Raw genomic sequence first — 72,089 nt, 5'->3', positions numbered from 1 at the left:
AGAAGGATCATTTCCTTCAGTCTTTGGTGGCTGTAATAGGTAAGTATGGTGTCCTGTCCGGTTAGAGCTTCTTGTTGGTTTTTGTAGATATTTACTCTTGTCTATGGCTACAAGGTCGTTTGTTATTTTGTAACACATGATGAGTCGAGCTTTTTTTCGTCTTGTTTGTAAGTTTTTCCATCCTAATTCAGTTATCATGTCGCTGACACTTGATCTATTTCTATGTCTGCTGGTTACATATCGTGCAGCTCGTCTTTGTACCTTTTCAATTTTATCTATGTGGTTTTACTGGTATGGGTCCCATATTGTCGTGGCGTATTCCATTTGCGGTCTTACTATTATTTTATAGACATGCTCTTTGATGGATTTTGAGCTAATTTGGAGGTTTCGATGTAAGAAACCAAGGATTCGGCTGGCTTTTCCTGTGATGTTGTTAATGTGTTCTCCCCAATCAAGATCATTTGCAATGGTGCAGCCTAGGTTTTTAGTCGATGTTTCATGCTCCAGAGTATGGCCGTGGAGTTTGTAGTCCCACTTGATTGCCTTTTTTCTTTTTGTGACGGTGAGGACGCTTCATTTTTCATGATGGAACTCCATTTTCCAAAGTTTTTCCCATTTTGCCAGTTTGTCCAGGTCTTCTTGGAGTTTATGGCAGTCGTTGTCTGATGAAATGGTCAAATAGACCACAGTATCGTCTGCAAACAGTCTCACTGTGGAGTGTAGGCCTTCTGGTAGGTCGTTAATGTAAAAAAGAAAGAGACTGGGACCTAACACTGATCCTTGTTGTACTCCGGAATCTACTTTCACTTTGTCAGATGTTTCGTCTTCAACAACTACTACTTGGGTTCTGTTGGTGAGAAATTCCTTTATCCATTTGTTTGTTTTACTTCGAATGCCATAATGGTGTAGTTTATGGAGGAATAAACTGTGGGACACCTTGTCAAAAGCTTTTGAAAAGTCCAGTATTAGCAGATCTGATTGTTTTCTGTTTTCCATATTTTTTGTGATGTCATCGATACATTCAAGGAGTTGTGTTTCGCATGATCTTTTACTCCTGGAGCCATGTTGTAGTGGGTATAGGATGTTATTTACCTCTGCATGTTTCATGATGTTACTGGTGACTATATGTTCTATTATTTTGCAGCGGATACATGTTAGGGATATTGGCCTATAGTTAGCTGCTATGTATTTCTGGCCTTTTTTGTATGCCGGAGTGACATTTGCAGTTCACCAGTCATCGGGTATTTTACCTTTCTCCATTGAAAAATAGTATATGATGATTAAGATCGGAGCAATTCCACTGGCTAGTTCTTTCAGAATCATTGGATTGATGTTGTCTGGTCCAGCAGCCTTGTGTGGTTTTAGATTTTTTGGATTTTTCAGTTGTTTTTCCACTCCATTATTTGTGATAATTATTTGTTCGCTGTTTGGATAGTTTTCTGGAAGATCTGTCATGAGTTTTTTCTTTTCAAAGTCTCTTTTACTGATGGGACATGCAGCAGAGAAGACTGATTGGAATTGACCATTTAGAATATTTGCTTTATTTATTGGGGCAGTTTCTAATTTCCCATTTCTTCTAAGTGGTGCTACTCCATTTTTATCCCTTTTCTTTGTTTGTCCAGAATCTTTTTGTTGGTGAACGGATGTCCTCGTTATCTTCTGGTGTTATGATGTCGTCTATATATTTCCAATAGGCTTATCTTGATTTTCTTTGGATGGTTTGTTTCAGTTGTTTAAATCTTTTAATATCAGTAGCATGGTTTGATTTCTTTTTCTTTTTATAGGCTCGGTCTCTTCGCCTCATAAGGTTTTTGATTTCCTGGGTTATCCATGGGTTTTTGTACTTTGTCTTGCATATTTTGGAAGGTATATGCTGGTAAGTACTGCTTTCTAGGTCTTCTTTGAACATGTTCCAGAGTATATTGATGTTTGTCTTCAGGCTTTCTTTTTGAATTTTAATATAAAGCAAATTCATATCTTCTGTTATGCTGTCCCATTTAGCTCTTCTATACAGTTGGATTTTTCTTGGCTTTTGGTTGTTTGTCATTGGATTGGTGTTCATTTCTGCATACACAATATCATGACTAAAGTAAGAACCTCTTGAAAACAAAACCTTTTTGATCTCAGGTGCTCCAAAAGGTTAAGAAGATCATGCTCCACATGTGGCACCTGTTGTGTTGCTTTTGTAAGTACAAACCCGGTGATAAGTGATAAGTCTAATTACACAGCTACTTTTGCATATGTACTATTTCACCGTTACATTTTCAGCATTTTGAAAGTTTGTCTATTTTTAAAATCTCCTAAAGTTATGATTTTCAAACATGGAATATTGTTATCACTGTTGGTATTACTTCTGTACCAAAAATTTCAAGTACAAATCAAGTACTGTAAAATACAGGTACCTAAATATTACAAGAATTTTAAAGTAAAGAAATAGTACTTAATATCAAAAGTAAATTTCAAGTACTACAGATTTTTAGTACAGAAATAGTACATATGCAAAAGTAGCAGTGTAGGTTGATCACAATCGGTAAAAAGGGGAATGGGTTGTAGTTATGACAATTGGAACTTATCCGTCGTCATCTGTGAAACTGATATTCCATAACGGTAAACCAACTCGTGATGGCGTCCGTAAAATTTACGAAGGAATGATGTCAACTCTACCACTTGGAACTAATGGTTTAAGAGCTTCCTTGTGATCAGGAACCTGCTATCAAGGAAATCATGATAGGAAATACAATCCCTAGAATATTGTATCAACTGGGAGATACATATCTCGTATGCATGCGCTGCTGGATTGTTGCTACATAGAAATGGAAAGTTCACAATTGGGAAGCAGAAATCATCTTTTTTGTCGTACAGTTTTGTTTTTAACCGACCCTCATTGACATTTTTTAGATGTAAATCAAGATATAGGCAGACTTATTTATTTTGTATTTACATTGTATATCATAGATCAAATTTATTTGTTTAGTGTATGTTCACTGGTGTTCAAAACGTAATAAATATGTTGTCAATCAAGAAATGAATCTGGATAATGTCAGTTTCAGAGAATTTTTTGTTTGAATCAGAATGATACAAGTACGATTTATCTCCTCTAAGACAAGATACTTGTATCTACGTTGGCCGTTCTTTTTTTATGAAACAAAGAAGGACAAACTCTTTCAATTTGTCTTTTAGTTTGGAATAGGGAATACTTGTGTATAAAGTTTAGAAAAGTTTTAATCTTTAATACTATTGCAAGATGAAAGAGTTTTAAAGATAGGACAGAAATACTCCTTCAACAATTCAAATCAGAATTTACAAAAGATTCAAAATGTCATCAGGCCAAAAACAGAGTAATAACAATTACAACACACAGATTATCATAAGACAAAAAGGAAATGCAAAATTAACTTAGAAATTTTGACAAATTAAAACGTAATATATTTGAAAAAAAATAACAAAAAGCTTTGGACGAACAGCTAAGTTATTAAAATAGTAATTAGAGAATTTCTCTTCGGATACGACCACAGTCCAAGATATTCATTTGTTGTTGTTAGATGACTGTTTAATTAAGGCAGCATTTGGAGAAGTTCATTTATCTGTTGAGGAGGATCTGGAGATATTGCAGTCAATAGTTGATTTCTCACTATTAAAGTAACAATCACAGAATAAAATGAAGTGTTTTTCATCTTCAATTGACCCAAAGTTGCACAATTTACAGACTCGATGTTCAATTGGAATGTTTCTATAAAAGAGGGACGAAAGATACCAGAGGGACAGTCAAACTCATAGATCGAAAACAAACTGACAACGCCATGGCCAAAAATAAAAAGACAAACAGACAAATAATAGTACAGATGACACAACATAGAAAACCAAAGACTAAGCAACACGAACCCCACCAAAAACTGGGGATGATCTCAGGTGCTCCGGAAGGGTAAGCAGATCCTGCTCCACATGTGGCACCCGTCGTGTTGCTTATGTTATTACAAATCCGGTAAATAGTCTAATTCGGTAAGTCACATTCGTGAAAAGGGAAGGGTATTGTAGTTACGACATAAGGAACATATCCGATATCATCTGTGAAACGGTTATTCCATAACGGTCAACCAACTCGTGATGGCGTCCGTAAAATTTACGAAGGGATGATTTCAACTTCACCATTTGGAACTTTTGGCTTAATAGCTTCCTTGTGAGCAGCAATCCTATATCAAGGAAATCATGATAGGAAACACAAGCCCGGGAATATCGTATCAATTGGGAGATATATACTCCGTATGCAGGCGCTGCTGGAATGTTGCTACATAGAAATGGAAAGTTCACAATTGGGAAGCTGAAATCATCTCTTTTGTCGTAAAGTTTTGTTTTCAACCGACCCTCATTGTCAATTTCTAGATGTAAGTCAAGATATGAGGCAGACTTAAATGTATCTGTAGTATCCTTTATCTCTAGTTCGATGGGATAGATTCGTTCAACATAGTCACCAAATTTTGTATTATTTAGTGAGAGAACATCATCTATATAGCGGAACGTAGAGTTAAAGGATATTGCTAACTTCTTATCTTTCTTCCTAAGAAGTTCCTGTATATGAAGTCAGCCTCATAATAATAAAGAAACAAGTCGGCAAGAAGAGGGGCACAATTGGTTCCCATTGGAATTCCGACAGTCTGTTGAAAAACACGTCCTCCAAACGTAACAAATATGTTGTCAATCAAGAAATGAAGCATCTTGATAATGTCAGTTTCAGAGAATTTTTTGTTTGAATCAGAGTGATTCTTTACAAAGTAGGATTTATCCCTCCCCAAGACAAGATACTTGTATCTACGTTCGCCATTCTTTTTAATGAAACAAAGTAATACCATCTCTTTCAATTTGTCTTTTAGTTTGGAATGGGGAATACTTGTGTAAAGTGTAGAAAAGTCAAATGTTTTAATACTATTGCAAGATGAGAGAGTCTTAGATTGTATGTACTCTAAAAGATCTTTGGAATTTTTTAGTATTCACATCTGATTCACGCCACCTCTAGAATAGGCAGTTTCACAATAACTTTGGAGCCCGGCTTTGATTGCTGATAAAATAGATGTTAATAATTTAGAAAGAGGTTTCGTGGAGCACTTTGAAGACCCAGCAATATACCGTTGTTTTTAAGGACACTTATGTAGTTTAGGTATCCAATACAGTGATGGAAGATCCAGTTCTTCATCTTTGGTTGAAATTCCAAAGGAACATAGAACAGACCTATGATTATCCAGGATTTCCTCTTTGGTAAGTGTCGTGAGGGTATATGTTGAGTTTCCAAGTGAATTGTCAATACCTAATTCATTTATCAAGCAGTTTATGTAATGATATTTACACACAAAAACGATGTTGTTTGGGGCTTTATCTGCAGGGAAAACAACATTTTTGTTATGGAGGTAGGACATGTGTTTTGCAACATTTGGGTCTTTAAAAATTGATGAAGCGTGGGTATTGATATGCCCATTTAGTTTCTTAATTTGGATTTGTATCAACGACCTCACAGCCTTAATCCATTCGGAAAGAGTATCTACGTCTTCTTTCTCGCGTTTAGCCCATTGCCTGGCATAATCCTCGACTGAATCCATCAGTATTTTGAAGTTGTATTTCCAATTGATGTATTTAGGCTCACGATATTTCGGACCTTTAGATAACAAATTTCGCAGGGAAGTGTTATTGACAATGTTGAGGTCTCCGGTGATAACGTAGCCAGCCGGATTATATGTGAATTGGGAACTAGCACAGGTGCAATCAGGAGGTTTAGACTTGAAGTCGTCAATGTTGAGATCCTGCAAAACGTGTTTGTAATTGAAAATTTTAGTTGCAATTGGTTTGGTATAGGTATAAGAAATTATTGGTACAGACTGATCTTTAAAATAAGGAGGTATTTTCGACTGAACTAATTTATGATGAAGGATATTGCCTAAGTTGACGCCATCGAGACCTTTGTTGGCAAAGGAAAGTTTAAGAAAAGATCTTTTCTCCTTTTCATCTTTTCCAATGCAAACTGGTTTGAAAAGTCTGTGACTTGCAATATCCGAAATGATAGCTGTAAGTTTGTATTGGTTCGAATGAGGGTTTGTAACAGTGGTTTCCAAACATAAATTGAACAGAGAATGAAGTTTTGAAATGGGTAATGAATACAGTTTCGTGCGAATGTGATGAATACCTAACGGCTTTTGTATAAATGGCAGCAAGTCATTAATAGAGACATCATGCAAAGTAGGTGATGTATAATGACGATGACCATGACTGCGTCTACGTCGAGGAGTAGAGTTGAAAATATTCTATAACGTCCTCGTTCGACTTCTATTGGGAAAATACCATATGCTCAATTTTGGCGTATTGTTTATTTCATTAACCACTTGTCTTTAAAGTCTGCCACCACAATTTTACTTTTCACAGAGTCTAAGAGGAATCTAGCCGAAATGTCGAAGTCATTGTCAGTAAGATGTGAAAGGTCGCATTTGTCCAGATGTCTGTTAAACCACGTGTTTCTGTAACGTCTTGACATTTCACGATCCCAAACAAACACTTTTCGACAAATGCTGTAGTCAGGGATGTTCAAGACGACATCATGAGCGGATTACATTAAACTGATAGTGAATAAAAACTGGATGCCATCCTATGTCTGCTAATATTGCAGGAATTGGTTGTGTTTTGCCGACGCCAAGAAAAGTTCGGATAGCTCTCGATAGTGTAAGCGATCGATAGTGTCGTATTGCTTGGCTCCCCTTACCCTGGATACATAATCAAGTACAGGAATGATAGTGTTTTCGTAAATTTTCGTGCATTTGTTGTAGTCCATATTTTCCATGTTAAAGAATTAAGTTGTCAATGATCCCAATGATCTACTAGCTGCACTTACGAGTTAACTAACGGAGACATTATAATCCATATGTTCGGATAGTGTGAGTTCCAAGTAACCATATTTAGTTACAAATTCAGCTGTGTTGTCCCCTCGTCGAAATGTAAATTGAGGTCTGTCCTTAGTAGTCTTAAGAATATGCATTGTGTTTGTCTTTTCCGTATTTACGTTCATCAGTTGTGTCTTTGTCCAATCGTTCAGAGCATCGAGCGGATTTCGTAATTCATCAATGGTGTCCGAAATAAGAATTAGATCGTCAGCGTATAACACACAGCTTATAATATCGTCACCGACTAATGTATCACAAAAACTTCCGTTAATAAATGGTACCAAATCATCAATAAACAATGCAAAAAGAGTTGGCACGAGGTTGTCGCCTTGACGGACATATGAATCAACTGACAACCATTCAGTAAACATAGTAGGCGATAGTCGTATTGCACCTTGTATCTTTGAGGAAAGACACCTTATTACTATGTACATATTTCAACATACATCCATGGCTAAAAGTTTATTCCAGAGTATTGTATGATCAAATGAATTGAATGCCTTGCTGAAGTCAACGAAGCACAAATAACTGTCCATGTTCTGCAGTTTTCTGTTTCGCAATATTGTACACAATGAAAAGATATGGTTCAGACATGATCTAAGCAGCCTGCATCGGTTTTGTTCCTCGCTTAGAAAAGTTATTGTTTTCGAGATGATTGATGAGCCTTTCATTCAGAATGTTTTTGCGGCAGTTCAAGAGACATCAGACTTATGCTTTGGTAATCCATTGGTTTGCGGAAATCTTTGTCTTTTTTCAGCAGAGGACATATAAATTGCTTGAACACCAAGGATCTTGATCAATTCCATAGCTAAGACATATATTAAACAGTTCGTGGAGGGTTTTCGTCAGTATATCACTCATTAACATTTCATTAGGTAAATTGTCTATTCCTGCATTTCCTACTGCTTTGTCATTTTTCAAGCTCACCAGCGCACGTTTCGTTTCATCAATATATATCTTCTGATCAGTTTAAGTGAGATTTTTAGTCTAGTTGTGAATTAAGGTTTTGTAGTTGCTCAACAAATTCAGAATAAACTTCAAGGAAATGCCTGTACCATGTCAGGAATATGACAGTTGTTTTCCATTCGTTTGATGTGTTTGAGCTTTTGATTTCAACTTTGACTTTCCGTTTTGAATTTTCCTTGGAGTTCGGTATTTTTGTCATTTTACTTTGTATCGTTACTAGAAAATAGTTTGAAATATTCCTCTTAATGTTGTAAGATATCGGAGGGATAATGAGACTGACTCATCGTCCATGCTGACACTATCAATGTTTGACACTGACCCTTCGTCCATGCTGACACTATCCATGTTTGACACTGACCCATCGTCCATGCTGACACGATCAATGTTTGAAACTGACCCATCGTCCATGCTGACACTATCAAGGTTTGACACTGACCCATCGTCCATGCTGACACTATTAATGTTTGACACTGACCCATCGTCCATGCTGACACTATCAATGTTTGACACTGACCCATCGTCCATGCTGACACTATCAATGTTTGACACTGACCCATCGTCCATGCTGACACTATCAATGTTTGTCGATGTTTTACCTGGACATAGTTTACTGGTTTCACGCCAAAATTCTATCGGATTATCCCAATTTGTTGAGTTTATTCGATTCAGTGTTTGAGCTGTATATTTCCGTTCTTCTTGTCGCAGACGATTATCAAATTGTCTGCTCTTTACTTAGGATATCTCCCTGCGTTCTGTTTTTGGTCGGCGATCACCATGATGCCTCAAATAGTACTTTTCAGTAATATTTACCGCAAGAATCAGATTTCGTACTAAGTTGTTCCAGTACGGCTTTGTGTAGCGGTGTTTACTCTTGTGTGTACTTTGTCCGAGATCGTTGTAGTCAAGAACATTGTCCATTTCGTCATGAAGTGCATTCAGTTTTGCGTTTTATAGATTGAGTTACTCCTTTGATCAATGTAATGGCGATCGAGTAGAAACAAAACTATTGTGACTTAACACCGCATACATTGTTCGCCCCTAAATGTATCAATCGGGATATTCGTAACGTCATTTTGTGCATTACAGGCTATTTGAGCATTTCTATTAACTAATGCTTTAAACACATAGACAAAAAAAACATGTTGTACTATGCATGACTCTAAATCAAGCGTATTGTATTGAATTGTAAACACTGTCAAAAAACTTAAACTCAGCAGATACATACTTGACACAGGGGTAATCACAGACCCATAACTCGGGTCAAATATCTGATAATTTAAAATTAAAATCACACATCACATGGCAAATATCAGTACAAAGCCAGTTCAACCCTAGGATTCCTCATCAAACACACATACCACATGCCAAACATCAGTAAAAAGCCAGTTCAACCCTAGGAAGTATTCCTCATCAAACACACACACCACATGCCAAACATCAGAAAAAGCCAGTTCAACCCTAGGATTCCTCATCAAACACATACATTACATGGCAAACATCAGTAAAAAGCCAGTTCAACCCTATGATTCCTCATCAAACACACACATCACATGACAAACATCAATAAAAAGCCAGTTCAACCTTAGGATTCTTCATCAAACACACACATCACATGGCAAACATCAGTAAAAAGCCAGTTCAACCCTATGATTCCTCATCAAACAAACACATCACATGCCAAAGATCAGTAAAAAGCCAGTTCAAGCCTAGGATTCCTCATCAAACACACACATCACATGGCAAACATCAGTAAAAATCCAGTTCACCCCTATGATTCCTCATCAAACACACACATCACATGACAAACATCAATAAAAAGCCAGTTCAACCAAATGATTCCTCATCAAACACACATACAACATGCCAAAGATCAGTAAAAAGCCAGTTCAACCCTATGATTCCTCATCAAACACACACATCACATGACAAACATCAGTAAAAAGCCAGTTTAACCCTTGGATTCTACATCAAACACATCCATCACATGACAAACATCAGTAAAAAGCCAGTTCAACCCTATGATTCCTCATCAAACACACATACAACATGCCAAAGATCAGTAAAAAGCAAGTTCAACCCTATGATTCCTCATCAAACACACACACACACCACATGCCAAAGATCAGTAAAAAGCCAGTTTTAACCTAGGACTCCTCATCAAACACACACATCACATGGCAAACATCAGTAAAAAGCCAGTTCACCCCTATGATTCCTCATCAAACACGCACATCACATGACAAACATGAATAAAAAGCCAGTTCAACCTTAGGATTCGTTTTCAAACACTCATAATACTGGCAAACATCAGTAAAAGCCAGTACAACCTTAGGATTCGTTTACAAACACGCATAATACTGGCAAACATCAGTAAAAAGCCAGCTCCACACTAGGATTCCTCGGATGCAACCTGCTAAAAGAATGCAGATAAAACGCATATATCTCATCGTTAAGATCTATAATAGAGTACGAGCCATGATATATATGGGAACCATACACAAAAAAGTACCAAATAACCAAAACATACGCATGTACATCGAAAGTCTTAAGATTTGCATCACAAAGGCGATGGAATATCTGGACCTATCTTCCCTATGTGTGATAAAAAGAAAAATAGAGAATGATATATAATTTCTATAGAGTTTTGAGGGCTAGATATCAGCACTGTCGTCTTCCAACCACATTATTATAATCAAAGGACGAAGCTAAAGATAAAAGAGTTCGAAGAATGTATAACAACATATATAGTGGGAAGTCAATTACGAATAACACTAACACTGTAAAAATACGACAATTACCCAGTGACCAATATAAGAACTCATATTTCATCAAAACAGCTGTACACTTGAGCAACATAGAAGATAGTAATGTCATAGCACACACATCCGAATTGTCCAAAGCGGCATTTAACAGCCTCAATCCGACTAATTACGCTCTTCGTCCCATTGCATCAATTTGAAAATAGTATAACAAAAATACCGAACTCCAAGAAAAATTCAAAAAGGGGAAGTCCATAAAAACTGACAAAATCAAATGCTACCAATCAACGGAACAAGTGAAAACAACTGTCATTTTCCAGGCTAGGGATTATGCAACGTACCCATTCCGGTACAGATATAGACAGGAGCAGAGTGTTGCAAGTTTTATGCGATAACTATCATACATTTATTTTGTATAACTGATAGCAAAATAATCATGTTTCCCTTAAATTCTTAGTCTAGAACACGTATAGTTTTTTTCTGCCAATCTATTAACACTTTCTTGAATCCAAACTATTTATGTATATATTGACCAGTTGTTCACTAGGTATGTAAAGCAAGTTTATCACAGTTTTTGCTGAACAAGTTAATTTAAAATGTTGTAATATTTAGAACAACGCTTTATATTTACCTATTGCTTCAAAAATCAATTAACAAACAAACAAGATTAAAGCAGTTGCTATATTAAACATGTCATAATGAAAAAGAGTTCTAATCTGATTGTTTAAAATAAATCAAAAAACTTTTTAATCTTAAGATTAACTTTAATACACATGTATATTTCAATAAGTAATGTGTATTGGAATAAGACAATGAAATTAGAGTGGAGTGCATAGATGAGGAAAGGTAAGTGAACTTTTTTTACATCGTTTTTGGCAAAAACAAAAGCATAACACTAGATGTTGCTTGTTAAACATATAACCATTATCATATTAACATGGGTTTCTCTCGGTAATTTTCTAACAGTTTGTTGATTAATTTAGTTCTCTTTTCCAAAATAAAAGTAAAAAAGTACTAGCAAAATAATTTGTTCTAATTGAACATGTTTCCTAAAACAAGTCTTATTGTGATAATCATTATTTTTTGTTTGCTTGTCCAGGAACACAATATTCAAAATTAAGTGATAAAATATAGTTTGCCTAATTGCTTCATCAGAATGCAGGATAGTGCAAATTTGGGAAGCAATGTTGGTCATAACCATGTTAGTCATTGTAACTTCACTATAACATTTAGGGAATGTGGTATAATTGTCAATGATTGAGACAACCATCGACCAGAGTCAAAATCACGTGGATGTAAGCAACCAAAGATCACCAAATATCCTTTATCAAATTTACTTATAAAATGTTATACAATATAACAGATTACGTTATTGTCGACAATTTCATATTGGTTACTTCATTAGGGCAATAAATTAAAAAAATATATATATTTTTTCATTTTTCTGCATGTAAATATAAGAACAAGAGACTTTGAAATGTATACACAAGTTGAAGTGTATTTTAATAGGTGTATTAAAAGAGGTTTAGTGTAAGACGGCAACCCTTCATCACACTACAAAATACGTATAAGAGATAAAAACAATACACAGGCAAATACTGTGTATTAAGCTAAAAAGCATCCCCAGTCTACTTAATGGAATCAATTAATTAAAAATCTTCCATTTTTAAAAAAACAAAAAAAAAAACAAAACAAAAGAAAAACAAATAGGATGAGCAACAAACCCCTCCTAATTTGTTACAAGCACACTCGTCTGTGACGGCAATAAACTAGTTAAATTGAGAACTCAGTCATACAATTTCATCCGTCGAACTAGTGAAGAAAATATACAACAAAAAGTTCAGATAAACACGTAAATCTATAATATCGGGATAACAGAAAGAAAAAAAATAGATGCTTATATCTAGCTAATATAAAAATAAAATGCGGTATGTCTGCCGAAACCACAGGTACTTGTCTCTGAATTGTTTTACCTATACACTTTTGTGTGTTATATTAAAAAGTTCCATTGAATTAGAAACATGTTTTTGGATAGCCGATAGCATGTGATCATGAATAAATATATAAATAGATACATATAAACAGATACATATCAATAGGACGTTTAATAATATATATATATAATAATGATTTATCAATTTGTTTTCATATCATAGTTTAAAAAAATAATGTACATCACCGTTTTACTTGTAACCTTCTTCAGAAAGATTTTTCGTGGTTCGAACCAGTGCGCGTTATCGTTCTTCCTATTTGATCCCTTGTTTCACCTTTTCACATGACAGTCTCAATTATCTGTAAAAGCTGCGTACATACGTATAATCATCTCCAACTGAGGTAAAATAATAGGTCGAATGCATATGGATCTAAATGAGGCGTATTATTGCCAATAATGTATCAGTGAAGTTGTGGGGCTTATTGTACAAAATTGAACCAAACTGGCTGTTTATAAATATTTATTATTCAATATTCGGTTCCTGTAAATGTTTGAAACAAAAAGCATACTTTACTTTCTTTCACTTTTTATACGTCGATATCGTTTAATGCCCCTTTAACAATGAACCAAAACCTATACATTAGTTATAGTAAGCTATAAGAGAAACCGGGATGACAAAATTTACTATATTTAAAGTAGAAAAAAAACCAACCGATTTATCATTTTTATACTAAAATACCTAAACAAAAAACAAACCAACATAATGAGACGGATACAAACTGAAACCACCGGATTATAGAATCACATTTAGAATGCGGAGGGTTACACTCAACCATCCACTGCGTGATTACAAAATCCCTGACTAATATTTTATACGAGTAGATCATTTACGTTTACTAAATCTAAAACATCACTACAAACACGGATATAGTGTACGAGAAAGGAAAACTACACCCTAAAAAAGGTTTCATAGGAAAATCATTGCCGAGAAAGGAATATTAACAATAGGGAGCGAAAAATCTTCTCTTTTGTCGTAAATTTTAGTATAAAGTTTCCTTCGTTGAACTACAATATCGAAATCAAGATTCGTCCTGAACATGCATGAACTATTTGCCACTGGACGTAAAGCAACCAATAATCAATCAATCAATTCGAATCAAGAAAATATATATTTTTATAATGTAAAAAGTAAAAACAAAAGTTACACTCTTTTAATTTTCTTCCAGAAACAGAAGTCTAAATCATTAGTTTCCAATAGCTTACTCATAGTTTATTATCTCACAAGCATTATGACATTTTAATTACCGCTCTTGTAAAACCGAAAGATGAGTGAGACTGGACGGAGCACTATATCTTTCACATTACCAACAGAACGAACCTGGGAAAACAGTGATGATGGCGAGGAGGACACTCATATCCCAGAACAATCTAACCATACGAAAACTGAAAACATTACATTAAACAAAACAACAGGTCTGCAGTTATTTAGTGACAACATCATAAAGCAAGACCAAAATGCCACATCAAAAAATTCCAAGGAAAATCAACAAACAATAGCAGATGAAACAATAGCGTCAGGTGGGAAAAGTAGTCCAGAGAACATGGATAAACATGATGACGATAATACGGAGATTATTGAAAAAGTAGCGCAGAGTAATATAACAGATAACTTTTCTATAACAAATTATACACAATCAGAAATTTCAGAGCAAACAACTGAATCAAAAGAGTTATGCACTAACGACCAAGTACCGCCTATTGACTTGAGTGGAAAACGCAATGAGAAAGAAAACAATAAAGATGGAAGTTCTCGAAAGGATAACATTAAACGGCACCCAAGTAACAGAAGGGTTCAGAAGGTAGGGTTTAGTCCTAGGCGACAAACTATTGCTCTTCAGAGAGAAAAACACAGAAAAGAAGAAATCCGACGACAACCACTAGAAATAAAGCGACAGTCTCTCGACATAACAAGTTTGAAAGACAAGCAAGACGACAACCGTCGTCAGTCGAGACTTCCATCACTTCAAAGTATGGGATCAAACATAGCTAACCTTCTTAGGTCAGCTCGACAAAGGTAAGTAAGAAATCAAAATAACATTTTACTGAATGTTGTGTGTTCGACGCGCATTTCTGGCTTTACCTTTATCAGGAAAGCTCAAAGCCAACTATTTGAAAGCCAATGATGTATAAGTACCGAAACATTTGGAGAGCTATATTGTTCTTAGATACATGATTATTTTATAAGTAGTTATGTGCTTTGAACAAACTAAACTGTCAGTGCTTGCGAGTACTCTAAGTTCTGTACTTAGTGTCTTTTTTGTTGTGGGGATTTATAAATACCCCGCCACGTCTGGTCTGTTTGTTACTTGTTTTTCTGATTTGTATCGATCTTATGAATTAAGCCCTTTCATCTGATTTGTATAGTTTGTTCATACATTGTGCTGTTACACCGCTGTCCCATGTTAGGGGGACGGTTGGGCGACAGCAAACATATTTAATCCCGCCACATTCTGTATGTGCCTGTCCCAAGTCAGGAGCCTGTAATTCAGTGGTTGTCGTTTGTTGCTATATATCATATTTGCTTTTTGTTCATTATTTTGTACATAAATCAGGTCGTTAGTTTTCTCGTTTGAATCGTTTACATTTGCCATTTCGGGGCCTTTTATAGCTGACTATGCGGAATGAGTTTTGTTCATTGTTGAAGGTCGTATGGTGACCTATGGTTGTCAACTTCTATGTCATTTGGTCTCAGGTGGAGTGTTGTCTCATTGGCAATTATACCACATCTTCTTATTTTTAATCGTCCTGAACATGCATGAAATATTTGCCACTGGACGTTAAGTAACCAACAATCAATCAATCTTATTTTTAAATATGACCAAAAGGGACGAAAACAATTATACACCATCATGATAAAAAAAAGTCATTATCTATTTTTTCATGAACCTTTTGATTCAAAACCAATCTAATTAAAATTAAATCCTTTAATTGCTCCCGTTCTGAAGGATTCACCTTGATGCGCGACATATCAGAACAGGAGCGATTAAAGGATTTAATTTTAATTAGATTGATTCAAAACGTGTAAAATGGATCATTTTTGAATGAGAATAAAGCGTTATTGAATTCTAGATTTTTTTTTAATACAGATGAACGTGGATACTACTATACAAGATCTTCTTATAACAATTCCAATATGTTTTCTGGCAAATAGAATATTTAGTGGAATTAAGTGCATGTATCAAACAATTAAAACAGTCAATTATTTTATATGCAATTTACCATATTGTGCAAAGTTCCCTATGATACAATTCAAATATATTTATTATGTTGAAATCATTTCTGACACGAATAATAATATGATATTTAACTTTCAAATGAAATGACGCATGGGATTAATATATATACACACATAGATTGTTCTTTTCAAAAAATAAACAGGAGTGATTTTTAAAACCAGATTAAATAATTAACAAAAGAAATAAAGATATTTTGCTGCAAGTATTATAAAATCTTTTGGCCTTTTTGGCAGCTAGTTGCAGTTGCATTTAAAAAACGTAGATCAATTTTATGTGAACTAAACTTCAAAAACAAGAAAACTGAGATGAATATATTGGAATAAAACATTAGACAATTATTTTATATATGTACAAATCGGATTCATGGAGGAGGATTTTGATATAACACAAACAGGAGATAGGTAGGGAACTTTCGCAAGGCGTAAAATAAAGGTATTTAAGCGCTCAGCAGACAGACAAGGAGACTGACTATAGGCATAAAGCAAAGGCATTGCTGCTGCGCTCCGTATACAGGTAAGAGAACTTACTCGAGACGTAAAAGTCATATATTGCTTAGTAGACAGACAAGATAACTACTAGTAATTCATGGCGTAAAAGACATGCATTGTTATGCTCAGTAGACCGGTAAGAGATTTACACGAGCCATAAAGGTATTGCCGTGCTATGTAGACCAGTAAGAAAACTTAATCAAGGCGTAAAATATGAGCATTACATCACCCAACAGACACATATAGGAACTTACATAAGGCGTAAAATACATGCATTACATCGCTCAGCAGACAGGTATGGGAACTTACATTAGGCGTAAAATACAGGCATTACAGGCGCTCAGCAGACAGGTATGGGAACTTACATTAGGCGTAAAATACAGGCATTACAGGCGCTCAACAGACAGATATGGGAACTTACATTAGGCGTAAAATACAGGCATAACAGGCGCTCAGCAGACAGGTATGGGAACTTACATTAGGCGTAAAATACAGGCATTACATCGCTCAGCAGACAGGTATGGGAACTTACATTAGGCGTAAAATACAGGCATTACATCGCTCAGCAGACAGGTATGGGAACTTACTCAATGCGTTAATTAAAGGCATTGCAGCGCTCAGCAGTCAGTCAAGAGAATCTTACTGAAGGCATAAAATATAGCATTGCAGTGCTCAGCAGTCAGTCAAGAGAATCTTACTGAAGGTATAAAATAGAGCATTGCAGCACTCAGCAGTCAGTCAAGAAAATCTTACTGAAGGTATAAAATAGAGCATTGCAGCACTCAGTAGTCAGTCAAGAGAATCTTACTGAAGGCATAAAATATAGCATTGCAGCACTCAGCAGTCAGTCAAGAGAATCTTACTGAAGGCATAACATTTAGCAATTCAGTGCTCAGCAGTCAGTCAAGAGAATCTTACTGAAGGTATAAAATATAGCATTGCAGCACTCAGCAGTCAGTCAAGAGAATCTTACTGAAGGCATAAAATATAGCATTGCAGTGCTCAGCAGTCAGTCAAGAGAATCTTACTGAAGGTATAAAATAGAGCATTGCAGCATTCAGCAGTCAGTCAAGAGAATCTTACTGAAGGCATAAAATATAGCATTGCAGCGCTCAGCAGTCAGTCAAGAGAATCTTACTGAAGGCATAACATTTAGCAATTCAGTGCTCAGCAGTCAGTCAAGAAAATCTTACTGAAGGTATAAAATATAGCATTGCAGCACTCAGCAGTCAGTCAAGAGAATCTTACTGAAGGCATAAAATATAGCATTGCAGCACTCAGTCAAGAGAATCTTACTGAAGGCATAAAATATAGCATTGCAGCGCTCAGCAGTCAGTCAAGAGAATCTTACTGAAGGCATATAATATAGCATTGCAGCACTCAGCAGTCAGTCAAGAGAATCTTACTGAAGGTATAAAATATAGCATTGCAGCACTCAGCAGTCAGTCAAGAGAATCTTACTGAAGGTATAAAATATAGCATTGCAGCACTCAGCAGTCAGTCAAGAGAATCTTACTGAAGGTATAAAATATAGCATTGCAGCGCTCAGCAGTCAGTCAAGAGAATCTTACTGAAGGTATAAAATAGAGCATTGCAGCACTCAGCAGTCAGTCACGAGAATCTTACTGAAGGTATAAAATATAGCATTGCAGCGCTCAGCAGTCAGTCAAGAGAATCTTACTGAAGGTATAAAATAGAGCATTGCAGCACTCAGCAGTCAGTCAAGAGAATCTTACTGAAGGCATAAAATATAGCATTGCAGCGCTCAGCAGTCAGTCAAGAGAATCTTGCTGAAGGTATAAAATAGAGCATTGCAGCACTCAGCAGTCAGTCAAGAGAATCTTACTGAAGGCATAAAGTATAGCATTGCAGTGCTCAGCAGTCAGTCAAGAGAATCTTACTGAAGGTATAAAATAGAGCATTGCAGTGCTCAGCAGTCAGTCAAGAGAATCTTACTGAAGGCATAAAATATAGCATTGCAGTGCTCAGCAGTCACTCAAGAGAATCTTACTGAAGGTATAAAATAGAGCATTGCAGTGCTCAGCAGTCAATCAAGAAAATCTTACTGAAGGTATAAAATTTAGTATTGCAGCGCTCAGTAGTCAGTCAAGGGAAATTACTGAAGGTATAAAATAGAGCATTACAGTACTCAGCATTTAGTCAAGAGAATCTTACTAAAGGCATAAAATATAGCATTGCAGCGCTCAGCAGTCAGATAAGGGAACTTACTTAAGCCGTAAAATACAGGCATTACAGTGATTAGTTTTCCATATTTAGTGTTAATGGTGATAACATTACTATATTTAACTTAAATACTAGTAGTAGAACTTTACTAAGGTTGGTGATTATTCAAACTCACATTGACGACAGATAGTGATCTTCGTTTTTGTTTTATCTAATGGTTGTTATTTTTTCAATTTCCCGTATATTGTAAAATTGAGAATGGAAATTATGTGTTAATACATTTTTTAGGTAAACTGATGTTGGTGATACATTGATGAAATAGTTACAATAAATAGTGATACTTTTATTTCCTACTATTTGTGTTTTAACAATTATTCGACTTCACATATTTTTGTTACATATACTACTTTAGTTAGCATTTGTTTGATTCTACATTTTCTGTTAACAGGAATACTAAATATGGTCACATTTTCTGTTAATATGAATGCTTTGTGTTCGCATTTTCTATTAACAGGAATACTCTGTGCTCACATTTTATGTTAACAGGAATACTTAGTGCTCACGCTTTCTGTTAACAGCGTACTTTGTGTTTATATTTTCTGTCTATAGGAATGCTTTGTGTTCACATTTTCTGTTAGCAGGAATACTTTGTGTTCACTTTTTTTCTGTTAACAGGAGTACTTTGTGTTCACTTTTTTTCTGTTAACAGGAATACTTTGTGTTCACTTTTTTTCTGTTAACAGGAATACTTTGTGTTCACTTTTTTTCTGTTAGCAGGAGTACTTTGTGTTCACATTTTCTGTTCATAAGAATACTTTGTGTTCACGTCATTTAATTTAGTCGGTAATTATTCGTTTGATATTCTTAAAAAGATTTAGTTTTTTATGTGTGATCATGATAATAGGTTATAACTGTACTGACTGAACATTGTGTGACAGTCCATCTTTTCTAATAAAAAGAAGAAAAAGAATATAAAGAGAAAAAGAAAGAAAATTTTACTCTTGATTTATTTGGTTTGTAGTGTAATACATGGAATTGGTCTAAGAAAACCGGACATTGTCGACAATAAAGTCAAGTTAGAAGTTGACAGATTATGGAAGATCAGGACAAATCTAATTAGAAAAGAAAGGTAAAAACTTGTATTAGGAATTATATTTATATTTCGTCTTGAATATAGATCTGTTACAGTAGCAAATATGTCTTAAACGAAATTGGGATCTTGAAATAAAAGCTATAGCAGTTTTATGGTTTTGTAAGTTAGTTCTAAATTTTCAAAAGTTTACAATAACAAATAAATATGCTTCTTTAATTCAAATTTGTTCTTATTATACAGTCAAATAGAGATTAGGACCGGATTAAATAGCATAAAATCATCTTCAATAAGTGCTGTCAATCTCAATGAAACAAAGAAAGGGTTGTGGAAATTAGTGCAAAAAAAAATAAATAAACAAAATGAATATATAATGACGGTTTTTAAATGTTATTTCCTTATTTAACACAGCCATGGAAGAGAAAACATTTTGAAGCTGAAGTCTCTTATAACTGACACAGTGGAACTACTAGGACGAGTCCGTGTCAACGTCAGAGAAAAAGAAATGTATGTACAATGTGGTTTTTATTGTTTACTTGTATAAGTTATTTTTCGTCTGTAACCTCCCGGATAATTTGAGACCACCCCGATTATTTTTATGGGGCTCCTGTTGTTCAGTCCTTAGTTTTCTATGTAGTATTTTTTTGATGTGGTTCCTGTTGCCCAGTCCTTAGTTTTCTATGTAGTATTTTTTGATGTGGTTCCTGTTGCCCAGTCCTTAGTTTTCTATGTAGTATTTTGATGTTGTTCCTATTGCCCAGTCCTTAGTTTTCTATGTAGTATTTTTTTTTATATGGTTCCTGTTGCTTAGTCCTTAGTTTTCTATGTAGTATATTTTTGATGTGGTTCCTGTTGCTCAGGCCTTGGTTTTCTATGTCTATTTAAGATGCCAATTCACACATGCTATTAAAATTAGTAATTTGACACTTCTTGATACATTTTCCGTTAAAGTCACCCATCAGTAAAATTTCATAACTGGAGGTTGCTAGCTTTGAGCAGTATACGTATCATCAAGCTTAGCAGGTCTATCATTAGTTTTTAAGAAAGTTTCAACCATGCAAAATAAACTTACATTATCCATAGTAAGATGATTATTTAGTTCATGTATTTTGCTAGAGACACCGCGGATGTTTAAAAAGTCTATTTTAGAAACTGGCGTAGCTTTGAACTTACCATTACGACCACGTTTATGCGTACTGTTTTAGTTCACCTGGCCCAAAAGGGCCAAGTGAGCTTTTCTCATCACTTGGCGTCCGTCTTCCGTCGTCGTCGTCCGTTAACTTTTACAAAAATCTTCTCCTCTGAAACTACTGGGCTAAATTAAACCAAACTTAGCCTAAATCATTCTTAGGGTATCTAGTTAAAAAAGATATCCGATGACCCCGCCCATCAACCAAGATGGCCGCCATGGCTAAAAATAGAACATGGGGTCAAATGCAGTTTTTGGCTTATATCTCTGAAATTAAAGCATTAAGAGCAAATCTGACGGGATAAAAATGTTCATAAGGTCAAGATCTATCAGCCCTAAAATTTTCAGACGCATCACACAAGCCGTTGTTGGGTTGCTGCCCCTGAATTGGTAATGTTAAGGAAATTTTGCAGTTTTTGGTTATTATCATGAATATTATAATAGATAGAGATAAACTGTAAACAGCAAAATTGTTCAGCAAAGTAAGATCTACAAATAAGTTAACATGACCAAAATTGTCAATTAACCCCATAAGGAGTTATTGCCCTTTAAAGTAAATTTTTCACAATTTTTCGTAAATTATTGTAATCTTTTACAAAAATCTTCTCCTCTGAAACTACTGGGCCAAATTAAACCAAACTTGATCTAAATCATTCTTAGGGTATCTTGTTTAAAATAATGTATCCGATGACCCCGCCCATCAACCAAGATGGCCGCCATGGCTAAAAATAGAACATAGGGGTTTACTATAGAAGGCTATGGGAAAATTGTAAAAAAAACAATTTCAAATGGTCACAACTTGAAAACTAATTTAAATAATGATAAGGGGTCTTCAGTAACTATTGTAAGACTACAATGGGATGGCCTGCTTTTAATTTAACTACTGGGCCAAATTAAACCAATCTTGGTCTCAATCATTGTTGGGGTATCTAATACTATTTATTATGATTGTAACCTTATTTTACATGATTTCCAAAACCACAGTAGATACAGGTGAGCGACACAGGCTCATGAGAGCCTCTAGCTTTTCTTACCGACCTTTGCTTCACATGAATTATCGCCAGTTACGGCGCTCACTTCTTGGCCGGTGCCCTTATGCATCTGACAAGCTTTAGCTTTGTGGCCTTCACCATTAAACCTGTGACAAATGACAGGAGCCCCATGACGACACACAGACGAAGTGTGATTTTGCTCACCACAATACCAACATAATTTAATATTGTTTGACACATTTGAGTGGTTGCTATACATTTGAGATCTTTATGGTTTGCTGTCACCGAGATGGGGATGCACCCGACCACGAGTTTCACCAGCTTGTTTTTGGGTACGATGGGAATGAGCATAGCCTGAGCTGAAGTTGTATTGTCTTCTGGATTTTTGATACGCAGGAGTTCACTCCAAACCTTCCTGTATCTTTGGCTTTTCCTTTGGGATTATGTCCAAATTCCTGACAAGCTTGGCTACTCCCTTCGTGTTCAGGTGAACCCCATCTTTGTTGTACAGAGACATGTCTATAGCACCACTCAGTAATCTGAAATTGTAGTCATTATCTATAAATAAAAAGTCATTAGCAATTTGTTTTATGCGTTCGTTGCCTTTCACAATGTTTCCCTGGCTATCATCTAGGCGAGGACACAAACCAGAAATTACTACATTTTCGCAGACAGACTTTGCTGTGGCTACAAGTATTTAATAGTCTTCGTTGAATGTGTCACTTTCAAATTTTTAACTACAACAGTCATTACTACCGACTTGAATAATATTGTTTTCAAGCTCAGTATCTTTAGGAAGCGCCAGTAGTTATATCAGTGATTTTAACTCCGCGGACACATATAGGATCCGTATCTAAGACAAATTTGTTCTTGTTAATATCCCGTATAATTGAACTACCTATCAGTAAAGAACCTGTCGATCTTTTAGTTTCCTTAAGTTTGACCGATCTGGATAATTGAGATGAACAAGGTTGGTCTTCGCAGGAGATCTCCACCAGGTCCTCATTGTCACTTAAAGGTTCTGTGGTAAGAATTGAATATACTCAGGTGATGATGAATTATTATCTTGCCTCATCCCGTTATTTCTTGTTTCGTGTAAACAGATTTTCGAAAAGCCATTTTAACTCTACTTCATAGTATACATGATCTTTATATAACTCTCGTAATCAAGTGAACTACAATTGTCATAAAATGTGATCACACATCGTAAATGGCTTACAGTTTATGAGATTTTACATACATGTACATATAACCATATAAAAGCCAAATGAATTTAACATTAAATTTGTCTCATAGATACGTCTGAACAATCCCATTATAATTATATTAGGATGTATGTACTGTTTTATTTTGTGCTGATAAAAGCCCTAGTATTTTCCAGACTCACTGCCAACTGTGATAATTGGTGAACTATCGTCAATAACATTATGACTGGTTGCTTAATATTATATTTGATATTCGTATTAAGATACATGACTATTTTGTATTGTTTTCCGTACAGTCCAAACAAATGTATAAATTATATATATTCATACTGGTTTACCAAATTACTGCTTGGTAAACATATTTTCTGTAGTTAGATTTAAAAAATATATCAAATTCATTTCTATTTTGATTTTACAGATATTCCGATGAAGATGTAGAATTTCATGCCAGAGAAATAAACAGCTTACAGTTACTGTTTCATGGCATACTGGAAATATGGTTAAAAGTGAAAGATACAGATAAAATTGAGTAAGTTGATGATGGATGGTAACCTTAGAAGAATACTTATTTTTGTTTTCTGCATGCATGCTCAATTATTTTAATATCTAGTGCAAGAGGTTTAGGCCATCTTTGTCGGTATATATTTTAATGACAATAGAAATGATAATAACATTCATTCATTATTTAAACAACAAATCGTACGTACCCCTTTTGTTGTTATAATCTACTAGAAAATGCCCGCGAAATCGCGGTACAATTGGGCAAGTGTTGAAACAAAGAGTGTCAAGGGTGCCTGTGTTTACACATAAAAAGGGGGAGGGGTCCGGATGTCGGGTGCCTGTGTTTACACATAAAAAAGGGAGGATCACTTGGACACGTCCAACGACCATTTCATTTTTGGACAGTTCTTCACCTGAGTAAAAAGGGTGGATGTCGTTTAATTTAGCAAAATGATGCACTTACAATACAATACAGGATCCTTATAGGCCTAACGGTCCTATTTTCTATCCTTTCTTTTTACTTTCACTTGGATATCGCGGGCAGTACGACGACATGAAAGCGTATAAGACACGGATCGATAACGGTCTCCGAATTTGGATATTTTCTCAAAAATTTCTGTGGAAAATAGATTGTTTCAAAGACAAATTTAGGAAGTACAAAACACTATATTTATACGTCATATCACAAATATTTCCGACTTTGTATGGTTTCAGAGGAGTTACGGCTCAGTGAAATCGGTCTCTTCTTTTAGTAGTTTAGATGTGTTTTGTATTGAATTACCTTTATTTTCAGATACAAGAATATAATTCTACCTGAGATGATGGAACTGGCGACCGATATGACTTCCTTGTATGGAGAGGTTATGGCCTTATTCTTACAAAGGTACAATGTAATAATCATTATATGGTTTTCTTACAAATGATCTTAATAATCCTACTGAACTTATAACATCTAACGTTTACAGTATGAAAAGCCTTTTCCAAATGTTTGGTAACAGAATTCCATGTGATTATCCAAACAATCTGATCACTTTTGCAAAATATAGAATGAATGAGCAATTGTTTATTAAAGATACTTAAGAGACAGTTGGACCTCACTCATTTTTTTATATAACAAAAGTAAAGTAAAAAATAATATCCACATGAAAAATATAATATATAAGCAACATTCTAACTATTCATTTTATTTTGGTATGATTCAGTTTTTGTATAATGACAGACAAGTCTCACACAAGTAGTATGCATGGAAGCAATGATCGTTCACCAAATCCTCAAAACTTAAAATCTGTTTGTATGTCATATATAATAGTACTATATTTTTCAATGTAATAATAAGATTTACAATGTGTTACAGGTTTGATTTAAATATAATCCCAATGTTACGACCTGTCCATGGACTATACTACGGATTAGGTCTACACTGTCGATATAATTGTCTGGACAAAGATATAACGTAAGCATTTATCAATAAAAGGAGATGTCGGGAAAACGTTAATGAAATAGCAACCTAACAACACAAATGTTCGAATCAGTTAACATAACATAAGCTTCTAAAAAACTGTCATCAAATTATCCTCATAGAAATATACATAAAGACATGACATATGACCGCTGCATGAGGTTCAGGCTCGGGGAACGGAGGGAGCACATGAATATGTTAGGGGGAGGGGTAACCTTTATTTTTACCTCCACGGTACACTTTCTAAAATCTCGAACAGTAGACGAAAGTATAACTAACTAATGCTAACATCTTATTACGATAACGAATTAGCTACGAAGACATTATTCATAAGAAACAATATACTAATGTTCAATAAATATTATTTTAGTTACAGAGATGGTGCTTCTACAGTATACTCGGGTTTTATATCTGGAATTCTCAGCCTTTTGAGGGGAACAAAAGTACTTCTCAAAAGACTAAAGTAAGTTCTGGTTTATCAAGAAACTCTCAAAAGAGATACAGACACTTACATATTTACGTATTTAGAGTAAAACACTTATAATATTCGCCCAAAAGCAGGAAACTTTGAATCCACACTTAGTTGTTCTGATGAATTTTATATAAAAGTAAAATAATTGATCTCTTATCGGGTAAATAAGTCACAATGAATTGTGTTCTTGATTATCTCAGCTACAGATTCATGTATGTTCTATTTGTCTTTTCTTTCCCGCCTTATCTCGTTTGTCGCTAACAAAATATAAGACTTATCACTGGGTAATTTATTGTCGTGAACTACACAACGGGTGCAACTCGAAGAATAGGAACCGCTTAATCTTCCTGAGTACCCATATTTACCCCTGGTTCAAGTATGTTTCGTGTGGACTTGTGGTCCTTCTTTTTTTTTACCTTATTCTATTGACCATGCTGTTGTCTGTCCCTTCTGATCACCAATAATTATTTAATTGCCTTTATTAATAAGGAAAGAAAATATTTTACATTATTCTTTTCACATGAAGGCCTTAAGCTTACTTAAAACTTCATTATCATTATAATTATTACTAGCTTCGGGTCAGGTAAGTTATTCTCATCATTTAGCGTCCGTCGTCCGTCGTTTATCGTCCGTTAACCTTTTTTTACAAAAATCTTCTACTCTGAACCTAATAGGCCAATAGGAACAGACTTTTCCACAAACATCATTTGGGTATCTAGTTTAGAAAGTACGTCAGATAATTTGCCTGCCAATAAACATGACCGACATGGCTGAAAAAGGAACATAGGGGTTAAATGCAAGTCGTGTGTTTTATTTTGAAAACCGCTTTTGATAGAGAAAATCAGACAAAGGCAGAATTGTTCAAAAATTTCAGATCTACCTATTCTCTGTTTATATCAAAACTGTTAGAGGACTTGTTAAAAGAGTTATACCCTTAAACAATTGGTTTTACCAATTTTTAATATTTGTGCATGTTGTCTTGAATATAAAAATAAAGAGATGCGGAATAACTGCCAATGAGACAATCACCAAAGTTCAAGTGAAGTGGATGTAAGCAATTATAGGTAACTGTACGGCCTTCGACAATGAGAAAAACCCATACCGTATAGTCGGCTACAAAAGGCCCCAACATTAAAAATATGAAATAATTCAACTGAGAAAACTAACGGTCTAATTTATAACAAAACAATTTACGAAAAACAAATATGACAGACATGAACCAACGACAACCACTGAACTAAAGGCTCCTGATTTGGGACGAGCACATATAGAATGTGGCGGTGTTAAACTAGTTTGCTGGTGCCAAACCCACCCCTATCCTGGGACAGTGGTGTAACAGTACAACATAAGAACAAACTATAAAAATATAGTTGAACTCTACAATAGATAGAAAGAAACTGTAAATAACAACAAAAATCGGCAAGACAAGATCTAAAAGTAATTTGTTATATCCGAGATAGTCGACTGACTCCTTATAGGTGTTATATACCCTAAATGTCGATGTTTTACCATTTTTTGTGTGTTTTTGCTTTTTATCACGAAAACTATAACTTTAAAAGGCAAAAAAAAAACAACCCAAAAAACAGCACGACAAGATCTGCAAATATATCAGCATGGACTAAATTGTCAGTCCGCTTCTTATGAAAGTTATTGCACTTTAATGAAGATTTTTACCCATTTTTTTGTATTTTTTCTAAGAAGTTGAAACCAGTAAAATTTATTCAAATATTAATTTTGCTATATAAGATCAACAAAAAGAGATCTTGTCCATGAATTATAATAAAGTCTTTAATGTTGGAAACTACAAATAGATCCAGGTGAGCGACAGATGCTTTTTAGAACCTGTAGTTATAATTATTATTATTATTATTATTATTATTATTATTATCTAGGACTGTTATACTAATGGTTAGTATAATAGTCCTAGTTATTATCAAGTAGCAAACAATTGTAAAGAAGTTTTATAACTATTTGTGAAATAGTTAAGTCCATTTACGTTTAATTGCCAAACATACCAACAATTACATTCAAAAGAAATATTTAACAACCTAAACCGATTACATATAGATTTTCATAACATTTAATTTATCTCAATAAAAAAATTCAAGAATGGTGAATAACTGTTTATCAGGTTTAATTTGTTTATTTAAATTTAAATGACACATGCTATATAATAGTATCTATATTGTTATCCCATTAATATCTTTCTTAAAGAAATTATAAATACACTGTATAGTACGCAAACATGAATAAGGAACTTGACAATTTGCATAGATTCATACATATATATAGATAGACGTATGTAATATAACGCATAAGATATTTTTTGAAGTCTATCATGAATAATATAATATTTAAGTATTTTTCAAAAAAGTGTGGATTAGCTATACCAGTAGAATGGTATGTATAAATTTACATTGAGATAACTTCTTTTATTATTGCTAGTCATAAAGTAAAATTTTAAACTTTTCAAACTTTCACATACGGTCTAATTTTAGGTTTAAAGAATTTCTATGTTGTGTTGTAAGTGAACATGACACACAAACATTATATATAAATGTTGACGCGTGCGGATTGTTTTTCGGGATTTACCTTCACAAGGAACAATACTTCCTTATCATGTTCACGTCCAAAAAAAAATAAAAATAAAACAAAGCCAATATATGCAAGTAGAAGCTATGTGACCAAAAGGGACGTAACAAGATAAGTAAAATCAAATAACAGTAAAAGATCAACTTTGCTCGAGGCAGCTAGAACCTTAGTCTCTTAATACTTTCTAAGTTTATCAACTGAGCATTTCAGAAAGATTTGTTGTAAATCATACCAGTAACGAAGCTGCTGAATACTGAGCTGATGATAATATGGTGGTGACTTAGGCTTAGACAAGAATCTTTAACCAATCTACTATTCTATGATGCATAATAAACCGTAAATTACCAACAAGTTTAACAGGAATAACACAGTGACGGTTGATGTCTTAGTGGAAAACTGCAATTTTGCAAATATCTGACAAAATTTACTTTCTAGTTCGTTCTACGATCGACTGTGTATACTTATAATGAAAACTAATGAGTGCAATATTAGATAACCTTTAAGGAATTTACAATTGCTTCTGTTAGATAATATTTATTAGTCACAATTGCTTCTGTTAGATGGTATTTATTAGTCACTATTGCTTCTGTTAGATGGTATTTATTAGTCACTATTGCTTCTGTTAGATGGTATTTATTAGTCACTATTGCTTCTGTTAGATGGTATTTATTAGTCACTATTGCTTCTGTTAGATGGTATTTATTAGTCACTATTGCTTCTGTTAGATGGTATTCATTAGTCACTATTGCTCTTTTTCAGATTTGAAGACGAGAATGGTAGAGAAAGGCGACGACTTGTACAGTCCACAATATGTAGATTTACAAAGGATATACAGTCTGTGTTAACACATGGTCTTCATTCGTAAGTTGAACACAACATTATTATAAATATACAATGTATACTGCGCAATATGTATAGTTTAAGATTTAGTCCTTCAATTTCAGATTTTTTCTCTCACAGAATTAACGAGATTTGTTGTAAATGATAAAAACTGTTCCAAGAGTTTTGAATAATTTTGTTGGAATGTGGCCACCATGTTATTAATGCTATTTTTATGTTTTCAACAAATGATTATTATGATACTAGAACATCAATTATTAGAACGTGTAATTTATTAATCTGAATTTTACTGTGCATAACAAGTCTTAGATAAGCCAGAAGGTATATCTACATATTTCTGTATTTGTACTGTTTAACTTTGTTTTATTTCCATGTCTTTTTTACCATCTTATAAAAAATATTGTGACATTAATGAGTTGAGTTAATGACAATCATCAAGTTCTCTTACCGTATTTTATATAGTATACTGCTCAAGTCTTAAAATGATAACCGCATTTGATCATTTTGATGTTGCCTCAATGAATCTGTTTTACTTATCTATTTTGATTGTAGCTTTGACTCTCTTTGAATTATAGCCTAAGTTTTTCTTTGATGTGTTGTCTGTGCATTTTTAAATGTATTTTATTATTTCATTTTGCTGTTTTATTTTGAATTATTTCGATACATTGTCTTGATCGTATTTTGATATGTACTCCGTTGCACGGTGTTGTTTCAGTATGTTGCTTGGAACACATTTCTTATCTAGATTTGTAGTATTGTTTTTGTATTATCACATTTGTAACTTTAATTGGTGGGGTTCGTGTCGCTCAGTCTTTAGGTTTCTATGTTGTGTTTGTTTGTCCTTTCGTCGTTTTCGTTTCTTGCCATGGCATTGTCAGTTTGTTTTCGACTTATGACGGTTTGAACGAATGTAGGACAGAAAGTTACAGACAAAAAGTCAAGGACAAAAAGTCACAGGACAAAGAGTCACAATTCAAGTTTGAGATTATTTTTCTTTGAATAAGAAAAAAAATATTTTTAAAAACATTTTTGTATTTTTCTTGAACTATTTTATTTAAAGCAACTTTGTAAACAAAATATATTACAAAAAACAAAACCCAATGATCAAATAATTGTTAAGAAAACAATTTGTCAAAGTATCTATGTACTTAAATGGTTTCATGATGCTAAGAAATATATCCTTTGTATGATTAAAATTTGATAAATCTTCATTTATCAAGGCTAAGGAACAATTTAATAATATAAGGAAATTATGTAACGAACTTCTCTTATATAGTCAAACAATTGTAAACAAATTGTTTGTGACTTTTTGACCCATCAAATTTGCGACTTTCTGTCCTGTGACTTTCTGTCCGCTTACCTTAGGTATCTTTCGCCTCTGTAAGTATTGTATTGACTTTTTTCGCATTTATCACGTGATATATTTTGGCTGTTTTTTTCCCCTCATTTATTGTAATTTACCATTGCTACATATTTGTATTCACAATTTTCATTTTAGAATATCTTTGGAAGAATACAGAAAGTTGATCCATAAATTAGGAAACCTGTGTTCTGATGCTTTTTTCACTATAGGGAAAACCAAGGGGTTAGTATAGTTGCAGATGTAAACGAGACAGAAATTCTAAACAAGTAAATTAAAGGGCAGTGGTCATGTCAGCCAAAGGGCAATGGTCACATCAATAAACCAAAAGACAATGGTCATGTCAGAATATCAAGGGCAACGGTCATATTCATGTAAATGAATCAAAAACCGATTGTTATATCAGCAAATTGAAGGTCAACGGTCACAACAAAAACTTTAGGTCAATGGTTATATCAATGAGTAAAAAAGAAACAGCCATATCGTTAAATCAGAGGTAAATGGTCATATCATTGAACCAAAAAGAAATTGTCATACCAGGAAATCACAGGGTAAACGTCATATTAGTAAATCTTATCAGCAAATCACCAAAGAATTATCATTCAAGTAACAAAAATTTAATGCTCAAATCAGTATAACAAATAATCTTTAAAGCAACATCAATAAATAAAATGGTATACAAGGACATTTTATATAATAAAATGACATGTATGGTCGTTCCATTAAACATACGGTATGAAATACATGCCATTGGAAATGCATAGACATATTAGAAGGTCAAACGGCGTGTAAGGTAATCTTATTCAACCCAGGAGTTGATCATACTAGTAGATAGTAACTGTTAAGAATAAAGAAAAAAAAACTATAAAAGCTGTACCTATTTGATTGTCTGAATGTATAAACATGCTGGGTTCAAGAATTTGTATTGTTAGTTCACAAACTGTCCTTTACTTTCACTGACTCTATATGGTACATTGAGTTGGAAACTGTAATTGGACGTAAATCGATTAATTTCATGCATAAATCCAACTCGTGCTTTTAAAATATTTTTAAACTTAGATTATATTAAATTTCTTCTAGATTATATTAAAAATTCTTCTAGATTATATTAAATTTCTTCTAGATTATATTAAATTTCTTCTAGATTATATTAAAATTGTTCTTAACATTCTTTCAAAAGGATAAAACTCTAAAGGGATATATCGTACTCTATTTGTCTACAGAATTCTAGGTTCCTTAGAAATGGGAGAAGGTGTGACAGCACTACAGCCAACAAAGTTATTAGGAAATATATCACATTGTGACGTAGTAAGGTGTGCAGTAGAAGACAGACCAGAAGTTATAAATGGGCTTGTATTTCAAGAGGGACAACAGTTAATGTCTGATATATTTCAAGTGACAGGAGCACCATTTTGTACATCCGAAAAGATTTTGTTACGATTTCCGTTATCTACTGGGGCTTTACCACCGTCTTCAATGGTCAAAGTAAAAGTTAAATATGGCACTAAGTGGACTGATCTCAATGGAGAATTTAAGGTAAAGGTAAAGTTATTTGTGTAAAGAAGTATAAGAGGAACTATTCGATATCTTAAATTGTAAAAATAATAAAATTCTTCATTCCTTCAAAGTATGTTAATTTTGTTATGATGAAATTTGTATCGATGACTGCCAACAGAAAAAATCAAAACCATTGATTGATCAAAGGTTTTCCAAAGAGAGGTATGATAGAGGGGCTTATCAATCACGACAAATAAGGAGAGGGTGGCAGTAAAATAAACAACAAAATGTACAGATAACACAATGTTCGGCCATTAGCGGGTAAATTGAAACAAAAAAAAAAGATTAAAGTTAAAGTATCTAAAATGCATCTAGATGAAAATGATACGTAATGAACAATACCGAAACATTAAAAACCCAAAACTCAGCAGCAGTCCTGTAGCAGTAGAATCGATACATTGGCGGTCAGGAGAAAAACGTGGCGTGACGGTGACGATGAAATTTTAATTGACAATGTTGACTATTTCATAACGATTTTGGCTCACTATATAAACTATCAAATTGGTAAGTTGAGTAAAACTGTACTGAGAACAAGCGAAACTACGTGTTATGAATACGTTATGATTTCGAACTCACTGATAAATGCTTAATTTCAGAACAACTACATTGAGTTTGAAGCCAAGATGATATCTGCGTTTGTGGCGGTTGTTGGATTTCGTGGCATTCACAGAGAAGTAACTACAGCAGGACACTCGTTTGTGTCGGATGACGATACACGTGTTAGAATGAGTATACCAAAAAACTCTTTTAGCGTCCCTTGCATTACTAAATTTCGGGTAAGCATATAGATTTGATTTGAAAACAGCACGATTCAGACTACTATTAAGGTACTTTTAAACGCTGTCAATGGGACAATTTGTTCAACATATTTTGCTCAAATCAAAGATAATAAAACAAAAGCGATTCACCTTGCCAGAAATTGCCCAATTCCTGTTATAGAATTCATGCAGTTCTTTTCTCTATTATCGATTGTTTTGCCAGAAGACTTTGGAAAGCAATGTAATGAACAAGATGTGATGACACGGCCACTGGCAATAACAAAGTGAATTTGTGTGCACAATTTCAGAAAGAAAAAAAAACCAAGATATTACAAATATTGTTTTTTAACGTGTAGAGGTATTGAAGCTGACTGATGAAAAAAGAATTAATATGAATCACAAAAAATAAACATCGATTGAACAATAGCAATGTAATTATGCCATAAATATATCAACAGCAGCATGACGATACTAAATAAACAAACAAAAACATTATGGATAATTCTGAGTGCTAAATTTTGTTTGCTATATAAATTATAACAAAACAAATGATGATTTTGTGAAACACTGCCTTTAATCATTCTCCTTGTACTTGCACAATAAAGACCTATAAAATATTAGGCTTGTTGAAATCTAAAACCTGCATATTAAACCAAATACGCAATTAACAATCGATAAGAAAGACTGGTATACGATGCAAACAAGATATTTGTTGATTTTTTAAGAGAAAAAACATCGTTTCCTTCGAAAAAAAAAACCAAAACTTTTTGTTAAGAATTTTCAATTTGCCTTGCATTTTAGTCAATAATAGTTTATACTTAAATAAAGGAGGGAATACATTGTCCACATTTGTTAATCTTTGGTATTGTGCTCATTGAAACGTATTGATTCAAATTGGCAACCTGATGCAGGAATAAGCGTTAGGGCTTCTTGACCCTGTCGTTCTAAGAATGAGTCAAGTTAAATGAATCAAAACAAAAACATTTTAGAAAATGAAATAGCAACAGTTATTAAAACATGTTTAAGGCAATTTTGGTAATCTCTTCGTCTTAAAGACGGTTTATTCAGAGTTTCAGGCTGAAGTGTCGAATTTAAATAATTGTGAGCTATTCCAAGATTGTTGTTTTACTCGAGAATAAAAATGTAAATTTCATTATAAAGACAGCAGCAAGTTCAAAATATTACCAATTAAGAATACAATGTCGGTATTTAAATAAGGCAGACAAGCTTAGTAAACTAGTGATAGCTGATATAAACGAGCAATGATAGTTACTGGATACGGCTATTCTTCTTAAGATGTAGACCTTTTGTCTTTTTCACATTGAAAACAAATCAAAACAAAATCAAACAGTTGAATAGCTATATGACCAAACATAATCCATATAAGGTAAATTTTGCCTTTGAGAAATGTTTTTTTTAATGTTTTTTTATTGTATTTCACGGTCTGCTATACTACAATGCTTTCTAATTTCAGTTCATTCAAATTAACAGGAACAGGATGTATGGTTATAAAGAAACATGTAAAGAGGACTGTCATGGTATTGTTGCTTGTTCTGACATTCTAAATGTAACACATGACGGAAATGTAGATATTAATAAGCCGATTCTTGTACATCTACCAATACTCCATGATATAGAGGATAGTAACTCAGAAATAGTCTTATTCGAAAGAAATCTAGAAGGCAGTTTATCAATTCGAATCGTAAATGATGCCATTCAATGTGAACCACATGGGAATTGTTACACGTTTGCAGTTTCTTGTTTGAATAACAGGTACGACTATCACAACCATGTTTATTGCAACAAAAATAACGAAAGAGAGATAACAGTTTTTGGCTGCACGCGACATGTACATCTTTATTGAACATTCATGTACTCTCTAGACCAAATGTTTGAATAGCTAGACACATGCCAAATTAGTTGCTGCGATTGAGCTTTAAGTCTTCGAGGTCACAATATTCTCAACAGCTTTCAAGATTTCTGGGATGCACTCTTATTCTAAAGTTTTAGTTGGTAAATTATGTCATTTAACAAAACCTATGTTTGGAGCTGTATCAGGTAAAATTGACCAAAACGATTTTGGATATTCTGTAGAGACTCCTTCGGTTCAATTCTTCTGTTCATTTGTTTTTCTTATAGAACCTTTGGTCTCGATCGCACTCGGAAAGTTTATTCCAGGAATCATATCTATTCCTTTAAAACAAAGAACAATTTATGAACCGACACAGGTTTATTAATAATAATAATAATGATAAAAAATACTAATAAAAATAAAAACGCTAGGGACCAACAGTGGTGTTTATTTCAAAGTGACAAAAAGTCTAATGACAATGAAACGTAATATTCTGAAAGTTCCTAAATAATTAGAAATAACACTATGTAAAAACCCAAACATTTTAAAGCATAAGATACCTTTTCACTTTAAGAAACCATCAGGTTTTAGCTAAGTTATCTTATAAATTGAAACATTAGGTATATATACTAGTCAACAAAAGTAACAATACACAAGTTCGAACTCCAATTTATCATAGAATATAATAAATAGGAAAAACTGTTAAATTATCCAATGAAAAACATTCATTTGCAAAGCAAATGCATATGATTCAAAGAATCTGTCCAAATTGGAAAGTGAGAAAATACCGTGTTATTGAACACAGGGGTCAAATTTATTTTGCGGAAAATGATGACAAAAGTCGGCACTTAATTTCGAAGATGAGAATTAAGTATTCAAATATCTGCAAAGGCATTCAAAATTTTAAGCAGACCATGTTTCCGTTTAAAGTTTTAAGTTCTAATATCGATTTTTGAATATTTGAGTGAAAATACGATTTTTGAAATAACCAAAATTGCAAATAAAAAATTCGCGTATTTGCCTTAAATCAATGGTTTTGATAAGAAAATAACACTCTGTAAATATTAGACCTATTGGGCAATTATTTACCTTGGTACAGTGTATCCAATTTCATTATTATATATGGAAAATACATTGCCTTGTATCGTTTCTTTTGTTGACTAGTATGCCATAAGTTCTAATTATAAAGAAATCTTATTTAGATCATTGCTATTTATGAGTTGACGATAATTTTGGTCCTGATAGTGTAAAAGTGTTTTTGTTTTTACATTATATTCTGTATTGAAATAAACTTTTGAACTCAGCTATTGCCAGTATTGGTGCTACGTCAATGTGTTATAAATGTAATTTGAATGTTATGCTTTATTAACAGTATTGCACTAGGAAAGGTGAAACGGAAAATTCTAAAGAAGAATAAAAATAAATTACTCGAAGAATTTGATTTATATTGTGGATTAGAACATATATGTAATATAATGACTTATATGGATAAGAACCTTCTCACTGTTGGAGTAGTAAAATTGTGGGTAGAAATAGTAGAAAAACGATTTACAACTAGGATATTAAGAAAGCGCGCAAATGAAGGACTATTTGAGGTTCCAGGTAGCAGAAGCCCAGATATTCGCATGAAAGAGCAGGATGTTGTTCGTATGGAAATGGATGGAACTATTCAGAAGATTCGTGAAATACCTTCGGAACATTATTCAATTGTATATTTGTCAACAGCACGTGATAATTACCGTTCTTTCCACGTCGAAGAACGCCGTGATTCAAGAGGTCGGCAAGTGGGAATTTTGAATTTTATAAGTGATACTCATGGAGATGGATTTTTATTACATTCAGCAACAATCGATATTAATCGATATCTTATTAGTCTGTCACGAATCCCTACATCACATTCAGATATTCGACCAAGTAAGTTATATTAATCGATATCTTATCAGTCTCTCGCGAATTCCTACATCACATTCAGGTGTTCGACCAAGTAAGTTATATTAATCGATATCTTATCAGTCTGTCACGAATTCCAAAATTATATTCAGATGTTCGACCAAGTGAAATAATTTAATCGATATCTTATAAGTTTGTCAAGAATTCCAACCTCACATTCAGATGTTCGACCAAGTAAAATAATTCAATCGATATCTTATAAGTTTGTCAATATTCGACCAAGTAAAATAATTCAATCGATATCTTATAAGTTTGTCAAGAGTCCCAGCCTCGCATTCAGATGTTCGATCAAGTTACATATTTTAATCGATATCTTAATCCCAATCTCACATTCAGATTTTCGACCAAGTTAAATATTTTAATGGATATGTTTTAAGGCTGTCAAGAATCCCTACATCATATTATATGTTCGACTAAGTAAGTAACTGAAAGATAGTATTCCTTTCACATTAAAATATAATGATTTTTCTTTTACAGAAAACAAAGAAGAATAAAAAATAACCAAAACAAAAAAATGCCAAAACAAAACCCCACCAAAAAACCAAATTACATTATCCAAAACAAACAACAACAACAACAAAAAAAACCAAACAAAAACAACAAAAGGTTCAGAAAATAACCTTACAAAACAGCGAATAATCTAGAATGAAAAGAACAAGACAACAAGAGATAAAAAAAAAATAAAACAAACCAGGAGAAACAAGAAGAAGTGCAAATAAATGCGCAGTTGGTTTTTGTACAAATAGTTTGCTCACATTGATATTAGTCGTCTTGTTGTCTTATTGGAAGTATAATACAATACTATTACTGTCTTTTAATGAGGTTAATATGTGGTTTTATTGACTTTTGAAAAACTGATATTCTCTGAGGCCGTTCAAAATTCAATTAAACCACATATTTACCGAAACAAAAGACAGCAATTGTTTTATTCCGTATTCCGAGAGAAAAAATGTATTTAATGACAATTATTTTCCCAAACCAGTTGTACATCAAACGGTTTTACCATCATTATACTCTTAAAAGCACGCGATGTTTTGCGCGGTGAATATACTTTTTCCGCAGGTGAATAATGCTGTTTTATTCAAAATCCAATTCATAATGTAAAACCTATTAAGTTTTCTCTCAATATGGAATAAATATGTTTATAATTTAACGCGACAAAACTATGTAAACTAACATCAGATGCAAACTATTTCAGCAACACGTTGTTTGAAATTGTGTGCTTTGTATGAAAATCGCTAATTTGTTGTCAGTTGTTTTAAAAATGTTATATGTTCTATATAATTAAAGCGTACTTGATCTTCTTGTTTACCTGGCAAATAACTAATGATCTTGGTATACTCTCTGGTATACTTAATACATCACGATTTCAATTTCAAACGTCTGACACGACATATTTCTATAATTTGTTGATGGCTTGTTGTTTTGTTCATACTTCACTCACTCATTGTCTATGCCCTGCGTTATTTTGTTTTAGTCATAAACCTTTGAATGCATCAACACTTTCAGCTATGACCAAATTCATTTTACTTTCATGAAACATTTAAACTAGTTAATGCCAACGTGGAGATTTAACGACATTGAACATTAACTACGTAATTATGCCATAATTGTGCTCATTATATCGTTTGCATAATTACAATAATTGGCTTAAGGTATGACTTTAAATACAAATATTACAACTGTGTTATTTACATTGGCAGATACCTATGGAAGATTGACATTTTCCCGCCAATCACGGTCATCGAGGTCATCCGGAAGATCAGTTAAGTCAACATTAGCATACAAAGCTATATTTGGTAAGTTTCATTCATAATGTCCACAAGTATAGTTCCACCGAAACAGGAAAATCTTAAAAAGTTCATTAAAGGTAGGTCGTACTTTTTCGTAGATGCAACATTTGTATTAATCAGATCCTTTAAATAAATTGAATGTTTTAATTTTTAAAAACGTTAAATTGGATGCTAAATGGAAGGTAAAATATGTTCATCAGCTATACTGCAACAGTTAAGATATGAACAATTGGTGTCCGACTTTAACAGTGCTTATTTGTTTTCAAGGGAAGGTTCGTACGAACCCCTCGAACCCCCCTGGCTACGAGTGTGCAGTCCTATCACCCGATGATACAAATGTAACACAAGAAACTTTTTAACATAAAACGCTAATGTAATATAGAATTGTTTATTTTATTTTCTGAAATTAAACTTGAAACATACTATGTTTAAATATTGATAGTTGAAGGTGATTTGTCCTTCATATATATTTGTGGAGTATAATCTTTAATTAAAAACATGTCTATTTTCGTAGAGGAAGTGCCAGTACTGAGTCACCAGAGCTTACTGATACTTGCCGGTGCAATGTCCGTAGAAACAGCGCAGATGTTGGGTGTAGAGCTCGGACTTCAAAATGAAGATATACTTAATTTAAAGACAGTCAACCAACCAACAGTTCTTACCGTTTTCGAGATACTTTGGATGTGGCGAGGAAAGCAAGTCAGTAAAAACGACGCGGACCAACTCATAGAATGTTTAAAGAGAATAGAATCGGTTCATTTAGCAAATGTGGTAGCAAAAGCAAATAGAGAAAAACGCTATTTAACTAGAACAGACTTAAAGTGAATAGTATTTCTCCATGTAATTTTTGTAAATAGTGTTTGAAGTTTCCATCTGTTCATGAATAAAAAAAGAAAATAATTTGTTTAATATATAATGGTGTGTTTAGGGATATGATTTATTTTAACGGCGAGGAGATAACAATACGCACAAGTCGAAGATGGGAAAACAATGTCATTGTCAAAACTAGTGAAAGACAAAGGTAAGCAATGCCATTGTCAAAACTAATTAAAGACGAAGGAAAAACAATGGCATTGTCAAAACTAGAAAAAAACAAAGGTAAGCAATGCCATTGTCAAAACTAGAAAAAGACGAAGAAAAAAACAATGCAATTGTCAAAACTAGAAAAAGACAAAGGAAACACTATGCCATTGTCAAAACTAGAAAAAGACAAAGGTAAGCAATGCCATTGTCAAAACTAGAAAAAGACGAAGGAAAAACTATGCAATTGTCAAAACAAGAACAGACAAAGGAAAAACTATGCCATTGTCAAAACTAGATAAAGACAAAGGAAAAACGATGATATTGTCAAAACTAGAAAAAGACAAAGGAAAAATATTGCCATTGTCAAAACTAGAAAAAGACAAAGGAAAAACAATGCCATTGCCAAAACTATAAAAAGACAAAGGAAAAACAATGCCATTTTCAAAGCTAGAAAAAAGACAGGAAAAACGATGTCATTGTCAAAACTAGAAAAAGACAAAAGGTAAGCAATGACATTGTCAAAACTAGAAAAAGACAAGGAAAAACAATGCCATTTTCAAAGCTAGAAAAAGACAGGAAGAACAATGCCATTTTCAAAACTAGAAAAAGACGAAGGAAAAACAATGCCATTGTCAAAACTATAAAAAGACAAAGGAAAAACAATGCCATTTTCAAAACTAGAAAAAGACAAAGGAAAAACAATGCCATTTTCAAAACTAGAAAAAAGACAAAGTTAAGCAATGCCATTGTCAAAAGTAGAAATAGACGAAGAAAAAACAATGCCATTTTCAAAACTAGAAAAAGACAGGAAGGACAATGTCATTGTCAAAACTAGAAAAAGGCAAAGGAAAAACAAGTTATTAAAACACATGAAACTAGATTTGAGCAACATGAACTTAAAACAAAAAATGGAATTGTACACAAGTACTGCTGCAGGTAAAGAAGTTGCTGCTGTTCTAGTTGCAAGCACGGGGATGCATATGGCAACAGCAAAAAGAACATTACATTCATAGGAAGTTTCATATAAAATCAGGTTAAGAAACACAAGAGCTGGAATCAACATATAAATATATAAATGATTGTCATGATTTATAGCTTAATACTGTTGTCCTTTATGAATTTGGTGCCGACCGCCTATCTGTGACAGTCTCTGTTAAAGTTATCCAACACCTGTTTTCACAAGTGCCACTTTAAAATGAGGAAAAAATGTTTAGTCGCTACACATTATTCTCGTTTCCACATAGTGTCATAAGATTCAATATTGTATGTTTCGTGTAAGAAAACAATGTCGCTTTTAATTGTTTTCAACAAAGAAACATGAAATTACTTTTAGAATCGTTTCCAAAGCCATTTTATATCGGATGACCGTGAGGGCATTCCGGTGTATTGTTGCCATAGACATTTCTATCCACGTGACTTTCGTTTTTGACTGATAACCGAACGCAAAATAACATTCCTTATCGCTTGTTATATATCAATTTCATCAATAAATATTCATGAAAATAATTTTTAAGAACATGAACAAATGATATGAAAATGTTTTGTCGTGAGAAATATATATATCAATAACAAATTAAGAATACCGAAAATTTGTGTCAACGCATGCGGAAGAATATCTCAAGAACGTTTTGCGGGAAAATATGAATGCCTACTCAAATCCAATCTATTAGAAACATCGAATTATTACAGAAGAGTGTCCACCATGCACTTGCACTGCACTATTATTAGAATAGTAGAATAGAATGATATACAAATGGATGAAAATTATATATACATGTAACTGTTATATACATATATAAATAAAATATATAACAACAAACCAGAGTATACTGATTTGTATCACTTCAATATAATAGTTATTACGGTGAGGTTGAATTCCCTGTCATTTATCATAGTTTATCATCCACGCACGAACTTATCTCAGAAAAAAATATATCTATGTACCTTAACCTCACTTTTTGGTATAGAGATGTGATTTTTTTTGTCTGAGACAAGTGCTTGTGACCATCCACAAGAACTTGCGGTCATCCGATGTTCAGTACTTCAGTACTTTGATTTACATTGAGAGAAGATAAATTGATACAATAATTAGGCATTGTGTAGTTTTGTCATTACAGACTTGTGAGTTCCATATGTAATACACTAACCGTAGTTGAACATTATAAAAAGAAAACAAAAAAACACGAAAAACAAAAAAAAAAAATTCAAAACGAAAAAAATTGTACAAAACAGAGAATATTCTCTCTGTCCGGTCTGCCTTACATAAACTATGTCTCTAATATTGATATTTTATTCTAATTGTACATTCTCAATAATATTGATGTAAGCACATGTAACTTTTATTCAACAATAACAGTCAACAATACCATCTACAACTTTTACTAAAGATGATCTACCGGAAATTTACATTTATATATATAGCGTTTACACAGTGTATATTAAGTGCGTATCCTAAAATACCATTTTAATTGTATATGCCATAAATTTCTAATGTAGAATGATAAATAAACAGACGAAAAACTGATGATTTTGGAATAAAATAATAAATAATATAGGGGCGATTCATTTCTCTTGTATATGCTGTTCATTTTCACGGTAGAAATCTTTTTCATTTTCATTAAATAGAGTGTAATTCAGTTAATTCGCTGACAAACTAAATAAAGTCAGAAGGATTTGATAATGCTTACTTTGTAATTGAAGGTCTAACGAATTACAAAAATGAATTCTGTAAAAATAAGAGATTTTATTGCTAAAAATATTCAATTCTATTTTTTTAATAATTCGTCAGGATATATATGAAGGGTTAAATTTATCCATTCCAATGACGTTTTATCATTGAAAACACACACCTTGCACAGTTAAGCACATTAACGGCCACCGAAAACTATGCTTAAGTTTTGGATTTCGGTCTATATCAAGTGTAAATACAGCATGATACGGGTTATGTTCTTCTCGTATATTTTATGTTGGTATGATACTAAACCCCTAACGGGAGGGATTGTGCTTGGTTTTCATATAATGAAGACATAATCTTTCAATCAGTTTGATTGAGGTCTGGAGCTGGCATCTCAGTAACTGCTAGCAGTCCTTTGTTAATTCATGTTGATCAATGTCATTTTGCTTAGTTTCTTCTGTTACCTATTCTAACATCGGACTCGGACTTCTTTAAAACTGAGTTTTACTGTGCGTATTGCTGTGTGTTTTTTATTCTACATTGGCTAGAGGTATATAGGGAGGGTTGTGAATTCTCAAAACATGTTTAACCCCGCCGCATTTTTGCGCCTGTCCCAAGTCAGGAACCTCTGACTTTTGTTAGTCTTGTGTGTTTTTTTTTTATTTTGGTTCTTTTATATGTTTCAGAGTTTAGTGTGACGTCCATTTTCTCTGAACCAGGATACATTATTGTTTAGTGGCCAGCTAAAGCCGGCCTCCGGGTGCGGGATTTTCTCGCTGTGTTGAAGACCCATGATTGGTGGCCTTGGGCTGTTTTCTGCTCTTTGGTCGAGTTGCTGTCTCTTTGACACATTCCCCTTTTCCATTTTCAATTTTATCATATACTAATGAAACTGCATTAATGAATGCATCTTGGATAATAAAGAGCTTTCACACAACGACCTACACTTTACGCTTGAGTGAATGGTTACGCTTAAAGTTCGTGTTTTTATCTAAGGAGCTATACGTCACGTACCGATGCAACTTCATCAGTGCGTTTATCTTGGACATAAAAAGAATACGCAATTTTGAAATTACAATGACATATTGTTTATTGTAACATATTGTAACAGTTTATTGTTACAAGTTTTAATGGTTCTATATCACTGGTATCTCCACCGTACAGTTGATTTCGGACGTTGCTGTGTAGCGAATGGAAGTTAGTAGATAGAACGTCCAAATACTTTTATTCAAAGACTTATGGCCGTAACAGTAGGTATAACATGTTTAGGAAAACTAATTTTATTGCTTCCTGACAGCATTGCTTATTATTTTTATAATACATGAATATGAACACCTATTATCAATTTAAACAACAACAAAAATCATTAAACGAAGTGTCACATTTAGTTTTCGAGCTAACATACCATGCTTTTATATACATTTTAATCAAGTTTGTGTTACACAGAATCTTTGTTTCGCGATGTTTACAAGTAATTTATACACACGTCTATTGAAAATAGTCACAACGAATGAGAAAACCGTTGTTATATCTCATTTATACAAGTTTAAAGACCAAACTCCGAATTTCGTAAAAGTACCGTTCATTGCAAATTTTTGTACTGTTCGTTGTGCATTTTGACAACTCAAAGCCGATCAGTATGGTAAAGATATGTTCATAACATATTAATACTGCTTGACAACTTTTCAAAACTTATCTAATCAATTACTACAACTCTTTAACGAAAATTCGCCGTAAATAATACGTTGCACTTATGGATTTTCTACTCCCCAATATTTACGAATCCCTGACAAACTACTAGCTAACTCAGGACGATGTGTCGCATGTCATCATGACTCTCGTGTGATCTTTACATCAAGATAAAAAACTAGATTTTTAGTGTTATTTTTGCAAAATCTCTCAGAAACTGGATTGCAATCAAATGCTCTTGATGATTGGGCTCCACTTGGTCCCACATTAAACATACACAAACTTCAGGTGCTTTAATTTTCAATATGAAATGTTAGAAATGTCAAATATATAAATAGTTCAGTCGTTTCAAAAAGTAAAAGATTGGTATTTCAAAGGAGACAGCATATGTTCTTCTAGATATTTTTTAGCAACGAAGGGTACAGTACTGTTACGAAAACGTGCAACGAACGGTACTGTATAAACAATTTCATAAACTGATGGCTATTTTAGAAAATCATAATAATTACAATGAACTATGAATGTGGAATATATTCCGGAGGAAGATACGCTCACTAACCAGCACCTAATCAGTTGTCATTTAAAATTATTTAATGTTTGCATTTTTTAAGCATTTTAAGCGAGTTTTTGTGACCAAGGTTTGTAAACATACGTGCGCTTATCATTCAGTAAGTACAGTTCGAGTTAAAATTGGAATTATTCAATTAACATTGATCACTTAACATGCATACAACGTGTAAAATATAAAAGTAAGTAAGTAAATAGTTTATTAAAGTGTCACATATTGATTGACATAAATATAAGCAACATTATATAATTATATACACATAAAACAATCAATATCCAGCCATAAAAACGACTTAAAATGAGACACTATAAAATTTAAAATTCTATAAAAATTTCAAATATACCACGTAAAAACATACAAGTCACAAAGATTGACCAATAAAAATTACTAATCAATATATTCAAATTATTATATATACATTTAAAATTGTCTAATTCTTACTTTTTCTGATAAAATTAAACTAATAAAAATCTCAGGCTTATAAAAATTTCATGAACAGCTGTAAAACAGTTTTCTACGCCAGAAAAAATTATATAAAAATTTGCATAAGAAATATTGTTCATAATTTCAATAAATTTGTTATCTTTATCAAGGCTGTGAAAATCTTGAATAAATTTAGAACATTCATGAAAAAGGTTATATCGAATATCGTCATAACGCGTGCATTCCAGAAGAAAATGTTTTTCAGTCTCTACACTAAAACTCTCACAAAACAAACAAAGTCTGTCTTCTACGGGTGTAGGCGACCTGAGTAGAGTATCTGCCAGTTTCGTGTGCTAGCAGTAGAGCCCCGGAGCGAAACAGAGCCATGATACGCCTCATATTTTTGTACACAATCTGTACATAACTCAGAATATTTTTGATATCATATATCTGCTTCTCTCGGCTTGTTCTGTATCGCTTAAAAACGCATAAAGTCTGCAATCAACTGTACGGTGGTTAAACATGTACGATAAGTTTGGATTCTTTAATAGTAAATATCATTAATATTTAATTCATCAGATGAATATTGTCAGTTTTTGCATGTCTAATCATCACATAAAACCACAATGAAAATCCATCGCACCTAACAAAATCCTACATTAGAAATGATCGCACTTACAGTGAAAATGCATCGCACCAAATGTCAAAATGAATCGCTTTCAAGAAATTCATTCTCGATTTTGTTGCTTAAATAATATATTTTTGGACTTTAATCATGTTATTGTACATTGTAATTTCATATTCTAATGAAATTGTGTTAAAAAATACATTCGAGTCAATTATATTGTATTTTCAAAACGTAAACAAACACTGTTTTTCCCATCAGCCTTTATTCTACAATAGTAATACTCGCATATGACAGTGAAAATAAACTACCTGGATTCGCACTTTATATACACTGGTTTACATGTACTTTCAATGCCGCTATATATACAGTACTGGTGAGAACTATTTTGATTTAAACATCACTGATGAGTCTTGTGTATACGAAACGCGCGTCTGCCGTACAAAACTATAATCCTGGTAACTTTGATGATTTTTTTATCAGTAACCAGTGCATTTCTTACTGAGTCTTTTAGTCTGTTTTCAGTACTGAAAATTTCAGTCGCTGTACAGAATCACTCTGTAAGTTTTGTATCATAGCTATGTGATGCCTGAGGAGAAGTAATCAGCGATGTGAGAGACGGACTTATCAAGCATACCTGCGATAAGAAAATAAATATTTGGTTATTCTGATATTGATTTTAAAAAGGTAAAAGAATTCAGTACTGTAAAATAATAGAAAAGTTTTCAGTACCGAAAAGTGGCTAAAATTTCAGTACTGAACTATGCTGATGGTACAAAAGTACTGAAAACAACTCTTTTCTCAATATTATTGAAAACACGCATATAATTAAGTGTACTGAAAGATATGTGTAAGATATGTACTGATTATTGATATCTTATACCAGTACTGTATATATAGTGGCATTAACAGTTCATGTAAACTCTATGTAAATTTCTAAGTACATATGGTTTAAAGTACACGTGTACAGGTACGCAGACGATAATTTCGTAAAGACTTGACCATCTTGTCGACATACGAAAGTAGGGCATTTATTGTCTGGCAGATTTGCAGTTATCTTTTAACTGTAGTATAAACTGCATTTTGTATCACTGGATTTATTCAATATTTTGCATACACGGTTGAATTGTTATTGATGTGCAAAACGTACAAAATTGCACATATTATGGTTAAGGAATTAAAAAAAAAATTGAATTGTTTTAAATAATGGCGAAAGATACCAAAGGGTATTCAAACTCATAAGTCGAAAACAAACAGACAATGCCACGACAAAAAAACAAAAACACAAACGACCAAAAGACAAACAACAGCATACAAAACAAAACATCGAAATTTTAAAACAGACTGAGCAACACGAACCCCACCAAAAACCGGGGGTGATCTCATGCGCAAATACTGCTCAACATGTGGCACCCGTCGTGTTGCTCGTGTAAGATAAGTCTAATTCGATAGGTCACATTTGAGGAAAATAGGACGAAATTGTTATTACGACAATGGTAACTTATCCACCGTCATCTATGCAACAGATATTCTATAACGGTCAACCAATTTGGGATGGCGTCCGTTAAATTTTCTAAAGGATGATTTCAACTCCACCTCTGGGATCTCTTTGTTTAACTTACCAAAAAAGAATAGGTCTTTTCATATACTGATAGTCTCTCTAATTTATTCACAATTTCCTGTTCTTTAGGCAATATACTCACTAACTTGTCTATTGTTGCAGATTGCATGTTGCTGCATAGATGTCTACAGTTTTTGTGTCGTTGGATCGCTGTCTGGTTGATGTATACGCCAATTTTTTTTCCATACATTTTCATCATAGATACATACTGGCAAAACGTGTGGTGAGATCTAACGTGAACTTGTACACTAGTACAAGTGTGATGGATCGAATTAGAAAATATAAAAACAACACTTAGTGGTATCTAACTAGAACTGGCACACCAGTGGTACCTAACTAGAACTGGAACACAGGTGTTATTCAACTAGAACTGGCACACCAGTGGTATCTAACTAGAACTGGTACACCAGTGGAATGTAACTAGAACTAGTACACCAGTGGTATCTAACTAGAACTGGTACACCAGTGGTATCTAACTAGAACTGGTACACCAGTGGTATCTAACTAGAACTGGTACACCAGTGGTATCTAACTAGAACTGGTACACCAGTGGTATCTAACTAGAACTGGTACACCAGTGGTATCTAACTAGAACTGACAAACAAGTGGTATCTAACTGGTTGATGAGAAATTTGTCTTCCTTTATTATCCTGATTTCTCCGATAAAACATAAAAGTATGATAAAATGTCTTGTTACTAATTATTCGTTAAGACATAAACTGAAAAAAGGTTAACGTTTCGGGGTTGTTGATTGCAGTATCATTCATGTATGCTCAATATTTCCATTGTTTACTTTTCATTAAACGAAAAGAAAGAAAAACCAGAAAGATTCTAACATCTACATCAATTCATTTGGTCTTTCGCGGATAGTTGGCATTGGCAATCATTATAAAAGAGAGGCGAAAAATACCAAAGGGACATTTAAACTTTAAGCCGAAAATAAACTGACAAAGCCATGTTATAATCTCCGTGTTTTATAAAGAAATATAAGAACGAAAAAATACCTCTAAATAACCGAATGTTTTCAACACATCTAAAAGTTATGATCGAAATAGCTTTCGATCTGCCATCCTGTTTTGTGTAAATATAAGGTCAACAGAAACTTAAAACATTTAAACTGTGGTAAGAAAGTGTTTACTGTCACTTACAGGTCTCTTATTGTAGCTATATAAGTTTTACGATACCATATACTTATATATATATATATATATCTCATTATCTTGAAACGTCTGTGAGAGAAAAGAAATTCTTTAAAATGGCAGCGGATTGTTTTCACTCCCCAGGTTGTTCAGAATCTGAATTTATATTTCGTAACATTAACCTGAGTCTTAACAATAACCATATTATTCGGAATGTATCAGGAATGGTGGAAAAAGGAGAAATTCTCGGAATTTTGGGACCGAAAGGTTGGTATTTAAAGATTTTTACAAATTGGTAGAAACCTAGAAACCTATACAAAAACAAATCTCATCAAAGACACCAGGCTTAAACTTGTGTACGCCAAACGTGCGTAAAATGACAAGTTGAAAGAAAAATGATACTGTACTTATAATACATCGAACAATTCTCACATTGTCTTGTGTCTAGAAGTAATTTTGACAGAGTAGTCTTATTGTGAGCGTCATTTCTGGAAAGTTATGCGGCTATCTACCAGAATTGTTTCCGTTTTTTTTCTCTCTCTTAAATTAGACCATATGCTTTCTCTTTTAAATTGTTTCAGATTTTTGTCATTCCGGATTCTTTCAAAGCTTACTGTATGACTACAGCTCATTGTTGAAGGTCGTTGTTCACATCTATGTCCTAATGTCTTTTGTGGATATTTGATATTTAATAATACCACGTCTCCTTGTTGTTATATTTATTAACATTTACTCATTGTTAGTATAAGAAAATAACACTGTGTAAATTTCGTGCGTCCGGAGCTTTTCTGGATTTACCATCGTCAGGAACGCTTAAACCTAAATAGTTGAAAGCCAGGGATGTATATTTATGTATTGATAAGCCCCTATTTTTTTTATATATATATATAAAAGTCTTGAGGTACATTGACGTCCGTTTTCTGTAAGTTCATTTTGTACATAATACAAATTTGAGAGAGAGTCAGACATAATTTCCTCTTGTTTCGTAATAACAATATAATAAATGGATCTATAAATTTTTATAATAAATTACCTTAGAAACTATTTATGTTTTCGGGGAGTTTGTTTTTGAATTAGTGCTTAAATGGCGGAAGATCAAAGGCAATGAATTAGAAGATGCGACAATCCCGTTTACGGATTAACTTAGGAAAGACGAATGCTAAGCCAATATTTAATTAACCTCAAAATCCTGTGACTTCTCTTGTGTACATTGGATGTAAGTCATGCTGTACTTTAAATTGATTGTAAAATATTTAAGGTGCACTTCAAATTTGATATGAGAAAATTGATATTCACTTACCTTTCCAAAGTTTTATCCACTCCTTTTAGAAAATAAGAAGGAGTCTTAAATAAATGAAATATACGAAATACATGATATTCAACAAAAAGAAATAAAACAACTATATTTAAAATTAACGTTTTCCCATCCAATTGTACTAAAATATTTTATAAGTGTTTCAATTTATGTCATAAATGTGCAAAGTTGATGTGTGCAAGTTACAAGTGTTATATTAAAATAATTTATACACAATGAGGTGCACCTTTCCTGAGCACCAGTGTTCACCCCATTGTTTTTGGTAGGGAGGCGTTAAATCTTTAATAGTAAAGTTAGGTGCACCTTCCCTGAGCACCGGAGTTCATCCTATGTTTTTGGTAGGGAGGTGTTAAATCTTAAATAGTAAAGTTAGGTGCACCTTCCCTGAGCACCGGTGTTCATCCTATGTTTTTGGAAGGGAGGTGTTAAATCTTTTGTAGTTTTCTGTGTTTTGTTGACTGTTGTTTGTATTTTCGTCAATTTCCTTTTTGGTCATGTTTGAGTCTGTCTTTTTTTGATTGACGGTTTTTGATTTTTCTCTTGGTATTTTTTCACTTTTTGTACTAGCAACAGTGCATATCAAATTGAACAATAAATTCAAATGGTAATTAAAAACCAATTGTTCAGAGAACAATTGAAGGTCGTTCCAAATTAAATTTCTAAATTATTGATAAGAAGCTACTTCCGGTTTAACCAAAGATACTATTGGCGTCCAATCATAGGTTTCTTCATACTGATTCAAAAAATATATGGTTTCTATTTATGTTTGAAATAAGAGAGATAATATTCTACTTCCGGTTTAGAAAGTGTCACTTCTGGCCTCATATGAAAGATTTCTTTCCACTGATTCCGTAAATATAGGTTTCTTTATTTGTTCAGTGTATGTTCAATGGTGTTAATATGTCCTTTGATTGAGTTAAGCTATTTCAGTTGATATTTAATAGTGTGTCTTTCTATGTTGTGATGTTACACTATTGTTTCAGAAAAAGGGTGCAGGTTTGGTACCATTAAAACGTTTAAACCCGCTGCATTTGTTTGCACCTGTCCTAAGTCAGGAATCTGATGTTCAGTAGTTGTCGTTTGTTGATGTGGTTCATAAGTGTTTCTCGTTTCTCGTTTTTTATATAGATTAGACCGTTGGTTTTCCCGTTTGAATGGTTTTACACTTGTAATTTTTTGGGGCCCTTTATAGCTTGCTGATCGGTGTGAGCCAAGGCTCCGTGTTGAAGACCGTACTGTGACCTATAATGGTTTACTTTTATAAATTTTGACTTGGATGGAGAGTTGTCTCATTGGCACTCATACCACATCTTCTTATATCTATATTCTATTTACTTTTACCTTAAACATGGGAGATAATTTGCACTTTCCGGTCAGGAAAATGTCACTTCCGGTCTCATATAATAGCTTTGTATGCGCTGATTCCAAAAATATATGGTTCCTATGTACTTTCACTTGAAATAAGGGAGATAAACAGCCACTTCCGGTTTACCGAAGGTCACATCCGGTGCTATAAGAAAGCTTACTTTACACTAATTCCGAAAATATGTGGTTTTTAGATACTTTTCTTTCAAATAAGGGTAATAATTAGCTACTTCCGGTTTACTAAAGGGGACTTCTGGTGTCATTTTAAGGTTACTGTATTCTGATTGTAAACATATGTTTGGTTTTTTTTAGGGCAAACATAGCTACTTCTGGTCACAAGGTCACTTCCAGTTGATAATTTTCAAGGTCATGTGTTACCCAACCCTTTGCAAAAGACCCTATGGCTTTATCGTGTACCAGAATGAAGCATAAATCAATGTACCTTAAATTTTAATATTTCAGGGGCAATAACTCCTATAAGATATCATCAGATCACTTCAGACTGAATTACCAGTTCTTCGTCTCACCAACCCAAACATTTATCTAGCTTTTAAAGTAAGATAAAAGATGCACACACAAGCAAAGAGCAAAATTTAGAACATGACCTTGACCTATGTCGACACTTTTATTTTTGGAGGACCAAGGACCTCAAATCAAGATACCCTGGTCTCTATCACTTACAGTTCATGAGTTACATTTATATATCACTTATAAATGTCAATACGAAAGGGGAATAACTCTCATAAGGAGTCGCAGTATCGCTTCGGTTAAAATTGACCGATCATCCTGAAGAATTAACGAGCAATTTGGAAAAATAAATTTGTCGATTTCTTTTACGGTTGCGAAGGAGATGCGCACACAAGAAAAACAGTTTTATGGGGAGATAACTCTTTCAATAAAAGTGTTCGATTAAACAGGGTGAATAACAAAAGCGCTATGACTGTTCGATATCATATGCAAAAAAATAAGCGACATCTTGCGAAACCACTTTATACCGCACGAAAGAGGTTTGGTGGAAGAAGACAAAAATAATAATCAGTACAAAATCAATAGGTCTTTCCACAGAAAAGTGGAAAGATCTAATAAAAGAAAACATAACAAACAAAAAAATACAAAACATTATAGTGGTGCTGCAAGATAGAAACAATTAATGACATACACGAGGCTGAATAAAGCAATAAAGCAAAAGTTTCTGTTTTTACTCAAAGGGTGACCGGGGTTTCCGGGTAAAAGACTAAATTTTCAATCTAGAAACATAACCTGCAACAATATGAAAGATTAACATAAGTAATGTGGACATTTTTAGCTAAAATTTAAAGGCTCATCCCAAAATTTAGTAGACTTGGCTACTGAGCCACTGCTAATCTTTCGCCCTGGTTTTAGAATAAGAATACCCGTTCAGCATTAAAAAAAGACCCTAAGTGACATCCCTATGCGGTGGGAAGAGGACGTTAAATCCGATTCCCCTTGAACCTTGAAGAGAGAGTTTGAAGCTAAGCTATCTGTACGTTGAAGAGCCATTCGAAGACATCCTTTGAGGGGTCTGTTTTGGCCTGTTACAAAGGAAAATGTCTGTTCCATTAAAAAAAACTCTGGTTGTTCAAATTTGTCGTCCTCCATCCCGGTCGACCTACTTCACAGTCGTTACTTACTGGATTTGTTCTCGTCCTGACTATGATATGCATGAAATATTTGCCCCTGTAGTAAAAACAAAAACAACCAACAGCTATCAAATTTTGTCTCATTGATTTATAAACAAAAACGTGTAAAAACAAATTATAGTCAAATAGCAGATAGTCATGCTTTATAGCGTAGTACTAATTCAGGAAAACAAATGAAAGTAAATTGGACAACAAAACGGAAAGAACAAACGACGATTTCAAATTTCTAAATCTAATCCTCTTACTAACACAAGTAACTTTTGCACAATGTATGAATATTAAACGTGAACAACCGCTTAAACAGTTAACATTTCATTGACGCTTCATTTTGGAATATGAATGTATACAATTTGCTGTGTTTAAAACGCTTCCTGCATATTCACGTGTTTAAGTCAGTACAATAGGACAGAAGCCACGAGTACAACGTTAACAAGTATATTGTAAATCATGCAGAATAACACACAGACTATATAACTTCTGTAATTGTTCAAATTCATACTATTTATTATGGGATTTAAATTCTCAGTCATTTGACAGTAAATTATGTATTTAGTGATAAGTTAGGGAGAAAGTAAATGAACTCCTATAAAACAATAAAACAATATATAATATTGAATATATCGCCATGTTATTTACTGACAATCAACACTAAATGTTTCCATTCCTACATGCGACTTTAATAGTATTTTCTATAAAATTATATGAATTTCAAAATATATTTCATTCTAAATCATTAATCAGAAAAACATGGATAACGACTTGTTTTTGAAATAAAATATTATTTAATGATTCAGTTTATCATTATTCTTATATTTATCCATATTTGTTCAAATTCATACTATTTATTATGGGATTTAAATTCTCGGTCATTTGACAGTAAATTGTGTATTTAGTGGTAAGTTAGGGAGAAAGTAAATGAACTATAAAACAATAAAACAATATATAATATTGTAGAAAGTCTTATAACAACAACACTGGAGGGACTGCTGCAGAAAATTTATTGATCGACATGTTTCGGTGCCTAGGGCACCGTCATCAGGATACAAATAATACATTGAACATACTTAAGTGTACAATCGGGTTGTCTTGTGACAACGTCATAGTATAGTAGTTGTTATGAAAGGGAAGTAATAGTGAAAGTATAAATAGAAAATGTATATAAATAGATTGTCAACATGAAAATGAAAGTAAATTAAAATTGTTTGTATATCAACTCTGTGTTATTATTGTCTCAGCTAAAAATGTTATAAATAGAATGTACAAACACATGTCTGTCCCATAGTTCTTCCGGTAGCTCATCTAAACATATGGTTTCATCACTGCTGCTTGTTGTCAGGTCTATGTAGTCTTCCTGAGTAAGGTCCATGACATAACCGTAATCGTTTGTTATGTATTGCGGAGTGTTATTTAAAGAAGAGTCGGAATCCGACAGGTACAGGTCTTGTTCCAAATCACTTGTTGAGGGTTTTTTCGGTTTTGAGGTGGATGATTGGTGATACTCATACGGTGATTTAGCTGGTATTGTCCTGAATGTAGGTGTTTTCCCGTTCCATTCTTTTTTCTGTACGGCTTTGAATGGTGGTCTCCATTTTTCTATTGCTTTGGCCATTTCACGAGGATTTTGTTGGAAGCTATTATAATCTTCTCTGGCTTTATCTGGGTGTTTTGATTTAAGGTGTGTTACGGCATTTGATTTTCTGGTGAAGGTTGCAACACAATGTTTGCATTCAAACATTGTTGCGACTGGTTCGTGGCGTTCCTTATGGTGTCTTCGTAAAGTAGAAATACTGCAGAAAGTTTTCGGGCATTTTTTGCAATTAAATCGTCTTGTGAAAGTTCCTGTAGTTTCTTTTCTTTTGGTAATCTTCGTATTAGCCATATCGTCTGTTAAGGCCCCAGGGTTCGGTGCTTCCAAATTTATGTATAAGAGCTTCTTCCGTTCTTAGTCTGACGTTTATGTTTTGTTCTGTGGTTGTTATGCCTGTTATGGTGACGTCGTGTTTATTGTGACCATTTGAGGTGAAGTGTTTCGAGACTGGTTTTGTATTATTCTCAGTGTTGATGTCCTGTAGATGTCCCCTGAATCTTTCTTTTAGGCTATATATTGAATATATCGCCATGTTATTTACTGACAATCAACGCTAAACGTTTTCATTCCTACATACGACTTTTATTGTATTTTCTATAAAATTATATGAATTTGAAAATATATTTCATTCTTAATCATTAATCAGAAAAGCATTGATAACGACTTGTTTTTGAAATAAAATATTATTTAATGATTCAGTTTATTATTATTCTTATATTTATCCATATTTACACTTCGAGGTTTATATAACCATAAGGTAGCATAACTTAATGAAACATGGACAATACATGTACTAGGAGGGTGTTTAACGACCTTGACTACCCATTAGAGTCTCGCATGGTCGGTAGGAAAAATAGAAAAATAAATCAATGCAGTTTTATTGTTGTTATAAACAATCAAATTGCAGTTATTTTTCAATGCATTTGTATTATAATGTTAAATTTGTTGTTTCAAAACTTTTTCACAATCAGTCTACCTACATGTAGACTGATGACGATATAATGAAAAATAAAACTTATAATAACTAGTGGACGCCCATTATTTAGACTATATGATGCGTTTAATGTCCGTTTTAATAGAACTTGTTTTTGATTGGTTGCTGTTTCATTTTTGTTTACCATACATCTATTTTCAACATAAAAAATTTATAAAAATCTCAATTGATAATTTTAACAAAACAATGGATTCACTTATAATGTTCTTATCTTATAACTTGTAGGATCTGGAAAATCAGCGTTAGTTTCAACAATTGCAGGACATTTGAAGCCATATATAGGAGAAATACTTCTGAACGGGGAACCAGTAAACGTATGCCAAAACAGAATAGCCTTCGTCCAATCACGAGACTTGTTTCTTCCTACATTGACAGTATATGAAACCCTATCTGTAAGATACCTATTAAATAACAGTTTTTATGTGCAGACTATTTCAATTAACGGGAAAATATCATAATCAATCTTCTGTAAATATAAAAGGAAGAACGAAAGAAACCTTAAATTGCAATTGTTTTCATTTTATACTTCCATAGGTCAACTTAACGGCAACAATGAACAGATTTTAATATCAAATCCTTGCTGCATCTAAGTGTTATTGTCTTAACTATGAATAGATTAATTCTATAGTATATTCCTTTTCTTTTTAGTTTACTGCTCAACTGAGACTTTCTTTAAACGAATTTAACATCAAAAACAGAGTTAAACAAGTAATTGATCTGCTTCATCTACAGATGTATCTAGATTTCAGTAAGTTAACACGAGATGTTAAGAGATATTTCAGTGAGTTATATCCGACAAGATTACTTAAAAAATGTAGACACTTAGTGAAGTCAAATATTGTCTATTAAGACAAAAATCTGAAATCATGACGTATTAAAATGTCAGAGTGAAGTAACTGTCAATTTAAACATCGATCTTTATAGGATGAAATACATTACAAAGTCAATTTGGAGAAGGCTTAATGTGTTTATCTTGTGTTTATATGAAACCGTAAGTCTCAGTTATCCGACGATTAAATCTACTCTTACGACATAACGCGTGTCATCTTCAAAATGTGCTGTTCCAGTAATTACAAAATAAAAAAAAATCCATAGAAATTGCTTCATTTGTTGTATTGAAGAATTTAGAAATTCTGAAAATGAATCTATTAACGGTTTACATATAGAATAATACAAAATCCGTATCGCATGCTGTATCACCACGAGAAACCAATATCAGTCCCGAGGGCCGAAGGTCCCGAGTGCTGATATTGGTCGAGTGGTAATACAGCATGCGATACGGATTTTGTCATGTATTATTCTGTTTATCATATATTTAAATAGAATCAGATTAATGTGATATACGTTTTTTTTTAAATCGTCCGAAAATATAACAAACAAAAGAACATAAGGATTTTCCTGTATTTTTGCAGCTGACTTAGTTTTTTTTATAGACTTCCTTATTTGCTTAATATCCACATCGTAATGTCCCCTACAAGCTTATTACATGCTCAATATAGAGCTATGAAACTGGCAAATAATATACTTTAAGACCATATATTTAAAAGTATTCACTAACAATAGTGTCAACTGTTCCCTCCTGTAGAATACAACCCACCTTCCCAATATTTGTTGTTAAGTTTAATCATTATACTACAATTGGAACTCATTTGTATACATAAATATGGACAACAATGTTACCAAGTATCATTTATTCAAAGATTATTAACAGACAAACAGGGGATTCCTATATACACAGTCATTGGACAAAAGTGAGTTCCCACTAAAAAACTTATTGTATCTATTTTATAAAAATCACTTATAAAGTTACTGGGTAATACTTTTTTTTTTAAATATCGATTTTAGTTGAAATGATATGACATTTCTTGAGTGGGAACTCACTTTTTTCCTATTCCAGGAAATACAGAAACTGGACGTCATAGGTCAAACGTTGACGTCATTTGATTTATGACGTCACGCCAGGTATGCGATACGGATTTAGCTATGCGATACGGGGTATGCGATACGGGTTTAGCTATGCGATACGGGGTATGCGATACAGGGTAGGTGATACAGACTGGAAAAAAGAACCTTTATTAGATATACAAAATTGCTGTATTTTGTACAATATATGATAAAAATAAATACAATATCACAAACGTTCAGCTAAATCTAAACTAAATAGATACAATATCATACACGTGCAGCTAAATCTAAACTGAATAAAAACAATATCATACTCGTTCAGCTAAATCTAAACTGAATAAATACAATATCATACACGTTCAGCTAAATCTAAACTGAATAAATACAATATCATACACGTTGAGCTAAATCTATAGATATAAGAAGATGTGGTATGAGTGCCAATGAGACAACTCTCCTTCCAAGTCACAATTTGTAAAAGTAAACCAGTATAGGTCAAAGTACGGCCTTCAACACGGAGCCTTGGCTCACACCGAACAGCTAGCTATAAAGGGCCCCCAAAATGACTAGTGTAAAACCATTCAAACAGGAAAACCAACGGTCTAATCTATATAAAAAACGAGAAACGAGAAACACTTATGAACCACATCAACAAACGACAACCACTGAACACCAGGTTCCTGACTTAGGACAGGTGCAAACAAATGCAGCGGGTTTAAACGTTTTAATAGGCACCAACCTTCACCCTACCTGAAACAATAGTGTAACATCACAACATAGAAAGACACACTATAAAATATCAATTGAAATGGCTTAACGCAATCAAAAGACATATCAACAAAAACAAGTGAACATACACTGAACGAATAAATTTGATCTATGACACAATGTAAATACAAAATTAATAAAACATGGGGGTTAGATGTAAAACAATATCAAAAAGCCAACCATAACCTTGGACAAAATAAAATAACGTACACAGGTAAATCAAAATAAATAATTTTGTTGTAAGGTATACATGGAGTATGGAAATAATTTTTACAAAATAAATAATTTTGTTGTTCCTAGTACGAGAACAAAAGTGAAAATTTATCGTCATACTAAACACTTATCAAAGGTGGTATACATTAAAAATAGTGAGACTAGATATAACACTGAATAAGTAAACATTAAATAACAAAAATACATTAAAAATTGTATTATCAGGTCAAATTAACACGAAAGTACGATTTGAGAGTACTCGCAGTTACTGAAAGCGAGTTCAAAGCCAAAAACAATTAATAATAAAAAATCATGCATCAGAGACTAAAATCAACTAAAAAAACATCCCAGGGATTTAGTGTTTTAACTTCATGGACAGGCAAAGAAGACATGACTTGTGCAATAAACTAAATAAATACAATAGCATACACGTTCAGCTATATCTAAACTAAATAAATATAAAAGTTTAATTGAAGGTCGACACCAGTTGAGCTAATAACTGTTTAATGAATAAAAATCTACCTTTGTTCCATACAGTGGTACAGGTCGTTCCTACAGCTGTGAAAAAGAAGCTTAGCATAGCTTGTGAAATTCTGATAGATCCTAAAGTTCTAGTTATTGATGTAGGTATAGCTAATCCTATAACAATATAATTAAAAATAGTACAATGTTCAAAAACAAATGAAGATGAAGACGATAATGAATAAGACAACACAAACAAAACAGTGAAAGAAATGCGTCTTACATTTACAACTGTGTACGATATTCAGTAGATCTTTATGGCTACATGTACAACTGTGTACGATATGGCTAGTTAAGAAATTTATAATCGATGAGTATCTTTCAACGTTGATTTGTTAATTTTGATATTTTACGAGCTGTTAATTTGAAATTTAGTTAGAAAAAATACTTCCAATACCATATAAGCCTCGCATGAAGCAATACAATAAATGTTGAACCTTTGTAATCACTGAGGGTCGTTGACGAAAAATAAATTTCGAATTGCGCACATGGTACATCATATAGTTTTGCATATCTACTTTATATCGTTGTTTGCTTCGGAATCTTAGGAATTGATATACATATACTACGTATGTGTAATTTTAGGAGCCAATTACAGACTTAGATTATAAAGATGCCTTAGATTTGATGAGGTTTTTAAGGTATTACATGAATCAGTTTGAAAAGATAGGAATTGTCTCACTACGAGCTTGTCCAAGTGGGATATACCAAACCTGCTCCAAATCATTGTTTCTTTATAATGGTCATGTAAGTGTTTTACTCATACATATGTTATATGATATAATGAAGCTGTAATAAAACTGAAATAAAACGACCACAAGTATAGAAATAAATCCCAATATTTGTTTGTCTATTTTCAAATACTGATAAGTGTATTAATTATGGAAGGAGAACATAACGATAGAAAAACTGTAAAGGAACGGACCACATCAACCAACAATTAAATCCTTCGAACAAAGACCTAGACGTGCATCAACAATTAACAACACATGGTCCAGATAGACTTACTTGGTACAGTCACACAATGTGGTGGGTCAAGTTCACGTACGCACAACTCGCTCCTTCGTCTATCTAGACCAAGAAGTATGGAACAACCAAATATAAAGTAAATAATCCAATGTAGTCAGACATTCAACCTAAAAATCGCTTCTAAACGAAACCTACATTGTACTATCTTGCCAATAGAAAATAATAGTTATATGTTTCCTTAATTTGAGGAAGAATGATTTACGATTCTCTTACGATGAAATGTAATACTTATAGGTCAAATATGAGGTCCAAAGCTATAAATAAAACATAGTGAAGTTTTTATGCACGATGTTTTAGTCTCTTATTAGATACTCTGCACATTATACCAACAATATAACTGCTCCATGATTTGTATTAAACATAAACTATTGTTTCTATTAGACCGCGTTTTACGGAACCACAGCACAATGTGACAGTTTCTTACAACACTTAGATACAGCTCCACCTGACGGCCACCATCCTATGGATTATATGTGTAAGGTCTTTAAGATAGTTGTTTCAGTATTGAATAATACATCTATGTAAAAGAAAAGAAAGGATATGGGGTATCCATCCATGACGCAAAATTAATACATGCACAACACGGAACCAAAAAAAATTCACCTCACTGCAAGTTTAAAACGGCCCCTAGCACCTGTTTGAGCGGAATTCATTGCAAAATGACGATCACGCCACAACAGTGAAATGAAGAACAAAACCATGGAGATAGAATTGATACATAAAAAAATATCATGAGATCTGATATAAATGCCAATGATGATCTGAACAATTACAGGTTACTTTAATACAGCTTTCAACAATGAGCAAATCCCATATCATATAGTAAGCCTTAAAAGGTCCCTGTTGAGACAATTTATAACAAACAAACGGATTCAGACTGCAACAATAAACGAAAAATAAATATGAGTCATAATTGAAGTCTTAATGAAAGGAGTCAGTTTATACTAGCAAACTGAATATAAATGCACGAAGAACACACCGAAACAGTTCTAGTTTCACTGTAATGATTTTTGGTACATAATTTCATATCAGCAGTAGCTGCAACAATAAAGTTTTCGAGTAAAATAACCTCATGTGAAATTTAAAAATAATCTGTCTCCATTCGTTGACTTTAACTATTGAAAATACAGTGGAGATGTATTTATATGAGATTTTATAGTCATACGTCCATGTACCAAACTGAGCACTATTTTTGTGAAATGTATTATATTTAGGGCGTTTTGGCCTAGTTTTAAACAGACACTTAACTTTCTTCAGTAGAACTTCTTAATGAAGATTGCTTGGATGACACAATCCCTGTCCAGGAAAAAATTGTTGAAGCCGCATACAAAAGAAGGTATTGTCATTATAATTTGCGTTGTAAATACTTTTTTTTGTTATATAACGCTCTTTATATTAACAAACAAACAGACCAAAAAAAAAAAAACCAACTCCATAACAACTCACCCATACAAATCATAATAAAGGTAAAACCAAAAAATTAAATTCTGATATTCCATCAAATGGTGAAAATGTAAAGAGGAAGTACAACTGCTAATATATTTTTGGCTTATATTTTTGCTGCGAGGAATGTGAAAACTTCCATATTAAACCAGTTGACATAATGTGAAAACTTCCATATTAAACCAGTTGACATAATGTGAAAACTTCCATATTGAACCAGTTGACATAATGCAAACATTTAAAAAATCTTAAATTTTCTTTCTCACAGATTTTGTGTGTTCTGATCTTACATTTAACGAATACTTTAGTATAGCTATAGTGTCGGTGTTAAAACTCTCATGGTTTCATGTACCAACTTCTTCTTATCGTTTAATAGTCGTTGTCCGTCTTTTTTTAATATAATTTTGATACATTTTTCACATTGACACCACAGAAATATAGCCCTAAATGTTTGGACTAAGTGTGTGATCTCTTATTCAAATTTCTTTACCCTCAACATTTTTTTTAGGATTCAGTCTCCTTATTTTATAATTTTCCTTTGTTTTTTTTCAGAAACACACATGACTGGCCTGATTATTTCCATCTGACAAGATATCATGCTAAATCTCCCAAAAGTAGTAAAAGTTCACTGAGCAAGGATAATAACAACCATACCAAACCAGTCAAATACGACGCTGAGGAAATCAAAGTATTAATAGAAAAAACAAAGGACACAACACTATCCAGCTCTTCGTCAGGTCTTTATTCATCATCTTATTGCAATCAGTTCTGGACATTATTCTGTCGTAACTTCACAAATGCACGTAGAAGAATTTTGTTTCCAATCAGTGTTATACAGAATGTGTATATTCTTGTTGTCTGCATACTGGTTTGGTGGCAACCAGAGAGAACGGAGGAGACCGTTAAGGACAGATTGGGTTTGGTAAGTGTATGTAATAATACGGCTGTACAATATATAGACTGTTAAAGACAGATTGGGTTTGGAAATATAGGAGATGTGGTTTGTTGCCGATGAGGCAACTATCCAACCAATATGAAGTGGATATAAGCAATTATAGGCAACCGTACGACCTTCAACAACGAGAAAAATCCATACAGAATAGTCGGCTATAAAAGGCACCGATATGAAAATTATGAAACAATTCAATTGTGAAAACTAACGGCCCAATTTATAACAAAATAATTAACAAAAAACAAATATGACAGGCATGAACCAACGACGTTTACTGGTCTACAGGCTCCTGACTTGGGACAGGCACATAACGAATGTGGCGGGGTTAAACATGTTTGAAGGCGTCGACCCTCCTCTAACCTTGAAAAGTGATGTAACAATATAACATAAGAACATACTATAAAAATCAGTTGAATTAGGCTCATCTCACCAGATCGATACAAAGCAGAAAAACATCAAACAAAAATACAAACCGGACGTGGCGAGATATTTATACATCCACCACAACACAAAAGTTACAAAGTACAGATCTAAGCGTACTTGCCGTTGCTGACGGGTAGTTCAACGACAATAACAACTAATAAAACAATCATACATCTAAGACAAAAACTTCAATCAGTACACATCCAACATCCAATGGATTTAGTGTCGGGAAATAGTTGCTGTCTCTGGAAACAATAAACTTGCTATTGTCCTCATAGCCAGTAAGTAAACGATTAAAGAGAGGAGTAAACATATCAATAATTTAATTTCAGTTCTTTTTTACTGTTGTTCAGTGGGCGTTTTTTTCATTGTTAGATGGTATCCTAACATGTAAGTACGATTATATATAGCTTAGTTAGATGGTATCCTAACATGTAAGGACGATTATATATATCTAAGTTAGATGGTATTCTAACATGACAGTACGATTATATAAATCTAAGTGAGATGGTATCCTAACACATAAGTACGATTATATATATATCTAAGTTAGATGTTATCCTAACCTGTACAAATATCTAAGCTAGACGTAAGTACGATTATATATATATATATATATATATATAAGTTAGATGGTATCCTAACATGTAAGTACGATTATATATATATATATATAAGTTAGATGGTATCCTAACATGTAAGTACGATTATACATATCTAAGTTAGATGGTATCCTAACATGTATAAGTACGATTATACATATCTACGTTAGATGGTATCCTAATATATAAGTACGATTATATATATCTATGTTAGATGGTATCCTAACATGTAAGTACGATTATATATATATATATATAAGTTTGATGGTATCCTTACATGTAAGTACGATTATATATATATATATATAAGTTTGATGGTATCCTTACATGTAAGTACGATTATATATATCTAAGTTAGATGGTATCCTAACATGTAAGTACGATTATATATATATATATATATAAGTTAGATGGTATCCTAACATGTAAGTACGATTATATATATATATATATAAGTTAGATGGTATCCTAACCTGTAAGTACGATAATATATATATATAAGTTAGATGGTATCCTAACATGTAAGTACGATTATATATATATATATATATAAGTTAGATGGTATCCTAACATGTAAGTACGATTATATATATATATATATAAGTTAGATGGTATCCTAACCTGTAAGTACGATAATATATATATATAAGTTAGATGGTATCCTAACATGTAAGTACGATTATATATATATATATATATATAAGTTAGATGGTATCCTAACATGTAAGTACGATTATATATCTAAGTTAGATGGTATCCTAACATGTAAGTACGATTATATATATCTAAGTTAGATGGTATCCTAACCTGTAAGTACGATTATATATATAAGTTAGATGATATCCTAACATGTAAGTACGATTATACATATCTAAGTTAGATGGTATCCTAACCTGTAAGTACGATTATATATATCTAAGTAAGATGGTATCCTAACCTGTAAGTACGATTATACATATCTAAGTTAGATGGTATCCTAACATGTAAGTACGATTATATATATCTAAGTTAGACGGTATCCTAACATGTAAGTACGATTATATATATATATATAAGTTAGATGGTATCCTAACATGTAAGTACGATTATGTATATATCTAAGTTAGATGGTATCCTAACATGTAAGTACGATTATATATATCTAAGTTAGACGGTATCCTAACCTGTAAGTACGATTATATATATATATATATAAGTTAGATGGTATCCTAACCTGTAAGTACGATTCTAAGTGATGTTGTCGATGTTAATGGTATCACTTCAGTCTGATCTATAGAAATAATAACAACAAGTTCAATGGCGTTGTCATATGTAACAGACAAAAACGTTATCAAATTAAGAAACTGCCATAACTTAATCAGATGTTATGACACAAACAAATACTTTATCAATTTGAGATGTAAGAGATTTCCTTAATATTCAATTGAGTTACGTGTATGGTTTCATGATGACTTTCCATGCACTGTTATACAATAATAAAGTCTGTTTCAATCAGATTAATCCAAGTGCAACATTTTTCACACTTTCGCACGATCGTACTATATATCAGCTTAAATTTTACTAAATCGTAGGACTTTTTCAAACACCAATAAAACGTAAACTCACTGAGAAGCTCACTGGTATGTGAGTACAAACAATTATTTGAAAAAAAATCAGTATATATGTGCATTTTATTCAACAAAACAAAATGAGTATTATAGTTCATCAAATCCTGAAATGTGTATAATACAATATTAGACTTCCTTTTTATTTTGATGGTTGGCAATGTGCTATATCATGTGTTCAATGCAATACTTTAAGACTTTATTAATAACATGCCTATTTTGATAATAACCAACACAAATTTGGCATAGTGGATGTGTATTTTCAAATAAATGATTTCTTAACTTTTACAATAATTTTCTACAAAGAAGTGATTTCTTCAAACAAAATGCACACTTTTACTCAACACCACACAGCATAATGGACAAAAAACGAGAGGAGGCGAAAGATACCAAAGTATATTCAAAATCATAAGTCGAAGAAAAACTGATAATGCCATGGCAAAAGACGAAAAACGACGAAAAGACAAACAACAGTACACAAAACACAACATAGAAAACTAAAGACTGAGCAACACGAACCCAACCAAAAACCGGGGGTGATATCAGGTGCTCCGGAAGGGTAATTAGATCCTGGTGCACATGTGGCACCCGTAGTATTGCTCATGCAAGTACAAACCCAATGATAAGTATAATTCATTCAAACTAACATCCTACCCTATTTAAAAAAGAAAAGCATATCTTAAAGATTGTATGTATACGTATCTTGTCATTTAATGACACAAATAAGCCAACTGTTGCCCTACTTTATCATCTCCTATTAATTTAACAGATAAATGTGTTATGATAGATAAAGTGCATCAATGAAAATCAAATTGTAAAATGAGATGCTATGAATAATTGAAAGAAAAGCTGGATATCGCAAACACGTATTGTTACTTTGGTTTTGATAAGAAATTCGCAATAGCCACCAGCTGACATCTATTACAAATCTTGTTATATTGATACCAATCGGAAATTCAAAATGGCTGCCATCTGAGGTTTAAAACGTGCTTTGGATTCCGATATTACAATTTTGAAACAAATTGAAACCAACCTTACACGATGTGTTATATATACACCCGGAAAAAAGTATCACACCACCCTGATTTTTTTTTTATTATTTATTGCATCGAAAGTATATGCTAGTAAACGATGTCTTTTTTTTTTATTAACAAGATTACAGACATAAATGAATCAAAAAGGTTGAAGAAAAATAACTAATTTAGATAACTTTATTCTTTTACAAACCAGAGGATGTTGTGGGTACTAGAAATTGACAATCTTTAACTTTGGATGCATACAATAAAACTACTTCCAAATCCCAATTCTTTTGTTTGGAAAACGAGAACATGTGTCTGTGGTTACAATACACATTGCTGTATATCATAATTGTTTTCGTTTATTGTTTTGTACATAAATCAGGCCGTTTTCAGTGTTTTCGTTTGAATTGTTTTACATTTGTCATTTCGAGGCCTTTTATAGTCTACTATGCGGTATATATTTTTCCTGATTGTTGAAGGCCGTACGGTGACCTATAGTTGTCAACTTTTACGATAATTAGTCACTGGTGGAGAGTTTTCTCATTGGCAATCATACCACATCGTCTTATTTTTATATTGCAATGTCAAATACTGAGTGAAACCACCTTTCACACGATTCACCGATTCTAACCGTCTTCTCATACCATAGATCAAACGTCGCCTGTGTAAGGGAGCTACCATTTGATTTTTATGGGGGGGGGGGGGGGGGGGGGGGGGGGGGGGGGGCTAGGATGAAATTTGAAAAAAATAGGCAGGACAGGAGTTTTGAGTAAAAAAAAAAGGCAGGATGAGATTATTTGCAAAAAAAAAGGCAGGATGACAATTTATGTAAAAAAAAAAAGTCATGATAAACTAAAAAAAAATAGGCAGGACCGAATAGAGTGAAAAATAAAAAGGCAGGACTGAATAGAGGGAAAAATAAAAAGGCAGGACAAAATTTTTCATCCTAACCCCCCCCCCCCCCCCCCCCCATAAAAATCAAATGGTAGCTCCCTAATGTGGTAGTCTATGCCATTCCTGCTGTATGGAGTGAGCTAATTCTGTAGTAGCGGTACTCTCACACGTACCACGACGACCATTTATATCCCAGATTTGCTCAGTCGATGATTTATATCAAGCTTTGACCCATGAATCGTTAAGACTACTACAACAACAAATTCAACTATTGGAACGTGGAAAAAGAAGACAAGTAGCATCGGTGATTCGGGTGAACGGTGGTTTTACTCGGTATGAACATTGTTGTGTTTATTGTTATACCAGCTGACATGTTTCACAGAAAAAGAATTGTGCTAATGAACTAATAACATAATTGCATAATTTATATACTTTTGGAGCCATAAATAATAGTATTTGCTATGATATTTTAGTTTGTTAATAAAAACCAGGGTGGTGCGATACTTTTTCCAGATATATTGTTATTACTCTAGTTCTGACTTTTATTTAATGCTTCAGTGGAAATATAAAACAGCTGAGCGATTGAGGCTCCATGGAACCCATACGAATTGTTCTAATATAGCATTGATTTGTATTTTAGTTCCAAAAGAAATCAAGGTTATCAATAAAGAGAGAAAATACAATCATTACAGACTCTCAGCTTTTTGTTTATCTAAAACGTTGAGTGAGATACCTCTGACAGTTATACAGCCTTTCGTGTACCTGAGTGTTATATACTGGGTTGCTAACCTCAATAATTTGGAGGCATTCTTTGCATCTCTTGGTGTATTAATGGCCGATGTACTAGCAGCACAGGTAAATCTGAGTATATGACACTTATATCTTATCATATATCTGTCAACTGTCTTGAGTTTATTTGCAAGGTTAAACCCTACAATTAATTCTGAACCCTTTTAAGAGTATTTACGTGCGTTCAGAGAAGAAAATGTTTATATACATTCAAAAGAGTATTTTTTCAAGCAGTCCATTTTATTGGGAAACACATAGTAATAACTTTTACCTTATCAGAATTAGTTATGTTTACATACAGTAATCTAAGATTATCATTATTTGTATCGGTATATATTTTTATTTTGTTTATTGATAACAATTTGTTTCTATTAGCGTTACTTATAATTTGACGTTCACCATTGACGTTTAAGAAAATTTAATTTCTTTGTCCAGAGTATTGGAGTGTTTATTGGAGCAGCATTGCGACCGCCATGGACCGTTACTATGGTACCACTAGGTCTACTGTCAATGATGTTGTGGGGTTTGTATATAAACTTTTAACCTAGATGATTAAATTCAGATGATTTTATGAGATTTACAATCACTGCTTTCATTGAAATTCCAAGGTGAATATTGTTGTAAATAGATATTTTGAAGATATTTTGGATTATATCTACGCATTCGTTTAATGAAAGTTTAGTACGCTGAAGGCAAATAAAAAACTAACATGAACGATGGTGATGGTGATGATGATACAGGCCACACATATGACAGTTATTTTTAAAGTTCAGCGAATATCAAAATCTTAAACTACAAAATGTCAAATACATTAAAGTTATCATCCCTTAACTATACATTTGCAATTAATAGTGTAACGTTAAAATGTTGAGGATGAGGTGGAATTAATGTTTTTACAAAATTAGAGTATCGTGCTAAACGATTAAGGTTATCGTGCTTATGGTATTATGGGATTTGGTAAATATTCTTCCTTCTATAGGTGATTAGAGAATATTGTCACTTCACATCAATAGCATAAATAAGAATACTACAAATCTTGTAAAATTAAATCATTATTGACAATATGAAGCAAACTAGTAAAATTGCTTGATATTAAGGTGGCTGGGGTGTCTTCCTCCATCTTGGATTTTGAATAGCAGATATCAATCGGTTATTAATGATCTTTAATGAAATGTGCAAATTTCGTGATTAGTATGTAATTCATGTGTAAGACTTTTCGTCTTAATATAGAAAGTTATGCGTTTTATCATATTTTACGGCTGTATTTTACAAAAAACAGAATATTTTTGTTTGATTCAATTTTTTTTCAACTGTGCCATAAAAGGGAAGATAACTCAGATAAAGTAACTTTTATAATAGAATGTGTTATGAATTTACCTATTATATTTATGTAACAAGAAAACTAGTTCGGTGACCCCATCTTTTCTTTTTCTTATCTCAAAGCATATTATTAGAGCTACCTTCTCATATTTTATCTTAAAATTCTATGGTTTAGTTATAGTTTTATCACAAAAAATTGGGTTTTCCATGCAGAATCTATACAAAATCTGACAATTTTGCACAACCTGTAGCGTGATACTGGTGACCCATAATTTTTATAATATTATTGAGAAAAGCATGACATAAACTACTTTTTGACAAATTATTAAAACATTCTATGGATTTTGATTTAGACACCCAATCTACCTTAAAATACTAAGTTGTTTTTGCAGCGTACAATATAAAAAAAATGACGTCACTTCCACGCAGCCACGCTTACCTTACTGGCCCATATTTACCAGCCTTTATGGTATCAAACAAACTTTCATTTTTATGTTTGTTTCTCAGCTAAAAGCCTATGCTCTATTGACGTTAATGAATCAAATGAAAGAGGCAATAGACTTATAATTATAATCAGCTGAGTTTTTGGTGTTACCTTAAACCATGATGATTAAGCTGGGCTTTGTTGGGTTAATTTATAACAAAATATACAAATATTGATATCCAAATTGTAATGATAAATCACATTTTGTATTTTTACAGGTGGAGCATTTAATACACCACCCTCATGGTTTAGTTGGGGACGATTCGCATCGTTCTTTTACTATGGCCTGAATGCATTTATTTACCTGGAATTTAAAGATGCAAAACCAATAAAGTAAGATATAGAATACCAAAAAGCTATATATTATACTCTTCTTTATAAAACAGTGCAAAACAGTTGATTTATATGAATAAACGGAGAAGTCCAGTACACGTCTATTAGACTGCAATTGAACGTAAAAAAAACCAAATACAACAAAAACAACAGATACACGTACGGTCTTAATTGATTTGTTCACAAGAAATAATGAAATCAATAATAGGGACTCATATAAGTTAGGATATCATAGAACAAAAGCATCAGATTAAATGGAAGACAGAGAGGCGGAAAATACCAAAGGGATAGTCGAAAACAAACCGACACTGTTATGGCAAAAATCGAAAAACGACAAAAAAACAAACAACAGTATACAAAACACAACATAGAAAACTAAAAACAAACCCCACCAAAAATCTGAGATGATCTAAGGTGAATCGGAATGGTAAACCGATCCTATTCCACATGTGACACCCGTCGTGTACATACAAGTACAAACCCAGTGATAAGTCTAATTCAGTAGGTCAGATTTAAAGAAAAGAGGGCGGGATTGTGATTATGACATTTGTGAAACAGATATTCCATGACGGTCAACCCCCTTTTTCAATGAGTTTAAACTTATGACTTTGTCATTATTTCATGATAATTAAGATATATAACATTTTGATTTTGGGGATTTTTTAAATTTTACAGATGTGGTGCAAAAAGTATGGTTCCTGTCTGTAATATGATCAACCCAACAACAAATTCTACATATACAGAGTTTGATTCCGATATAATACTACTGGTTACAAAAGTTGAATGGCCACTTTCGTACTATCTTGCAGTTTTAATTGGAATATTTGTGATCACTAAAATACTTTGGTATATTGCTATGCGGCGAAGAAAGTCTGACGAGTAAAATGTTTTATATGTGTAAATTTTGATTGCCAATAATTTTCATGAACAGTAGATATACTTCATATGGCAAATAGATAGTTGTGTAATGTTGAAGACCTTCCATTAAACTGGAGACAAGTTTTGTATTTTTAGGCTAGAAAAGCCAGGCATATACCATCAGTGGATTAACAATGGTCCAGATGGATATTGATAATTCAATAATTGGCAAGCTATATTGCATGAAAATGCAGGAACAATTAAAAATATAATGTACACAATACGTTCTGACAGCCATCACCTTCATTTTGATAACCTCAAGCTGAAACAACAACATCTAATTTGAATATAATGGTCCATGCAAAACAAGTGGGACATTTTATTTTGTTGGGTTGCTATCTCATTGACATTTACCTATTATAATCATGATAAAGAAGTATCATGACTACTCACGTTTAACGTTCGCCATCATGAATTAGTCTCTTTTGTGATCAGCTGAGAGTGTCATATCTATTCCATTGTGATTAACGATTTTTAGCCTTACATAGTGTGATTCGTTACCAGCCTTGATCAATAGACATCGCGGTGCTAGTAGTGTTCTTTCTGATATGATCCTTGTTTTATATTTTTTTGCTGTTTGCACAAGTCTATTTTATTATCTGTAACTTTGTTAATTTTTTATAGCACTGGGTCGATACCTCTGCTGGTGGACTGTCAGTCCCGGAGGATATCATCAGCTCAGTAGTCAATACTTCGGTACTGATATGATTTATAACAAACCTTTCTTAAATTGTCCGTTTACAAATTTAGAATTTATTAATCAACTCCCTCAGGTCAAGTTGAACTTTAAATGGATTTGGCTATTATCCTTTTTGGTCATATTCTTCTTCAACTGTTTTGGTTCCTATACATCTTTGGCTTAAATATTCGCCTTTGTGCGTTCCTGATAAAGGTTAACCTTGAAAATCGCTTTGGACGCATGCAATTTATAAAATGTTGTTTTCATTTTTTGCGTTGTTGCTTTTGCTTCATATTTCTTACCATTTTTTGTGTTGTTGCTTTTGCTTCATATTTCTTACCATTTGTTTTCTTCAGTTTTGCCTATTTTTTTGAAAATTTTAACAGATCGAGAAAAAATCTAAGGGACATTAGCTACGAAGATGACATAAAAAAAACTAAGGGACATTAGCTACGAAGATGACAAAAAAAAATCTAAGGGACATTAGCTACGTAGATGACAAAATATTTTTTTTTGTTTCAAATATTTTTAAAAACGGAATTATGAAATATTATTTCGCTATTAACAGTAAGTTTTGTTCAATTTTGTCAAAATAAGCTCTAAAACATCAATAATTCAACTCATTTGAATCCGTATTCATCCGAACTGCAATTTAACCCTAAACTGGGGACGGGCTTCGAATGGGCTTAGCATTTTTAGTTATTAAATAGAATATAATGTCTACATTGAAAGTGAACCAAGGCAGCCACCGGGAAGATCCCTTTCGTTGCCTGATTCTGTCAAAAAAAAAAACAAACAAAAAAAAACCATTCAAATACAGGTAAAACGATAATTTACATATTTTTCTAATCTTCGGAGATCTTTTTGATGAATAATTAGATGGCGTCTATTTTAAAGTACACACAAAGTGATGATACATTATAACGAATCCGTGCATTGTAAATTGTTTCTTTTGGATATTTTGTAATTTGGATAGACGTTTTATTGTATTTTATAAATAAAATATGAGATATTGAGTCGAATCGATGAATACGAATTTGACAGCTAATACCCCTTTAATATAACAAAAGATATTAGCAAGACAAGATCTACAAATAAGTCAACATGGACTAAATCGTTAGGAGACTCCGTATTGGAGTTATTGCCCTTTAATGACGATTTTTATCGTTTTTTGGTGTTTTTGCCTTATATCTTGCAAACTGTGATAGAAAGATAGAAACTTTGAATAACGAAAATGACAAATAAGATACGATCTACTAATAGGTCAAATGATCAAAAATGTTTTTATTAATTTTTTGCGTTTATGCCTTTTGCTTGAAAACTACAATAGATAGATAGAAATTTGGTGACTATG

The 72,089-nt window shown here is 33.0% G+C and overlaps 2 protein-coding genes across 2 annotated transcripts; both read left to right on the top strand.

The window, feature by feature from the left end:
- The first annotated feature begins 13,843 nt into the window (after positions 1-13,843).
- Positions 13,844-39,069, top strand: LOC127731152 (uncharacterized). Its single transcript, XM_052240082.1, has 15 exons — positions 13,844-14,649; positions 19,565-19,672; positions 20,045-20,140; positions 23,438-23,548; positions 24,314-24,403; positions 24,875-24,973; positions 25,350-25,442; positions 28,803-28,904; positions 30,382-30,468; positions 31,467-31,779; positions 32,397-32,576; positions 34,033-34,331; positions 35,783-36,324; positions 38,064-38,159; positions 38,668-39,069. The coding sequence occupies exons 1-15, from the start codon at positions 13,901-13,903 to the stop codon at positions 38,976-38,978; spliced, it is 3,276 nt and encodes a 1,091-aa protein (XP_052096042.1). The 5' UTR covers positions 13,844-13,900; the 3' UTR covers positions 38,979-39,069.
- An 8,962-nt stretch (positions 39,070-48,031) lies between these two features.
- LOC127727835 (uncharacterized) lies at positions 48,032-70,282 on the top strand. Its single transcript, XM_052234950.1, has 13 exons — positions 48,032-48,182; positions 55,064-55,230; positions 55,487-55,586; positions 58,262-58,347; positions 58,832-58,993; positions 59,657-59,750; positions 60,533-60,611; positions 61,271-61,640; positions 62,426-62,483; positions 66,853-67,067; positions 67,437-67,524; positions 69,024-69,138; positions 69,814-70,282. The coding sequence occupies exons 1-13, from the start codon at positions 48,032-48,034 to the stop codon at positions 70,019-70,021; spliced, it is 1,893 nt and encodes a 630-aa protein (XP_052090910.1). The 3' UTR covers positions 70,022-70,282.
- The last annotated feature ends 1,807 nt before the right edge of the window (positions 70,283-72,089 follow it).

This window comes from Mytilus californianus, unplaced genomic scaffold, assembly GCF_021869535.1.
Source record: "Mytilus californianus isolate M0D057914Y unplaced genomic scaffold, xbMytCali1.0.p SCAF_2, whole genome shotgun sequence".
NCBI lineage: Eukaryota > Metazoa > Mollusca > Bivalvia > Mytilida > Mytilidae > Mytilus > Mytilus californianus.
The sequence above is the reverse complement of the archived record's forward strand: the minus strand, read 5'-3'. Positions and strand labels throughout refer to the sequence as shown.

Excerpts from the sequence above, each read along its gene's own strand:
- LOC127731152 (XM_052240082.1), top strand. The coding sequence starts at position 13,901 with ATGAGTGAGACTGGACGGAGCACTATATCTTTCACATTACCAACAGAA. Across the intron at positions 20,141-23,437 it reads AACGTCAGAGAAAAAGAAAT|ATATTCCGATGAAGATGTAG; the intron begins GTATGTACAATG and ends TTGATTTTACAG. Across the intron at positions 36,325-38,063 it reads ACATTCAGATATTCGACCAA|ATACCTATGGAAGATTGACA; the intron begins GTAAGTTATATT and ends TTACATTGGCAG.
- LOC127727835 (XM_052234950.1), top strand. The coding sequence starts at position 48,032 with ATGGCAGCGGATTGTTTTCACTCCCCAGGTTGTTCAGAATCTGAATTT. Across the intron at positions 58,994-59,656 it reads TGTTTCTTTATAATGGTCAT|ACCGCGTTTTACGGAACCAC; the intron begins GTAAGTGTTTTA and ends TGTTTCTATTAG. Across the intron at positions 59,751-60,532 it reads CCATCCTATGGATTATATGT|TAGAACTTCTTAATGAAGAT; the intron begins GTAAGGTCTTTA and ends AACTTTCTTCAG.